Source organism: Vitis vinifera, chromosome 16, assembly GCF_030704535.1.
Source record: "Vitis vinifera cultivar Pinot Noir 40024 chromosome 16, ASM3070453v1".
NCBI lineage: Eukaryota > Viridiplantae > Streptophyta > Magnoliopsida > Vitales > Vitaceae > Vitis > Vitis vinifera.
Genome location: NC_081820.1, coordinates 20704999 through 20776769, shown reverse-complemented (window position 1 = coordinate 20776769; position 71771 = coordinate 20704999). Strand labels below are relative to the sequence as shown.

The following is a 71771-nucleotide window of genomic DNA, read 5'->3' as shown; positions in this document are numbered from 1 at the left end:
CAAAATTATTCATTTTTCATGATTTGTCACATGTGATTCAAGACTAGCTCATTAACACATAGTTCTTCCTTTTTATTGCAAAGATGTTCCTAATTATACATTATAAGTTCAAGCATACTTAACCATCAATCTTAATTCTCCTTTATGATTGTTTCTTTGATGGCACTTACCAAAAAATAAAAAAGAAAAGGGGAGAGAGAGAGAGAAAAGAGTCGGTTTGGTTTTGGTGGGGTAATTTTTCAAACAAAATAGCTTGTTGACCTAGAAATTTGCTGAGGTATGCAAGGAAAGAAGTATTTTTAACAGTTCTCTAAAAATGTTCTCGGGTATTTTATTTTAATTACTCTATTAATTCTGTCTTGCGTGACTTATGAATTTAAATAGCCTAAAGCTTAATCAACTTATTGATGAAACAGGAAAACCGCTTGCAAAAGTTCAAGCTACCAGAACCTGCTCTTTGCATTGGAGGAATTCTGCAAATCGAGCTGTTGGGTAGAGTTCAGAAACAAGAGATGGATGGTTTATACTATATATGGTATGTTCCTGGCAAAGTGCCCCTGCACTTCTTTTCTATAACCGTCAGTTTTGACTCTCCTATTTGCACATTCCCATGTACCTACTAAATGAAAGACCTCCCTCTAAGCTTCATCTATGCTAAAAGGATTTTAAAATTGAATGGATTCAAGCGATGCTCTGGATTGTAGTATTATATATTGCATTGAGGATGCGATCAGGCTGTGCTGAATTTACTTTTTAATAAGGAGACACTCTATGGTGCTGAGATGGGACGCAACTAGTTTCTTAGTTTTTAGGATGGCAAGTGAAGTTACTAATAATAGATCAGTTTTATATGATTTCCTGTCACTTTTGTGCTGCAAAATTGGTGCAGGAACAACTCAAAAGGAGGGGTTATTTTCTTTTTATATTTTCTGAGATAAAAAAAAATTATGTAAAATGTGATAAAACAAGACAGGGATTTTGCTGTCTTCTGATTCAAGAGACCTGCTTTGCTTTATAGTTGTGTAAATTACTTAGCAGATTGTGAGTTTCTTAGACTCGGCTTTGATGTTGCAGTGTCTCCCATGTTCAAGTTGTTGGTCGACCACTCTCAGAGGCATTTGATGTTGAAATACATGATCCCTCAGGGAAGTTCACCTTGAAATACTTTCATAGAGGATACCAGTGCCAGTCTCCTGTAGTAGCACCAGAAGGGTTGGGTGCCGACACGGCGTCATGGATGCAGAGTGATGCTAGGAGTATTGAGCAAATAATTGAAAGGTTTCTTGGTGCTGCAGCTGAAGACGATTCAGACGACGACTACTTGCCTACTTTTTAGTCTGTACAGTGTTGATGGACTTTAATAGTCCTTTGTCATTTCGCTACTTTTTGGATATAGACCAAAGTGGTGCTAGGAGTATTGAGCAAATGATAATGGAAAGGTTTCTTGGTGCTGCAGCTGAAGACGATTCAGATGACTACTTGCCTACTCTTTAGTCTGTGCAATGTTGATCCACTTTAATATTCCTTTGTCATTTCCCTGCTTTTTGGATAGACCAAGTCTCATCTGGAACTGAGACTGTTCATCTGTAATCAATTTGTTTACCGTAAATCAGTGTTTTAAAACCCCGGCCAGTAACTGATCATAACATGTATGGCAAGAGTGTTGAAAAGCAGTTTGACTTTGGTCCAACCTTGTCTATGTTTGGTTTTGCCTTTTGAATGGCTTAAAGAACTTGCCAAATTGCGTCTCAGGATGAATGGACCTAATCATATTCGGCTGCATTCTGAACATGCCTTTTCTCCCACCCCTCATCAGATAGAGAATTTGAGGAAGCCCTCTCTGCAGTTGTATGATGCCTTCCCTTTCGGAGTGCCTTTGTTATATTACCTTTGTTTTTCTATACACAACAGTCAGCATGACAACATCGTTAGTGATCCTTCTGCCTTGGGTGGACTGCAAGGAACACTTAATTGGTGGGCAGGAGGATGCTGCTAATGCAGCCCCCGGCCCCTCCCACATCCCCCAAGTGATGGTGAAATCGCATGTTTTTCAATTTTCCTCTTGCATAAGTGGAAAATAGCTGCGAGAACGTAGAATGAAAAGAATGTCCCGAACCCACAGGAAGAAAAATAAATGCCAGAAGAGAAAAAACAAATCAGACAAGATAAGAAAAGAAGAGAGTCCAAAAAGGCATGGGAATGGAACACATGATAATCAGGTTTAATAGGAAACTCTTAAAGACTTTGTCCAATAGATAGATTACATTTGCAAGACTTGAAAACAGAAAACCCTCAAAAAGAGTTGCTAAATATCCTAGTAAAAAAAGTACACATAAGTGAAGTCACAGCAAACTCCATACTTTCAAAGAAAAGAAAATGGAACTATTTCAAATGTCCTGTACAAAGAAAGATATATGCTGGTGGATTTGCCAGTTCAAACTTCAAACTAGGTTAGTCATGCTTTCCAGCCATAGCTCATATTATCCTCAAGGTCACTGTTAAAGAACCCATTATCCGGAAATTCACGGGCTATATCCTGAACCATTTCATCCGACAAATGCAGATTATGTGCCAAATCTGATGCTTTTTGGTTGAATCCACTATTAGCACCCCCAGCCGAAGAGTCACTATTCAATGGCCCTTTGAAACTGTTACTCTTGCTCAGTGGTGGCCCCCCAATGCTTCCTGATAAGTTGGGGCTGGCTACAGTGGCTGCTGCACTGTTGTTCCCAAACCCCATCCCACTCCTCGTCATGCTCCCATTTACGTTCTGGCCAGAAAGGGACTGCTGCTGCATCCCTGGCCCGCAATTATTTGTCATCTCCTGCAACATTTGCTGGATCATCTGCTGTTGTAGAGCCTGGCTGCTTTGAGAGGATAGACCAGGATTCTGTTGGAGCAAGCTACTAGGGTTCAATGAGCGCTGTTGTTGTTGTTGCTGTTGCTGCTGCTGCTGCTGCTGCTGTTGAGGAGGTAGATGGGGACTGGAAAAACCACTACCAGGTAAGTTGTGCATGGATCCCGAAATCAAAGTAGCAGGGCCCTGAAATGTTGAAGATGGACTCTGGTTAGAGCTATTAAATGAAGATGGCCCCTCTTGCTGAAGCGAGCTAGGGTTTGAATTCATGGAGTTTTGTCTCATCAGCAGATTCTGGTAGTTGGTCAGTGCTAAAGCAGCTTGTGCCGAGCCACTTAAAGCTCCACGATTAACCATGTGAGGATTATTGCTCATATGGCTGTTTAGACCAGGATGCAATGCTATTAGCTTATTAAGGGTATTGCGATCCGTCGGCAGACCCTGAACATTTGCAAGCTGTTCCATCTCCTGCATCTTTTGCATCTCAAGCTTCACTGCACTAGCATGTCGAGGATAACTTTTCAACCCATCTGCAGATGAGTGGTTGTATCAGGTTCAAGTAAACAAGAATGTATGACCTCTTCTTCATTCTCAAAGGAAAAAATAAAGGGAAAACTAAACAATTTACACTCTACACAGGAAGAACAATAACTCGATAATTGTTGCCATGAAAGTCCTTTTTGTTGGTTGCAAATCTAACAACTGAACCAAGAAGACACGACTACGGCAAATTTTAGATCACCCTCAACAGTAAAGGAACCTTACCAATTGGCCCAACTTTGTTCTCCCTGCAGAAGTCAATCAAGTCTTTCATACTATTGACAACCTCGGATATCTGTTAAAAGTAGGAATACAAACATATAAACACTGAAGAGGTAAAAAAAATTAAGGAAAAAGAACAATTTCATTATTTATATGGAAATTCCCAGATCATACCTGCAAGCACCTCACATATCTTTTGGAAAATCCCAGATCATTCAGTGACTGAGACTCTAAACTTCTTGCAAGCTGACGCCCAGCTGTCAAAACCCTAAGGGTGAAATAAAACAATGATTTAAGTCAGTACCCCTACCCAACCACTGGAGATAATCTACCTGTTAACCAAGATTAACTTGATCAGCATAAATTGTTATTGTACAAAAAATTTCAAGTAAAGGCCCAATTGAAGAATGTAGCAAAAGATTAAGTTAAGGTAATTGAATAAAATTGAAACTTGACAAGATCGTTTAATAAAGAGTTCAGACCTCCCACAAGCATTGAGACAAAACGATAATAAATCTAAAATTTCTAACAGAAGCAAAGAAAGATCTGACAGAACGGTTACAACACTGTGCGCAGGCACAGGAGAGAAGGGAAGGTTAGGCTGATAACAGAACATCTATTTGCCAAAGAAAAGGAGTTCAGACATTGCTCCATTTAACTCACATGTTGCTATTTGTTTGTAAGTCCTGCTGAGAAATCCCATCAGATCCACTTTCAGCAATTGTGCTTTGGCATTTCTGTGCAACCTGCACCAACTGATTCACCTGGAAAAAGAAGCATATATCAAGAGTTTACAAATGCTATACAAAGCATTACACAAATTGAAGCACTTAAGTTTAAAAAATAATAATAATAATAATAATAATAATCATTATGATGATGATGGTGATGATGATTTTAAAAAAAAATTATGAAGTATTCAAACCTGAAAAAAGGTTTACTTCTGAAATCATACCAAGGAAAAATATCAGGAAGTGATCTGATAAAAAAATATTCAGAAGTGACGAATTACAGTTTACAGACCAGTTTGGCCCAAAAAGAATGTTAGCTGTAAGATTACACCATGCAATTTTTCAACTAAAAAAAATAAGACCATGTATATGAGCTTAACAAAACCACGTTCATTTAAACTGCAAAGAATTACATACAGCCAGGGGCATAATCTAACAAAGATATAGCATATATGTCCTCCAATGCTACGAGCCTATGACAGTGTCTCAGCCATTGATGTTATCATGCAAGTTAGAATAGAATGGAAGCCAAAACATCTAATAAGAAAGAAAACAGGATGACAGAACTAGTCAATATGAAATACTGTAATATGTTGCGAAAGGGCGTAGAAAGGAAAGAAGTGATGGCCTACGAGTTTGCTATTAACCCAGACTCCCATAACCCAACATTTCATTTTAACAAGCTTATTGTCTAGAAGTAAAGCCTGACATTTAAAATCAGGTTAACACATAGATAAATAAAAAAATTTAATTTTATAGATGAAGTAACATACAGAATTGTATTGCAATAAAACAAAAGAATCATAAGAATCCAATCCTAAGTACAAACATGATAAGAGACAATCTATTATATTAAAACATATTCACATCCTAGGTTGGATACAAATTACCTTCCAACTAAAGGAATATTATAGAGGAGATAAGAGAAGAGGTTCAAAGGTAGGGAAATGTATGAAAATTGAACTTTTGGAACATACATCATCCTATTTCATAAATTTTATAGATCATCCAATTTAAAGGAGACAGGAAGAAATGCAAAACTAGTACCTGTGGGGCTACCAACCTACGAGGAAGAAGTTCTTCATGGTGTTGGGCACAAAATTCCCAGGATAATATCTGAATCATTACATGCATAGAAATGAAGTTATTTTATAAAATAAGTGAGCAGGCAATAAATACTAATCAGATAGCTTTTGTTTAACCTTTAAATCAGGGGTAAATATGATACGAAGCTGACCCTCACGAACAACTCGGAGTTGCTCATATACACTCTCCTGAACTGCTTTCCCATATTCTAACATCATTATTCCTGAAGAAAATCTACATTCACGTGGCAAGTCCAGAAACAAAAGCTCATCAATGACACCACTGCCAAATTTTATTTCATTAAGTCGAGGGAGTACTTCAAAAGTTGCCTCTGTTAACAACAGCCACAAAATAACAGAGAAAGAATGCAGATGTTATCTACTGAATTGAACATATAGAAAATATGACAATGAAAAGGAAATGGTCCAAGGCACAAGGCCCATGAAACTTTAAGGTGATGTGGATACATTCAAGTGTATGATAGACTAATTTAATTCTACACATCTCACTGGCTGTTTTCCATGACCCCTAATGTTTTGCTGAATTATCTTAAATTCAAATTTTGTACCATAAAACTTATATAATTTTTATGGTGATTCAATGAACTTTCTGAAATTTTGCTTTGTAAATCTTTTTACATAACAAGTCATAGAAGTAATGGTGAAACAACCAAGCATACAGATCAGAAAATAAATGAAGCATTAGTTCACTTACCAAACCCCCTTCCGGATTTAGAATTGCAAATTTCACAATGCCATGCATCCTGACCAAAAGAATAAAGAAGAAATAAACAAACAACAGAAAAATAAAAGAGAGAAAAAATAAGAAGGGAGAAATTTCGCCCTGCAAGAAACATTAATCTAAGGTTTAAGCATGCAAAAAGGAAAGAAAAAGAAAACAGATACACATAGTGAAACTTCATATAACTCCATGCAGTAAAGCGGTACATAAATGTAAAAAATGTACAGAGTAAACAATTAGAATTAAAAAGAGAATAAACTAGGGTAGTCACCTAGATGATGAATATGTATTTGTTGCTTTCATATTTGATACTAATACGAAGTTTAAAGAACCTTATGATTTAGTAATATTACATTAAATGCAATCATAGCACTAGAAACTGACCATAGCTGCCTGGGGGAAAACACCCAGTGCATGATTTCCAACATTGTCATATAAGGACAAGCACCATCTTTTCTTTGCACGGGGTGAATAATACTCTGCCACAAATTTCCTCCAATAGGCAATAGTCTTGTCCTGTAATAAAAAATAAATAAATAAAGCAATAGCAGATCAAACAAATCTTCAAGCTTCTATAATTGGATTGCAAAACAGAATTAGAAACACCAACTTAGCTGGATAGATATCATGCATGTGTAACAGGCAATGCACTAAAGATGCAGTAAATAAAAATAAAGATAAAAAATAGAAAGGATCAACTCACAGGTTGCCGCTGGTGATATAGGTATTGCATTAGCCGACGAGCACATACACCACTATCATAGGGGCGCTTCATGGCAGATATTGGTTGCATGCCCTGTTGTTGCAGGTGGTGTCTCAACTGCAGTTGCTGCTGCTGTTGCTGCTGATGTTGCTGCTGCAAGTGGGCTCGCTGCATCTGCTGAGGCATGGACTGCAACATCTGCTGTTGCTGTCGTAGTCTTTGCTGTTGAATCAAGCTTTGAAACTGGGGATTGTGGCCTTGCAACTGCATTGGGTCCTGTCTTTGAAGTATTTGTTGCACAATCTGCTGGGGCAAAATGTCTTCCTGTTTGATATCCAGTCGGGCTTTCTTATGCACCTGGGATGGATTATTGGGTTCCTGAATGAATGAGGCAGGAACCCGTGGATTCATGGAAAGTGAAACTTGGCCTGCTTGTGATGTGGGCAAGGATGTAGCACTTGAAGCTCCTTGATGCTGCTGACTTTGATTCGCTTGCTGAGAGCTTGGATCTTGATGAGAGCTCTGCTGCACTACAGAGGACCCATCCATGACTGAGGAGCCAGAAATACTAATATTATTCGATGAGAACGACATGGGTGACGCAGGCAAGCGCATGTAAGACTCTGTATTGATGCTTGCACTTCTCTGCAAGTGAGGACCTCCTGAAAGTGCCGAGTTGGCATCTGTAACCAACGAACTCGCCCCAACACTCGGCCCAGAATTTGCTACACTGTTCAAAACTGTGTTATTCACGTCCCCAGAAACCGGACCAAGATTAGAACGCCCCGTTCCAGGAATAGAATTTGACGAGTTCCCAAATGATGAACTCATGTGAGAGTTAACTACAGCCTGAGACTGCCCGTCTCCTTGGAAAAAGATACCAGAACTTGAGGAAGATTGAGCTAAACTTCCAGCCACCCGTGAAGGTGCCATGGGGGGCACCGCTGCCTGGTGGCTGGAATCTATGTAGCTCTCTAAAGCCAGGCCTGTTTTGTTCTTTTGAAGATCAAACACACTCAACTTGCGCACTTAAACTCAAGCAATAAAAACCCATACAAGAAAACCCCTAAATGTGGCTCATGAATTAGCATAATACAAAAATAATATGGTTAACCCACCAAAAAGAAAGACAAATATAATCTTTTGTATCACCAATGTGTTCTTGTGTCAAAATGATTTGAGATGTTCTAGGACCTTTTTGTGCTTTTCAGAATTTGTTGTAGGGCTCTACATAAACACAGGAAACAACTGACATTAGCAAATAGCCTGGGTACCTGTTTGGTTGCTGAGAAAACTAAGCAAAACAACACAACAGCAACAACAACAACAACAACAAAAACCCCAAACAAACAAATTTCATGTTTTAAGTTGTATTTTGCTCGCTTGGGTCTTAGTTCCTTCTTTCCCAGCAATGAAAAATCTAAAATTTATGGTTCCAGTTTATTCTTTTTCTTCCTTTTCTCAGAAACCATAAAGAAAGCAGGTCAAAAATACTCAAGAAACAAAACAATCATTCTCACCCTTACGCATAAAACCACGATTAACACAAAAATCGCACAAAATAAAAAATACCCAAACTACCCCTACAAAACCCTAATTTTCAACTGAGCTGACTACGAGCCCAAACATCTGGTATAGAAAAACCCAGAATTTATCTACACTGAAAAAGGCATATTACCGATCAAATCACACAATTATTCAACAAAATCCATTGATTGACAGATTAATCCCCAGCCCAATCACATGCATTGAAGCGATCATACTCGAAAGAACCCGAATCGAATGTAAAATTGCAAAAATCCTAAACAACTAAAAGAGTTAAAGCTACAAATTAACATCAGTTGATAACTTGATTATAACTCAACTAAAAGATCGAAGCAATTAGAAAATTAAAAATTAATGCTTCGACAAAAAGAACTTAGAAAGAACAAAAAAAAAAAGAAAAAATTGAGAGATGTGTTAAGGGTCCGCTCAGGGCGGATTAAAATGAAGAAAAAAACAAGAAATTATGGGGAAAATCCAAAATATCTAAGAAAATAGTACAAACCTTTCAACGCCGAGAAAAACGTTTCCGATTTTGCGTTCCCCGAACTGAAATCGCCGAGAGTTGGCTGGGGTTTATATACCTAGCGGGAATTGCAGGGAGAGAGTGACCGGCTGAGCCAGTGGGAAACACTGTGGAACCCGCTACATCCGGTTACCATCTGGACACGTGGCGGGTTGATGATTGAGGAACGGAGTCGGTGATGGATCGCGCGGTGGCGACGCGAGCTCGTGGGCTTGGCTGATGACGTGGCTTGATTCGATTGGTTCGCTTTTTGGCATTAGGGTAGGTCTCGTGGTGCTGTGATCAGGTGTGGTCTCGGAAGTGTGTAGATCTCACCAAAAATCAAATCATTTCATTTCATATTTAATCATCCTATTTACTATTTTATAGACGCATTTCTTTTCATTTTTCAACTATTTTTTAATACTACTATTTTAGAAATAAATACTCATATTTCTTCTCTCTATAATACTAAAAATGGAAAATTTTCAAAAACCAACTAATAACATTATAAAAAAATTCTTCCAAAAAATTAAAATAATATTAAAATATTAAAATTATTGCTCCACGTCATTATTAATTTTCTATAAATTATTTTTTAAAATTCATGTAAGTTTGTGTTGAATGGTTGACTAAAAAGGGCTAGATTCAAATGAACAATAGTAAAAATCCAAATATAAAGAGAGAGAGGATCACTGTGAGAACAATCTAAAAGCAAAGCAACGTGGCGCCTGGTTATTGGCGGATGTGAAAACAGGACTAAAATATGATTGTGGAGGTTGTTGAGTCCGTATTACTGTTTGAGGTTGGAAGATAGGGACAGTCAGTCCGATTGCCACGTGTGGAAGTACGAACTATCTATACAAAAACGCGTGTGGGCTCTGCTCCTTTAACTTTTTATATTTTATTTTAGTATTTTTATTATTCCCGTATTTATTACAAATTAATGAATAATAAACTACCCTGTCCTTCAATTTTTTAAATATAGCGATCATTGCCACGTGGGTAATTAAAAAATATAGAATAAAATACTATTATAGAAATCTTCAATTTTTCATTTTAATAATAGTCACCCAACCATTATAGAAAACAATTTTCTATTTTTGAATCGAAAAATTAATTTTTAAACACAAAAGATATAATTAATAATTTTTTGAATTTTTTTATTTTTATAATAATTTTTAGATATTTTTAATCATTTTTAAAAAATATAAAATAATTAAAAAAAGTGAGTATTTTTAAATTTTTTTATATTATAGATAAATATATAATATTTCCAAAAGAAATAAAAATGTATTTGATAATATTTTTCCTCAAATTATTTTTAAGAAAAATGTGATTTTTGTGATTATTTTTAGAAGAATTATAAAATTACTTATATAGTGTTAGATATTTTTAATCATTTTTAAAAAATATAAAAATAATTTAAAATAGTGATTAGTTTTAAATTTTTTATATTATAGATAAATATATAATATTTCCAAAAGAAATAAAAATGTATTTGATAATATTTTTCCTCAAATTATTTTTAATAAAAATGTGATTTTTGTGATTATTTTTAGAAGAATTATAAAATTACTTATATAGTGTTTTTTCATAAAATGTTATAAGTGATTTCGAATAGGTTTTGATAGTGATTTTAAAAAGTATTTCATATTCTCCCTCTGCAGACTTCATTGTCTCAGCTGTCTCTACACGTGATGGATTTTAAAAATTTTCAAGATTGAAGATTCAATAGAATTCCAAGTCCGAATCCTCACCTATAAATAGAGCCTCAACGTTCTTCATCATGCAGAGTTAGGAAGAGAGCTTCAAGAGTGGAGAAAAATTTAGAGAGGGCAAAATTTTGAGAGTTTAAAAAATTTAATTTTTAAACACAAAAGATATAGTTAATAATTTTTTGAATTTTTTTTTATATAATAATTTTTAGATTTTTTTTAATTATTTTTAAAAAATATAAAAATAATTTAAAATAGTGATTATTTTTAAATTTTTTATATTATAGATAAATATATAATATTTCCAAAAGAAATAAAAATGTATTTGATAATATTTTTCCTCAAATTATTTTTAATAAAAATGTGATTTTTGTGATTATTTTTAGAAGAATTATAAAATTACTTATATAGTGTTTTTTCATAAAATGTTATAAGTGATTTTGAATAGGTTTTGATAGTGATTTTAAGAAGTATTTCATATTCTCCCTTTGCAGACTTCATTGTCCCAGCTGTCTCTACACGTGATGGATTTTAAAAATTTTCAAGATTAAAGATTCAATAGAATTCCAAGTCCGAATCCTCGCCTATAAATAGAGCATCAACGTTCTTCATCAGGCAGAGTTGGGAAGAGAGCTTCAAGAGTGGAGAAAAATTTAGAGAGGGCAAAATTTTGAGAGTTTAAAAAATTTAATTTTTAAACACAGAAGATATAGTTAATAATTTTTTGAATTTTTTTTTATATAATAATTTTTAGATTTTTTTTAATTATTTTTAAAAAATATAAAAATAATTTAAAATAGTGATTATTTTTAAATTTTTTATATTATAGATAAATATATAATATTTCCAAAAGAAATAAAAATGTATTTGATAATATTTTTCCTCAAATTATTTTTAATAAAAATGTGATTTTTGTGATTATTTTTAGAAGAATTATAAAATTACTTATATAGTGTTTTTTCATAAAATGTTATAAGTCTTCGAATGAGTTTTGATAGTGATTTTAAGAAGTATTTATAATATTTTAACACTTGAAAATATTTCAAGAGAAAAATATTTTAAAGCTTTAAATAATTTTTCAAAATTTTACAAGTGTTTTCAAAATTTTATCAAATATTTTATTTTTTCTTAAAAAAAAAACATTTTTTAGGTTAAAAACGCTTGTTAAAATCATTAAAAAAAATAAAAGAATCATAAAGTTAACTTTAATAAAAACAAATTAAGATCAAATAACTAAATCAACTATAAATATGAATATTAAAGATATTATTTTTTTTCTGAAATTTTAAGAGATTAATTTTATTTAAATCTTAATATATAATATATGAATTTATATTATTAAACATTATAAGGTAATGTCACTGTGCTTCCCAACCACATTCCATTACAATTATTTTTTATTTATTTATTTTTAAATAGCTTAAAAGCTAATAGACTTAAATAAGGTGGATATCGTACCAATGTCAAAAAAATAAAATATAAGGCTAGCAGGTTTTATTTGTTTTTTTCTTAATTTTTATTATTTAATATTTATTTTAAATAAATTTTATCATTTTCATCATTGTCGTTTCTATAGAAAGAATATTCTACTTTTTTTTCTCAATTTTTATTCATTAAAAAATTAAAAGAGTGTCAAATTTTCACTATTTTATAGGATTTATTTACATTAAATTATGAATTTTTTATATTATTTTTTTTATTTGATAATGATGGATATTCGAAAGATACCGAGAAAACTTGGAAGAGGCGATCAAGGGAAGTCGCAATTTGCAAAGAATACGACAGCAAGCCAATGAGTGGTGGAATATTTTATTGGAATGAGCTGTGAGCCAAGTTGTTATTTTATATATTATTTATATACATTGACATTTTTTTATAGTTGAATACAAAGATTTTTTTTTTTTTTTTTTGAGAAAATAAGGTTAGAATCTCTTTTGTTTTATTTTACATTTAAATATTTATATCTCTAGAGAAATTTTGAGGAAAAGAAAAAAAAAATGGATGATACTCTTGTTTGGATATTATTTTTTGAAAAACAAATTTTAAAAACTATTTTATGATATTTTGTATATCAAAATTTATTTGAAAATTTTAAATATTTTTAATCTATTTTTAATTTTTTAAATATATTTTAAAAATAGCTTTTATGTCTACAGCTTTATTTTTAATCATTATATATATTTATATAATTCTTTTTAAAACTGCTCTCAAAAAATGAATAAAAATAATTTAAAATAATAAAAGCATATTATCTGAAACCACTCTATTTTTTTTTTTTTTGAAAATATAAAATAGAAAAACACGGTTTATGATTATCAAATGTGTTTTCCAATTTTTTTATTCTGAAAAATAAAAAATTATTATCAAAAACAATTGTGAAATAGATATTAAAGCTTTTGGATTACCTTATTAAATATTTAATGAATCTTGATTGGTTGTGTTTACTATCAATTTTTCTCACTTTTGGTCATGAATGGAATAACAAAAAATATGAACAATTTTTTTTCACAACATAAGAGTCTTGACATTTTTTTACGGAGACTGTTCTCACACACAATTTTTTTTGCTTTTTTCTTCTCATAAACTGCTCTTTTTATTTCTCACTTATTATGTTTGATCAATCAATTGTGAAATAGATATTAACGTTTTTGGATTTCCTTATTAAATATTTAATAAATCTTGATTGGTTGTTTTACTATCAATTTTTTTCACTTTAGGTCATGAATGGAATTACAAAAAATATGAACAACTTTTTTCCACAACATAAAAGTCTTGACATTTTTTTTAAGGAGAATGTTCTCACACATAATTTTTTTTTGTTTTTTTCTTCTCATAAACTATTCTCTTTATTTCTCTCACTTATTATGTCCGATCAACCACTTGAACATTTATATATATATATATATATATATATATATATATATATATATATATATATATATATATATATATATATATATATATATATATATATTTATTGTATTCTAGTCTTTACATAAATTTATTAATTTAATATACGATTCCTTATAACGATATCTTTATTTTTTAATTGAAATATCTCAACAAAAAAAATTCAATGATTAAATTGATTTTTGAACATTCATGAATTAGGACTCAATGCGTGATAATTCAAGTAGATCATAGGATCTTTCACGAATATAAATTTAAAAAAAAAGAAAAGAAAAGGAAATTGACTAAACTTAAAATTGACCCATTGGGTGCTAATACCAATGACTTGATAGAGCTTAATTAAATAAATTGACTATTTTACCTACTCATAAATTAAGCACATGAAATAACCCATCAAATTTCATATAAATAATAATTCCACGTACCATAAAAGATTATGTTAGTTTTACACGATGGCATAGGTATAATATAATATGAAAAAAAATTAATTTATTATAATGTTATTATTATAGTAAGGTGAACATGGGGGTCTCTAAATACATAGGTCTAGTCAAATTATTAAAAGGCACTACCTTAATGTAATCATTGCGATTACTAAATATAAGCTTATAAATTATTATTATATGCCCCCACTAATAACTTTGACTTGATACTCTACTACGCACCATCCATACTTACATCGATCCTCACAGACCCTTGTACTTTAAATTATCTATTACATTATTCTATGTCTAATCGTGTGATTTCCAATGCCATTTTTCTATTACCAAATCGGGCATCTTGACACCTATCATAAGTTAATAATTTTATTTTAAAATATATTTTAATAAAAATAAAAATAATTCAATCCGGTGCTTTAGTCTATAAAAACAATCCAATCCGAAATATTTTTAAGGTTAATTTGAGTTTCCTTGTTGTACAAGAAACCCCTTATGATAAACTTCTCAAGTTGCCAACTTAATTGGCAAGATATATATGGACCGACTTAATGGCGTATTTAAATCTTTGACAATCATGGCCTCTACCTTACTATTGCGGGGCACGCAAAAATTGATTTCAATGTGGAATGTTACTATTGAAGTATCATGTACTCAATTTGGATCTCGAATCTTAGAAAGTACAACTTTTATTTATTTATTTTTGTTTTTTCTCTTCTTTGTTGAAAAAAAGATCACACGTCTTGACAAAAGAAAAAAAAGAAGAGACCATCATGAATTAATTGATGACAATTTTATTTGGACATGGTTGGTTGAAAAAATATATATATTTTAAGTTTTATGACATTAAAACATAACAGATGTTGTAAACCGAATTATGTTACATATAAAAGTCCAAATATCCTTTAAAACCTTTCATCGTTTTTAATTCGTTTATGTTTTTTTTCAAAAAGATCTTTTGGTTTTTCTAAAACCTACGAATAGCACCTCAAAATGTTTTAACAAAGTACATCATAAATTTTAAATTAATCGATGAGAATTTGATTGAAAAAAAAAATTATTTTAAGTCTTATAACACTAAAAAATGATTTTTTTTATATTTATTTGCATGACAAATTGATTATGTCACATATATAACTTGTGCGACAAGGAAAAAAAAAAAAATTTCCCTCTGCAAACTTCATTATTATAGCTGTGTCTACATGTGATGGATTTCAAAATTTTCAAAATTGAAGATTCAAGATAGATTCAAGTTTGACTTCATCATCTATGAATATAGTCACATCCCTCTTCATTAGGCAGAGTGCAAAAGAGGCAAAAGAGCTTGAAGATGTGAAAAAGAAAGAGCTTGAGATAGTGAAAAATTAAGAGTTTAAAAATTTTCTTTCTTGTAATTTTCCTCCTTCAGTCTGTTGTATTCATCAATTTGAGTCATCCCTCTACTGTCAACCAACTTGTATTCATCAACTCTCTATAATCAATGTATATTTTCAATAAACAAAATTTCAGATTCAAATATATGTGTTTTTATGTTTAAATTTATGCAATAAATTAGACAGAAATAGACATTAAATATTTTCGTTTTTATGCTTGGAGTTCATTAGACAGAATTAATTATTGCGTACATGAACTGTTGTATGTCCTGGGTGCAAATGATATCAGATCCACATTCTGCTTGAGAACCGAGTGGTGTTACAAGTTGGAATAGTAATTAATAAGAGATTTAGTCCTAACTTAATTCAGGTTGAATTTCCTGTGAACGGATTGGTTAGCCTGTGATAGCGGTGTTTAAGGGCAGAAGGAGCGTAAGTCTCGTGTTGATCCGCTTGTGGTGGTCTATGTTCAGGAAATTATCTGAATTGATTATGGATAAAATTGTGATTATTTTATGTGACAATAAGTAATATTATTAGGGAATTAAGTAGAACTAGTTCTTCCAAATCTCTTAGGTCCCATGATAGTTTTGCATCTGCATTAAATAATTCTACATATAATTTAGAAAGATCTTCATATAAGATAATCAATTTTATTGCATCATCACTTGTATCATTAGCTGCATCATCACCTGCATCATCAGCTGCATCATCACCTGCATCATTCTATAGTCATCACATAAAATTTAATATTTCAAAATTAGATGAAGAAATGAGTCAAATAGAAAATCAACTAAAAAATATGTCAAACTTTGTTCCGGAAATTCCTCTTTTTAAAGAAAAGTCTGAGTCAATTATTTTTTCTTATAATAAATATCCTTTAAACATAAATATCATTAGAAAAAGAAATATTTAAAAAAATCCTTTTGTTCCTGAAGTCGAATTGATCAAAGCAAATTATTTTTCTCCTGAAAATACTGCAAAAATAAATTATTTTCAACAACTTCCTCTTCAAGTTAGAAATGTTTTAAGAAAACAATATGAAAAATATATGCAACAAGTTTGGATGACTATTCCTTTTTTCCTTTGATTTTTCAAATATAGGAAACCCCTTAAAAGAATTGCAACATTAACTTCAAGAAAAGCAATAGAAAATTCTCCACGTAATAAAAAATTGTTAAAGCAACAAAACTCAAATCCAAAAAAGTCAAGTAAAGAATCAAAAGAAGAGTCAAGTAAAACAAAATTTAATTAAATTTTGTTTTCTTCAGAGGTGGAGGAATCAAAGACAAAAGAAAAAACAATAAAAGAAATTAATGAAATACAAAAAATAGAAAATAAAGAAAAAAACAAAAACAATAAATGTAATATCTTCAAAAGTAGATAAACAAATATTTTTTGATGTTATAGATAAAATTCAAGATGAAGAAACACAAAGAAACAATTTTAAAAATTTAATTCTCAATGGAGATTCAAATAAAATTCAAATTAAACCTACACAATATTCAGTGAATGAAATTTATAATAGATTCAAAAAGACTCAAAGGCCAATAACTATTAAAGACTTGAAAGAAGAAATAAAAGAAATAAAAACTCAAATAAATCAATTAAAATTAGAAAATGAACAAATAAATCTAGAAAACAAAATAATAAAACAAGAAAATGAACAAATTAGAAATGTAATACAAAATAAACAAGATTTTGCTAAAACATCTGATAATCAAGATCCAAAAATAATAATACCTAATAAATAAATTCCTATAGAATCATTTATAAATACAATAACAAAAATAGATTTTCAAAGATGGTATACAAATATAAAACTCATAGTAGAAGATTTTGAAATGGAAATAGTAGTATTAATAGACTCAGGAGCTGATATGAATTGTATTTAAGAAGTATTAATTCCTGTTAAATATTATGAACAAACCGGACAATAACTTTTTGCTACAAATAAAGGAAAAATAGAAATAAAATTTAAACTTCAAAATGTTCATATATGTCAAAATAATAATTATTTTAGAACTCAATTTATATTAGTACAAAATATGACTGAACCTTTAATCTTAGGAACCCCTTTTATTACATTACTTTACCTTTTCAAGTAAATGATGAAGGTGTCAAAAATACAATATTAGGAAACACCATATTTTTCCCTTTTATATATCCATTAACTGAAAAAGAAATACATCAAGTCCAAAGTGATTTAATAAATAAAAGAATAAATTTAATTCAAAGAAAACAAGCTCATATAAATTATTTATCAAAAGAAATTTAATATAAAAAGATAGAAGAACAACTTGTAGAAGAAAATGTTTAAAAGAAAATAAAAGAAACTTAAGATTTTTTTCAAAAAGAAATTTGTTCTGATCTTCCAAATGCTTTTTGGTCCAGAAAAAAACATGAGATAAGTCTGCCTTACATTCAAAGTTTTGATGAATCTAAAATTCCTACTAAAGCTAGACCTATTCAAATGAATGAAAAACTTTTAGAATATTGTAAACAAGAAATTGATTCATTATTAAAGAATAAATTAATCAGACCCTCAAAATCTCCTTGGAGTTGTGCTGCTTTTTATGTACAAAATGCTGCTGAGATAGAAAGAGGAGCACCAAGATTAGTCATTAATTATAAACCTTTAAATAAAGTATTACAATTGATAAGATACCATATTCCTAATAAACAAGATCTACTCAAAAGACTACATAGTTCTGTAATTTATTCAAAATTTGATATGAAATCTGGATTCTAGCAAGTTCAAATTAAAGAAGAAGATAGATATAAAATTGCTTTTACTGTCCCTTTTGGTCATTATGAATGGAACGTCATGTCTTTTGGTCTCAAAAATGCCCCTTCTGAATTTCAAAATATCATGAATGATATTTTCAATCCTCATTTTCAATTTATAATTGTATACATTGATGATGTTTTAGTATTTTTTGATTCATTAGAAAAACATTTTATTCATTTAATTTTTTTTTAATGTCATTAAAGCAAATGGAATGACTTGTTATGCTCCAAAAATGAAATTATTTCAAACAAAGATTAGATTTTTAGGTCATGAAATTTTTCAAGGAAAAACCAAACCTATTCAAAGGTCAATAGAATTTGCTGACAAATTTCCTGATGAAATAAAAGATAAAAAACAATTGCAAAGATTTCTAGGTTGTTTAAATTATGCTTCTGATTACTTCAAAGATTTGAGAATCATTTGTGAACCCTTATACAAAAGACTTAGAAAAAATGCTCCTGCGTGGACTGAGCATCATACTAGTTTGGTCAAAGAAATTAAACAAAGAGTCAAACGTTTACCATGCATCAACATCCCTCATCCAAATGCATTGCTTATTGTAGAATCAGATGCATCTAATTTAGGTTATGGAGGCATATTAAAGTAAGAATATAACAATCAAGTGCATATAGTTAGATATCATTCAGGGATCTGGTTAGGCGCTCAAATAAATTATTCAACTGTCAAAAAAGAAGTTTTATCCATAGTTTTATGTATTTCAAAATTTCAAAGTGATTTGATAAATAAAAAATTTCTTTTGAAAATTGATTGCAAAGCTGCAAAAGATATTTTATAAAAAGATGTTAAAAATTTAGTTTCAAAACAAATTTTTGCAAAATGGCAAGCTTTACTTTCAAATTTTGATTTTGAAATTGAATTTATCAAAGAAGAGTTGAATTCCCTTCCTGACTTCCTTACTCAAGATTTTTTGCAATGTAAGAATCCTTTTCCATCCTAATGGGCACTCATGTTAGGCCTCAACTACCTTCATCATCCAAGAAAACCAAAGCTTCCTATGCCATGATTTCAAACTTTTCAAATGTTCGTCCTACTTTTCCTTTACAAACATCAAATTCCTTTCAAGTGTTGAGTCCATATTTTCATCCTCTTCAACCTTCAAAAAGTTTTATTCAAGCTTCTAAATCAACCCCTAAAAATATTGATGTGCAGAGACAATCCAACCCTAACACTATTTCAACATTACCTTCTCCTTCTTAGTCTCCTTCTCCTTCCTTTTCTTATAGTCAACATGTCAAAAAACCCAAAACCTTAGAAATTACTTTTATTGAGTCAGAGTTCAATTATGAAGAGATTCCTAAAATTCTTCCTTATATCTTTCCTCAAGGAGTTAACTTCAATTCAAACGATCCTTTGAAAACTCATCAATTTTATGAGTTCATCTTGGTGGACACTGATTCAGCTGAAATTACTCATAACACTGATAAAAACAATCCTCAGAGGATTGCTTTTTCCAAATGTCAAATTCTCAAAGTCATGATCATTGCTGATTGGAATAAAAAACCCTTCACTTGCAAGGCTTTTAGTTAACCTTTTCATCCCATGAGCTATAATTACATAGACTATATGGATGCTTGGTATAATATGTTTTATTTACAAAGCTACCAGCATTCTTGGTTCATCCAATTTTCAAGAAATTGCAATACCAAATTTTTTGCTTGGTTTAAAAAATGGTGGACTTTCTTTGGTCTACTAGACTCCATATTTCCTTATGAAATTCAAGAAAAATTCAACTTCTATAAGAGCAAGACTTCATCTCAGTCTATCACTCAGCCTAGACTCCTGACTTTCTGTTCGAGATTAAGAATTCCATGGATTCTCTCATGGAATATTATCAAGAAGTAAGAGCAACCTCCTCCATTTCCATTATCTATTTCTAGAGAATTCAACATCAAATGGTGGGACAAATTCAATCATGATTTTGTATGTCAACAGAAGATTTTGCAATTAATTTCAACAAGGCCAGGATCATCAAATTCAAAAGATCCAACTAGTTATTCTCAAGGACCGACTCAAGAAGAATTTCTAACTTTGAAAAGCAAATGTCAAGCTTCATTAGCAACCACTACTAATTTAGAGCAATATCGTCAATGACTCATTCAAACCCTTAAACAGTTTGGAGATCAAGAAAATGAAGAAACTAAAGATGCAGTTTTATCAGATGATTCATACGTAGAGCCTGAGTTAATCCTTTATGGAGAACCTATGGGTCAATCCAGATAAAAGATTTCAAGAATCTTTTGTACATCTATATATTTGTAAATTTGTTCCCTTGTGTTTATCCAGTAAAATAATAATAATAATAATAATAATAATAAGTCAAAAGTCATGAATAGTAGTAGAATTTGTCTACTACTTTGCAAGCAACGTGGAGAATGGGAAAACAAAGAGAATTTTTTCTCTTCTTGAGTCCCTGACAAGGAAAAGAAAAAATATTCTCCCTCTGCAGACTTCATTGCTACAACTGTCTCTACATGTGATGGATTTCAAAATTTTCAATATTGAAGATTCAAGATAGATTCAAGTTTGACTTCATCATCTATAAATAGAGCCACATCCCTCTTCATTAGGCAGAGTGCAAAAGAGGTAAAAGAGCTTGAAGAGGTGAAAAAGAGAGAGTTTGAGATAGTGAAAAATCAAGAGTTTAAAATTTTTATCTCTTGCAATTTTCCTCATTCAGTCTGTTGTATTCATCAATTTGAGTCATACGTATTCTGTCAACCAACTTGTATTCATCAACTCTCTATAATCAAGGTATATTTTCAATAAACAAAATTTTCAGATTCAAATATATGTGTTCTTATGTTTAAAATTTTGCAATAAATTAGACAGAAATAGACATTAAACATTTTCGTTTTTATATTTGGAGTTCATTAGACAAAATTAATTATTGCGTACATGAAAGATTGTATGTCCTGGGTGCAAATAAGTCTTATAATACTAAAAAATAATTTTTTTATATTTATTTGCATGACAAATTGATTATGTCACATATATAACTTGTGTCTTATTATTTTATATAGATAATATTTTGTTTTTATTTATTTATATTTTAGATTAAATCTTATGTCTCCATCCAAGTTGTTTGTATCATAATCTCAATATAGAATTTACAATATATTTTCTTCATTGAAGTTGAATATTTTGGTAATTTTTGAATTATTTTATATTTTTTAAAAAGAAAATCCAAGGATATATCAACTGCTGTACACTTGTCATCTTCTGATTGGGTCCAGGTGAGATAGAGTAACACCTATGCATCACGGTAACCAAATCCCCAGTTTTCGGCGAAACCCCGAATTTTCTCGCTGCCCAAACACCAGGAAGAAAATGAACGGTGTTATTTGGAAGCCGTTAATTCCATTAAAACCTCCGTCATTTCCGGCCAAAGCTCGGTCCTCCCATCTTCCAGTCTCCACGATCAACACCACCCGAAAATTCCAGTCAATCTCTGCGTCAAATCAACAGCAACAACTCAACCTCTCTGTTCTTCGTTTCACTCTCGGTGAGCATAGCACACCTTCCCTTTCTCCCTCTCTCTAGAATCCTTCTCATTTGTGCTTTTGTGGATCCAGGGATACCCGGGTTTGATGAGTCCTATTTGCCCAGATGGATCGGGTACGGGTTCGGGTCTTTTATACTGTTGAACCACTTTGTGGGTTCGGACCTCAACACCATTACTGCAGCACAGCTTGTGAGGAACTTTTGTCCTAGATTGTAGAGTTGATGAGTTTGTGTTGATTTTTGTGGTTGGATTCAATTTTCTCTTCATTTTTGTTTGGTTGTCTAGAGAACGGAGGCTTTGGGGCTTTGTCTGGCAGCATTCTCTGTGGTGCTTCCCTACCTGGGAAAATTTCTTAAGGTGATCTTTCTAATTGCCATCTGTTTGGTTGCTCAGAAGATCATTGGAACAAGAAATAGAATAAATATCGGGTTTTTGTTGGCTTTTTTTTCATTTTTCAGTAAATGAATAGAAGGGAAAACGACACTGTTAAGCCTGGTAGTACTACTATTTGGCTCATTAGAGACCGCATGGATCCTATTGATTTCTCTGCTGAGCCTGTTGTTTTCCTTTCCCTTTTCCTGTATTTTTCAGTAATAAAGATAAAAAAAAAATGGGTTATGATTTTTCTATTATTTTATTTTTGTGCCAATTCAGGATCCTAGTTTTCGTTTTGTCTTGTGGAATGTATTCCTAGTTTTCGTTTAGAAAAGCCAAGTATGTTCCTCAATTGATGAGGCTGAGCCCTATTTTGTTTGAGGATTACTATTTCATCTGGACCATGAAACCTTTTTTTTTGTATTGAAAATAACTTTGTTGTATTGAAAATTGCATATATATATATATATATATATATAACCTCATTTTAACATTTTTACTCTTAAACCTTTTATCCTAAAAGTTTGATGAGAGATAGGAATTAAAAATTTGTTAAGGGGTGTTTTTGTCCAAAAATGCTATATTTTATGTTTTTAGAAGAGGAAGGTCATTTTTCCAAACTTGTGTTTTCAATAACCCTTTTAATCAAATACCCATTTTTTATTGGTACAACCTAAAATATATGGTATGTGGCTTAGGATCATAGTAGCAACCCAGTCTTTAGGGAGCTCTGATACTGCCTTCAGCTCCATCTAGAGGATATCCCTTAGTTTCCTCAAAGGCCATGAGACCTTAAATTCTATATGTAAATGTGAACAAGTCCGAGCATTGTGCAGGGCGCTGCTCCTGTGGATCAAACAACTCTTCCGGAAGGCATTGAGCAAATCTTTGTGATGACACAAAATATTTCAGATATCCTGAAAGAGGACTTGGCTTGGGCAACATACATTTTGCTGCGGAACACAAACACCATTGCTGTGGTATATCCCATGATTAACTACTATTTGTTGGAATTGAAGTTGTAAAAGGTGATATTATAGTAGTTTCGATGAGAAGTCAGTTATGTATTTATGAAGTTTGTTTCCTTTTCAAGTATCAAATGCTTTTGGAACTTTACTGTCTCAATTTTCAGCTTATATCAATTCGAGGTGCATTATGCGTGCGTGGCTACTGGAACACACCGGATGATGTATCAAAAGCTCGTGTTCTTGATTGGGTTGAGAAAGAGATTGAGAAGATTGGCCTCTCTGATTTGAAGGACACCCTCTATTTTCCTCAGAGTGCAGGTATAGGATATATTGGCTTTTTTTCCAGGTCTTCATCATAGGAAATAATCTTTCCTGGGGTGGTAGTAGAAAATATAATAATGTTCTTAAAGTATTATAAGATGTTTGCCCCCTTTCAAGTTTCACATGCAATGGCTTTAGTTTTCTTGATGTTGGAAATTGACATTACAGCTGAGGTTGGAAAGAGTTGAATCTATCCACTCACCCACTGAAGCAAATCAAGGCCTGATGTTATTATCAAGCAAAGAAATCCCTATTGTTTACAGAAGCAATATTTCTTTGCTTTTTTTAGATGTTGTAAAGAGAATGGCTTGGCAATGAACATCAGCTTGCTCCTAGAGTCATTGTTACTGTCTAATGCCAGATGTGATTTCTGTTTTCAAGAGAGTGAAAACAGAAATACATACTACCAGATGGCCTTGAACTTCTTTACTTGAGTCCTAGGGACCAGAGACTTGGAATGGAGGGGTTAAGCCTCAAACTCCTAGAGATAGAGATATTAGAAAGGGCCCTTTTAATGAGGAGGTGGTGACAACTTTGTAGAGTTGTGTAGTGAAAAAGCACCAGGCCCATATGGCTTTTCCATAGCTTGATGGCCTAAGCGCTGGTCCACATTGAGAGAAGATGTTTTGAACTTCTTTGATTTTCACAATCTTGGGACATTTCCAAAATCTTAATGCTACTTTCTTGGTTCTGGTACATTAAAAGGACATGGGCAGAGGATATAAAAATGCCTAGGCCAATAAGCTTGGTGTGTGGTTTATCTAACCTTTTTGGCTAAGGGGTTGCTTAGGTTGAAGAAGAAGGTTGATCTTTTTATTCTCATAATGCTATTGTATGGGGGAGATAGAATTCACATGCAGTGTTGATTGTTAATGAGACCATTCATTTGAGATTGAAAAGTAGAAGAGTGGTTTGGTATGTAAATTGGATATTGAGAAAGCTTATAATCATGTGGATTGAAATTTTTTGTTATTTGTTATGCACAAAAATGAGTTTTAGGTAAAAGAAAATAGATGGATGGATGGATGGATAAAAAACTGTATCCCTATGGTGAGATTTTTAGTGTTGGTCAATGGGATCCCTACCGGTTTCTTCCAAAACTCAACAAGTTTGTGATAGGGCTCTTCTTATCTATTTGTTCTCTTCATGGAAATGTTATGTTGTTTGATTTGTAAAATGGAGGAGGGTTGTTTCATTAGTGGATTCAAGGTCAGGGGAAGCAGGGCTGAAGGTGCGGGGATCTCTAATCTCCTATTTTCCTATGATACTCTTTACTACTCTTTATGTCCAATAGCAAGCAGTTACTATATCCAAGTTGGGTGCTCTTTTGGTTTGATTGGTTTCAGGACTTAGAGTTAATCTTGGCAAAAGTGAGCTTGATTCAATAGGAAATATAATGGGCTTAGACTAGCCTGCATCATGGTTTGGTTGAAAACAAGAGCCCTTGCCTTCTACTTACCTAGGTTTGCCTCTAGCTGCTCCTTTTCAGTCCTCCATTTGTTATCTTGTGGAAAAAAGGTTTAAGAAGAAACTTGCTTTTTGGAAGAGGCAATTTCTGTCGAAGGGAGAGATATTTACACTACTCAAGAACACTATTTCAAGTTTACTAGTATATATTTTCTTGTCTGTCTTTGTGATTCCCAAGGGGAGGTGTTGTTGTGGTATATAGAGAGGAAAATTTACTTGGTGACAGGCTTCCATATGCTCCTTAAAAGCTAATGGGGTGGGCTGAGGTGCAAAAATCTTTCTCTTCTTAATGAAGCATTATTAGGAAAATGGTGTTGAAGTTTTGTCATGGAACATACTAATCTTTGGAGAAGCGTCATTTTCGGCTGGTTTGAGGAGGTGCAGGATGAGGAAGATGATTATTTCTCTCATAAACCTTTGGGGAGGTGGACTGCGATGCAAAAATCCTTCTGTTCTTAATGAAATATTTTAGGAAATTAGTATTCAAGGCTTTCTATGGAGCATGATAACCTCTAGAGAAGAGTCATTTTGAGCAAGTTTAGAGAGGTGTAGGATGGGGAGGGGCACTTATGGGATAAGTCTTTGGAAAGCCACTAGTTGAGCATGGGATGATATCTTTGGTAGAAACTAGCCTTGAGGTAGGCAATGTGATGAGGACAAATTTTTGGTGGTTTGGTTTGATGTGTGGTGTGGGAAGGTAGGATTAAAGGATCGTTTTTGGTTATGGTTTACCTAAGTTTTGATGATAACCAAATAAATGATTTGTAAATCTAATTATTGTTTGGGATTGTAAACAAATTTAATTGAATCACTCTTAAAGATTTATCAAGAAGAAGGTCGATTGCAAGTAAAGAAGCTAAAATTACAAGAGAAGGTTCTTTCAAAATCTTTATCTATTGGTTCTTTTTTTAGGCTAGATCAAGTTGTTAATCAATGAGGATAAGTATGCTTCAAAATTCACTGTTAAAATTGAAGTATTTTTTGAACAAAAAAGAATCAATTCTTTAAAATGTTTTTTAAAAGAACTTATTTATGTACTACTGATGATTTTTATATATACAAAAAAAAGTTTGATTTATAGAAGGATAAAAAAAAAAAAAATCATATTTTGATATCCATTTTCATCATTAAAAATGGTGTTTTAATCTTAAGTTTTCAAATTGAACCAATTGAGCCATTAAGGGACACTTGTGCAATATTTTTTGTGTTTCCAACTTGAGTGGTTGACTAGGTGGTTTGCCAATCATTTGACCGGTTCACCTGTGCTAGTTGCTCAATTAGTGCATTTTAGGTAGTGTTTAGTGAATGACCAAACAACTAAGCAAGTGGTAAACTGATTTATTACTCTGAATCTCAATTGTTACTAGTTAGTACAGTTAATGTGCAGTGGGCTAGTTGGATAGTTGACCAGGTGATCAACCTGTTCGTCGGGAAAATGTTCTTAATAGTTATATTATGTAAAAATCCTATATTAAAGACTTTTGAACCTCATTTATAGATAAGATATCAATTGCAAATCATCCTATTGTCCAAACCTTGAGTTTTAGTACTTTGAGTGCAGTTATACTAAAACTTGCAAACCTCATTCATTGCAGCTTGAAACTAGCTATCTTTTCTACTACGTAATACTTGCTAAACTAGTTCTTGTGGTCTCTTAATTTCAAATTCATTCTACTTTATGAGAATGATTCTAAGTTTTGGAGGAGTAGTTGTGGTGTTGTAAATGTCCACTGGTGTCTAGAAATTAAGAGTACATTAAAGGATTCTTTGGTTTAAAGGATCCTTATAATATAGCATCTCAAGGTTCAAGTTCGACCTTGAGGTCATGGATGTAGGTAAGATTGTGCAAAACCACATTAAAATCTTTGTTTGCACTCTCTTTCCTTTATCTCTTCATTATTATTGTTTTCTACTTTTGTTATTGATTATTTCTCTATATCCTTATTATTAAGATGTAATCTTGTAATTTGGAAAAAAAATTTAAATTACCATCACCCAATTGTGGCTAAAGGATATTTGAAAAAGGGTTTTTCAATCTTAAATTTTCAAATCGAACCAATTGAAATTGTTGAAGGACACTTGGGCAACATTTTTTTGTGTTTCCAACTTGGGTGGTTAACCAATTGGTTGTGCTAGTTGCTCAGTTAGTGCATTTCTGGTAGTGTATGGCAGATGACCAACCAAATGAACAAGTGGTCAACTGATTGAGCACTCTAAGTCTCAATTGTTACCTGCTAGTGCAGTTAATGCATAGTGGCTGGTTGGATGTTGATGTAGGACAACCCTAGGATGGTTGCCTACACTCAAGGGTAGGTGGGCTAGGGTTTTATTTTTAGGGTGTAAGGAGAGGAACAAGGAATAAACTTTGTGGTAGAGAAAACTATAAGATAAGAAATAGAGAGAAAGAAGAAACAATGAAGAAAAGATGGAAAACCTTAGAGTCTCACTAAGGCCTTCTAGGAGTCTCATCTAGAAGAAAATCAATGGAGTCTCACCATTGAGGGTTGCAACCTTGCAATGAAAGAAAGTATAATATTATTCATAAAAAATTCATCCCTTTGATTTACATTGATTAGCCTATTTATAGGCTTCTCTAAGAAATCCAAAGTCTACTAGGACTCTAATAACCTATTCTACTAGGACTCTAATAACCTATCATGACTCAAATTCTAATTATATTATAACTCAACTAGCTAATCCTAATTAGACTCCAAAAAATATTAATCCTAATTTAATTCCAAGTAATAATAATCCTACTTTAATTACAATTAATACTAATTCCCTTTCTTGATATATATCTTGAATATTCATCCTCATCAGATGTTCAACTGGTTCATTGGAAAAATATGTTGTGTCAAAATCCTATATAAAATATTCTTGAACATCATTTATGGATAAACTACCACCTGCAAAGCATCCAATTGTTCAAAAAAAAAAAGAAAAAAAGAACTTGCAAATCTCATTTATTGTACATTGAGACTAGCTATTTTTTCTATTATACTAATACTTTCTAAGCTGGTTCTTGTGTTTTCTTGATTCCAAATTCATTATACTCTATGAGAGAGTGATTCTAAGTTTTGGAAAAACACTTATGGTGTTGCAAATGTTGATTGGTACCTAGAAATCACGTGTGTATTAACAAATTCTTTGGTTTGAAGGATCCTTTGTATAGTGCAGCATTGAGGCTTGGGTTGGATCTTGAAGCTATGGATATAGGCAAGATTGTGCTGAATTTGCACTCTTTCTTGATCTCTTTATTATTATTCTTGTTTTTATTTTTTTGTTGACTCTTTCTTTTTATGCTCATTATTACATGTAATCTTGTAATTTAATTGGAAAAAATTTTAAAGTCACCATCACCCAATTGTAGGCCCCCTATCCCTAGGTAATTATCTTAGGTTTGTCATTAGGTGGACTCCACGTATTTATAGGTGGAAGAAGAGGGGAAGCTTGGTCATTGGTTGCCTTGATTCATGGTAAAGGGTTATTGAGGGTTGTGGGAGATTCTAGGTTCAAGTTCCAATGAGGACAAAAATTTATCTACAAAAAAAAGGTTCAAAGTATTGGTTGAGTCATACCAGACACGTCTAAGTCATATTTGCCTTGGCTAGGTTCAAGGCAATTTTTATAATTTAGTTACGATTTCACAACATTTCGATGCTAACTTGGTTGTTTTACTGAAAGGACTAGCTTGACTTGGTTGAGTTTTGAAAATGACTTTGAGTTGGGGCACAAAATCCCCCTTCTTCTTCTTCTTTGTCACTGGCTACCCATATGTTCATGTTGGTGTCAACATCTTGGATGGTGGATTAGATTTTTTTATGGCAATATCTCCAATCGTGGCTTGGCTTTCCCTTTGGCAACATATTTGGTAGTGCTTTGTTGTGATTATCATTTCGAGGCTTGAGCAAAGGAGAGAGGAGAGAGCATTAAGAATCAGGAAAAGGATGTTGGAGATTTGGGGATGATCGATGTGGTTATTATAGAAGATTTGGAAAATTATATATATGGATATGGATCATGGGTATTCAATATTTTATGTGGTATGGTATTGGATATTTAGGGATATAAATATATAAATTGGGTAATGGATATTTATATGGTCATAGTGAATATGGGTATAAAGGTTTGGATATGAATATGGGTGTGAATATACAAATTAATAAATTAATTCATATTCTAATTGAATTTATAAAATTAAAAATAATAATATATTAGAATACATTTTAGTAATTACTTGATAAAAATATAATTATTTTAAGATATTGATGAACTATAGCTTTATATTATTGATAAACTAATGATTTAATAAGTTATTATAAATTTATGTAATCAAATAGTTTAGATGGATGTTTAAGATTTACTAAATGTCATCTAAATAATTATGATAAATTTTAAATTTAAACATTTCTTAATTAAATTGTATTAACTATTATCAAAATATCTTATTTCATATTTGGGAATATATCTAAGTTTTTATCTACATTAATTGATTAGTTCATATGTTCAATTATTTATCCACATTAATCAATTCATTCATTTTTTGGTAATTTATTTTTGTATGATGATAATTTATATAAAAGAGTATTATTAATAATGTATAAAAAGTTTGCATAGAAGTTTACTTAATGACATCGAAATGAATTATTTGAAATAAAAGATTGTTCAATTTTAATATTATTAAATAATATTAAAAGTGGTAGAAGTTTATTCTACTAATTTTTTTAAGTTAATCTAATTGTATTTATTTTTTTCATAATTTTCATAATCTTTTTAAAGATTTAATTTTTTTTTTTTTTGAACTTTGGCTAGCATATTTTGCATATCATTTGATGATATTGAATTGAGTTATGGAGACCAATATGCCTTGGTAACTTCCAAGTCGAGAACCAATACGGTGACTTTGAATCATGCTTTGATTCAGAAGGAAATTTCAGGATTGGGAGTTGACATTTGTGTAGGCTCTTTTGCAGCATGTCTGTCCTTATACTAGAATAGAAAATTATAAGGATAAGTTGGCATGGCGGACAGCCAAGGACATTTCTCTGTGAAGTTCTTTTTGTCTTTCACTATGCTTAGGGAACTCTGTTTGATTCCCCTCTAATAAAAATTTTGCACTTCAGCTGCTCCTTCTAAAATGTGCTTCTTTCTGTTGGAGGCTAGATGAGGAAAGGTTCTTACTATTGATCAACTTATCTAGTGAATAGATGTTGCATGTGCAAACAAAAGGAGGAAACAACCAATCACATCCCCATTCATCGTGAGTGGGCAAGTAGTCTATGGTCTTTATTATTCTCCTTTTTGTGTGAGATGGACTCTGCTTAAAGGGGTTAAGGAGCTCTTGCTTCATGGCTTGGTAGTTTCTGTGGGAAAGAAATATACGAAGTTGTGAAGGATGACTCTTTTATGCCTAGTCTAATGAGTATGGAAAGAGAGAGTAGGACTTTTGAAGGTGATTGACAGTCAAAAGTGGCATTCAAACACCACTTCCTCAAAACTCTTTTTGTAAGAGGAGATGGTAGGGTCATTCCTCCTTTTTGGATTTCATTGATCGTTTTGGTATGTGTAGGTGGCATTTATGTTTGTATTTTCTTTCTCTATTGTGTGTCTTGTGGTGTGCTTTGTATACTACATGTGCGCATGGATGAACCCCTTTTTTTGTTCCATGCTTTTCATTAATATTCTATTTGCCTATCAAAAAAGAAAAATACATGCACTATCAAGCCCTATGCTAACAGGTTATATCTAAGGATGGGACAGTTTGTTTAATGTCTTGTGTGATCAAGTTGTTGTTCAGTTTTGTTTTTATTCAACCTTGGGTAGTAACAGTTAATGGAAACAAAATTTTAGATGCCTCGACTCAAGTCCTCAAATTTGCCTACTGGTTAAAAACTATTTCTTTTTTTCTAGCTAGCTTTCTATAAATTGTTTCCTTAAATCTTCTGAGGGCAATATTAATGTTTGATCAATGTCTCAGATTCTGGACTTTGGGAAATGCTCCCCAAGGGTACCTGTTCTCTCTTGGTGCAGCCAGTTTCGCAAATTCCAAGCCAAGGTACCGACGAGATGGAGAAGATTGATGGATTTGTCCTCCTGGCTTCAAGCATGAATTATGCATATACTGATAAAGATAGAGCCTGGATAGGAGCTGTTGCTAACAAATTTAGAGGTTAGAGAATTATTGTCCAATTTCCAAAGTTTCTACCATGCATCTTGATGTACCATTATAGTCAATTTTACAATGGAAATGCTGCTCCTAGGGGTAGCAATTTTGACAAGACAGAAATTTTAGTGGGTTTGGTTTAGTTATAACTGTGTCAACCTGTTTAAACAGATCATGTTCAGGTTTGACTACTCAACTTGTTTAACTCGTCTAACTGTTTATGACCTATTTAATTTATGACCTATTTAACCCATATAAATTTATTAATTTTATATATTTAAAAATTATAAAAAATTAAAAATATTTTTTAATTATGAATATCATATAGTTAAAAAAATTAAATAACTAAGCAAAATTTTATAGATTTATTATAAGATTGAAAATATTTTATAATTAAAACATTAAATAAAACCATAAACAAGTGTTAGATTAAAATTTTAATTTACTTTTATATTATAAAATATTATAATTAAAATTAAATAATTAAATTAATTAAGATTAAAAAAATTAAAAGTTAAAAGCTAAAACAACTAAAAAAATATTTTAAAATAATATATTTATAAATTTTAAATTTTAAATAGGTTTAATGGGTTAGAATTGTATTAACGGGTTAGAATCATGTTAATAGGTTATTTGTGTTAATCCATACATAATTCAACTTAACTCATTTATTAGATGATTCATGTTGTGTTACCTATGTAATAAACAGGTTGTGTTGTGTTACTTAAGTGATAAACGAGTCATATTCGTGTCAGGTCATTCTGACACGATTATTAAATAGGTTGTATTTGGGTTGAGTAAATTTCACTATTTTTTACCTCAACATGACACAAACCCGATATGACATGGCCCCTTACCACTCCTTGCTGCTTGTTTTCCTTCTCTTTTGTGTGTGCATGCCATCTGGGTGATAGGTTATGGAAGGGCAATTCACAAATGGGTATTACTCCATTACTTTTGGACACACTTCCATTCATGGAAAATTCATTAAGAAATTAATGTGCATGTGAGAAGAATGCTAAATGCAAAAACTCATAATGGAATTCATAGTTTTTTAAACTTCCAGCAGCTACAAAAATGGAGGAAGAAAACACAAGAAACAAAAGTAAAACCCTGCATGTCTTTAATATGTAATTCAAAACTCACTTAAGTCATCCATGCAAACCATCAGTATTTGACAAGCATGCATGTCTTTAACTTGATAATCAAAATTTTCACTCAGATCATTCATGAAAAACATCAATTTTCTGATGGCACCTTTGTTTTCCAGGAGGTGCTCCATAGTGCTTCTCACTGCATGTTCTTAATATAGATATATTTTTTCTAGAGCATCGCAAGAAGGGGAAAAAATCTTCAGCAAAATTATCAGTTGGAGTTCAATAACCAAAATGAGTCAAATTTGAATTTGAGCTTGAAGACCTTCTTGAAAGGCTTAGTATCTGAGTAATTCATTCGATTTTGTGCAGTTTCAATTTAAGGAGAAATTTTTGAAGCATCAATTGATTCTGATCATACTGATCATGAGGAATACGAAGAAAGTCCTGAAAGGCTCCTCACTGGAATTTGGCAAGGAAATATATGTGGATTTGTGCTTTGAATTCCCTTCTACCTATTTAGTCCAATTCCAAGGCAGCGCAGGGATGCAAGATTATAGCATAACCGATTCAATTATCCAAGCTTTCCTAGAGCAATATCAGCATCAAGTTATCGACTTCATCATGCAACTATTAGAGAAGGTGGGTAGGGTGATGCTACACTGAGAAAGAGAGATGACTAATTTGGGCTATACGTTTTGCTTCGGTTAGCTGGGCGGTATAAGAATTACCATAAGAAATATTTATGCAGTGATTGTTGGAGAGAAATTTGTGTTTGCTTTCTTCTTAAGCTAAGCGATTGCAATAAATTGTCAATTATTCATTGTTTTACAATGACATGATATTGCTACTAGTAACAAAACCTGTGATGTCTACATTATGGGATAGCTTTATGGATGTAATTTAAGATATGATAGTACTTCTCTATCCAAGAAAAGATTTTATTTATGTAGTCTTCTAGTGAAAAACCCAATAAGCTACAGTAGAGAATCTCAGGGAGACTATACCAAATGGTCTAATAAGTGGGAGGAGGATAGTCAGACTGTAAAAGCCATATCTGGAGCTGCATGCTGGATCTGAACTTAGATCTTTGAAGATTATGATACTGTGGAAGAATTGATGGAAGATCAACCAGTAGTACTTGAAAATTATAATGGGAAGCATGTGGAAAATGATGCAAATGTGGAGGATAATGTCAACCTCATGGATCCATTATCTAAGGATCATTCATCTTTGGGGAGTGTAACATCCTACAAAGATGCAGGTGTTAACTATGCTTTATAGTTTACTGTTTACCTTCATCTTGTAAGCCTGGTGGTCATTTTTATTTGTTATTCTAGTCAAAGTAAGGGCTGTTGACAAATCATCAATACACTAGAGCAAATGAAGGAGAATAGGTGGAAAAGGTTGAACCTTTTAGTTTACTGCAAATACCTTCTGAACAATTTGAGGAAAACCAAGAACTGGATGAGAGGAGAAGGGAAAGATAATCAGGGTAGAAGAAAGAATGAGTGAGTTATTGTTTTCACCAGGGATAGGTTGGGCACTACAAGAAGAATTCTCCAGATATCAGATTAGGTGAAGCACGTAACAGATAGTGTTGGATCAACTCAAGAGCCATCAAACGCAGGACAAAGTGAAAGGAAGGCTTCATATACTTGCATGAGTCTCACAAAGGACCCACAACTTGGATTTCAAGTCCAGCATTACTTTAAGTGAAATCTTATATGCACCTAACTATTAGGGAAACCTTATTTCTATTTCTGAGTAAAGTAAGTCTTAAGTAAGGGGTTGTGTTTGTTGGGAAAAATAGTAAGGTTAATAGGAATGAGTTTAAAATCATGTGAATTGTGTCTATGAAGTAGTAATTACTTGCTGGAGATATCTCTACTTTGATCACACTGCATTTTATGATATCTGAAAAGCCTTGCTCATGTTTGAATCATAAATCAAGTACAAAAAAACTGCGAGGTTTCTCAAATTACATCTCATCATTATATGAAAATGATCTAATACACTTCTTTCTGAAAAGTGCTTAAAGATCTCCCTCCTCTCTCCTTCCATTATCATATTCAATCTTCTTCTGTCCAATATTTGCTTACAGGATGGATGATCAGGGAGGGCCACTGAATGAGTAGAAAGGTTAAAATTCCACTCTCAGAAATTGAAGAACATCAGGTCTCTACAAAAATTTCTCCAAGCCATACACCAAATTCTGCCAAAGAAAAAAGAAAGCAACAAAGAGGTTTTATTTCAACAAGGGCTGAAGAATGAATGGGTTAAAGGTATGAAATGTCCATGATTGTTACCTTCAGCCGCACGACCTTTCTAATGGCCAGGATTAGGCCTGGCATGAGACACCGCACATCTGTGATGTCATGTTTGAGAGAGTAAACCTGAGGCCAGCAGTGCTTGTATATCAGATCATTATGCTACTAACTGAATAGTTTCTAGATGAAGACAAATTAGTAAACTCAGAAAGCAGACCTCTCCAGGGCCGGAGAAGTAGACGGTTGTGCTAGATGGAAGGCCTGGAAGGACCAAGCTATGGACCCGGATCCCATCTTCACCCAGAACTTGACCCCTTGCCTTAGAGCACAAAAGATTTCAAAAAACAATGGATCTCCTGGGTTTTGTTGACATAAGCTTATTTAGATTGATTTAGTTGTGATTCCCTTACCAAAATATCTGTTGAAATGTCTTCTCTGTTGTATATTTGGCCCAGGTTTGAGAGGTTGTTAGCAATTTGGATTGCATCTGGTGATGGAAAGTCCTGTTCACAAAAAATAATCAGTATCTTCAATAACTCCTACGAAGGTATCTCTCTCTCTAAATCTTGATTTAGATTGTTCATTCCATGGCGATAGATTACTGTTAGGAACCTCACATTAAGCTAATTTTGGATGTATCTTACAGTTGGAGTGGGCCTGGATTCAACAATCTCAACATTGTTGTAGTGGAAAGAAGCTGAAATTGCAGCTTGCTGGAGGAGTATAGATCCTATGGACAGAGTTGGGGCGACCAGGCAACCCTGAGACAGTAACCCCGTGCATCAAAGGAACTGGTACACAAAATCTTGCTTTGATGATTTTATCGAAACCCGACAAAGAAAAATGTAGGAAACAAAAATAAAGTAAACCATCTCACCCTGTGCTCACCATGCTGGCCTTTTCACAAAATGCAGATAATGCTGTTACTGTGTCTAGTTTGATTCGAGGCACATAAACCACACTGTTCATACCAAATGCTGTTGCCTATTTAGCAAGAAGAAAATAAATATTATTTAGAACAGTCTACAAACACTAATTCCCTTTTCTTCCCTTCTCTTCCTGCAAAGATTCAGGAAGTTAATAATGGACGATTTTGAGTAATAGAGAAGTTGAACCTGTTTCACATTTTCATAAACTGTAGAAGGATCAGTGAAATCAACCACCACCCCAGTGGCTTTTGACTGCTAGCATTCCAAAAACAGTTCATCAGTGAAGCATAAACACGATAAGGTAGAATCAATCACAACATGTTATATGTACAATTTGATTCCATTACTTTCTATCTTGATTGTCTTCCATTTGTTTCTACCTTGGTTCTATTCTTTTATACTTATGGTTTTTGTTTGTTTTTGGTCTTACGTATTTATACCCTCATCCAATAGTCTAGACTTTGTCATACACTTTCAATGACCGAGATTGTAAATTCGATAGCATCAAATTGGTATCCTAGCATTTTCATGCAGTACACTTTAATTTTGAGGGAGTGGGTGAATTGTAAGTTGAGCACATTACCTGAGATATGGAACCTAATACCATGGTTAGATCATTGATTATGGGCATTTCTAGAGCCTCTTCCATGCCACATACCTTTTCGAAAAAAAATAGGATTAGAAAGAAAAAGGGCAAAAGCAAATAGAAGTGAAGAAGTGAGAGAGGAAAGAATAAGATACCATTCCAATGTCTTCACCCACAAGGTGAGAATCCACAGCACCAGCCACCTCCATTCCTCTAGCTTTAGTGACTGCAACCACTGCTGCCCTTCCAATCTCCTTTGCTGCTCCATTTATAACCACCTCTTCCCCCATCAATTAAAAAGCTAGGCATCTTAGTTTTTACCCCATTTAAGTTCCCCCCATGAAAAACAAAACAAAGAATTCAAGCAATATACCTTGATGTTGCTCTGAGAGGGTTGCTGCATTGAGCAAGATACAAGCTGCTTGGTTTTGACATTTTTGATACTCCTATATGTTGTAGGATGAAATTGGGAGCTTAGGGCTGCTGCCATAGCTTCCAAAGCTCCACTGCTCTCTCTCTCTCTCTCTCTCTTGTAGGCCTCTGTAGTTCACTACCTTACCATTTTTTGGGATAAGGTTTTTGATCCCTTTTGATAGGTCTTGTTTGGAGGGAATTGTGTGATAATGACCCATACACACGCAGCCCTTCACTTTCCATGAAACCCAGTGCCTGCTGCTCCTTTGTATCTAAGGAAAAATGCCCAACACACTCACAACAATTAAACCAATTTGGGTTTTTTAAATTGTGTTGAAAGTAAATAATTTTAAATTAAAATTATTCAAAATTTTGTTAATTAATCTATATTTACCTTTCTACTAAAATTATCTTAAATTCCTTTTAATCTATTAATATTCATTTATTTGCAAAAAAAAAATAAAAAATAAAAATCAGTAAATAAAATTATGAATTTTAATTAAATATTTTTATTACATTTTGAATAAAAAATTAAACTCTTCAAAAATTTTAAACAAGAATTCATATAAAATATTTTTTTTATTTGAAAGTTCCATTTAGAAATCTCTTTAAAAAATTGGTTCAATAATTTTTTTTTTTCTTACCAGTTTATATACATTATTAAAATTATTAAAACCTTTTTTTTTTTTTTCAATTTTTAAAATAAAAAAGTAAAGTGATAAATGTAATAAAAATTTAAAATAAAGTGAAAAATATTTAATCATTTGTAAAAATATTTTTGCTTTAATACATAAAATCGCTAAATTAAGTGAAAATAATCAAAATATCAATGAATATATTTCTGGGAAAAATAGCCAAAATTCGACTCTTTATCTCTTTCTTTTTTTTCTTTTCTTTTTCTCTTTGGCACCTCCTCAATCCTATATTTTAGTAAGATTTTCCTGTATATTAAATGACTTTTTTAATTATTGGGTTTCAAATATCGGAAATTGTGAAAATATGTTTTATCAAAATATTAGGAAATTAAAAATGAGACCAAAATTCAAATAAAAATTATAGATGATATAAAAATTGATAAAAAATCATAAAAATATTGAAAAAATTATAAGAAATTATAAAACAAGTAATAATAGATATAATAGGGAAAAGTGGGATATATATATATATATATATAATATAAACATTTCATTTGTATACTTTAATTTATCCAAATTAGATATATTATATTGTATATCAATTTTTTTTTATTAAAATAGCTTCAATTTATTATTATTATCATTTTTAGAGTTTTTCCGTATATATGTATTAAATTTTAAAAATTAAATCTCAAATAAAATATTTTATATAAACCTTAGAAATGATTTAATTTTTTATTTAAAATATAATAAAACATATTTTAATAAAATTAGTTTTTAATTTTTAAAATAAATAAATATAAATATATTAAAAGAATTTAAAATATACATATTTTAAATTTGATAAATATTATCCTTGACCATACTTACATCAATTACACTTATAAAATAATTATATTTTTATTATTTTATTATTTTAAAAATACTTTTATAAATTTGTAATGATTTTCATATTTTTGATATTTTTATCAAAATATTCTTCGATATTTCTATATTTACCGATATTCTCATTCTTGCTTACCCGAACCATATTAAACCAATAAAGCTCAACATTTGCATGGCTACCATACCATATTTCATATATCTTCAATGATATTGTAAAATTTCAAATTAAAAATACCCTAAAATTCGGGTCGGAGGTGTTCCTCTAGACTGATTAAATCTAGTGATGCTTCACCAGAAGTGGTATACAAATCCTGCGGCTCACGTTGACCCAAATGACTAGCCACGTGTACAATGCCCTTTAAGTAAAGGCATCCTTAGGCGCACAAGGGATCATTACCTCCCATAAAGTGCCCTAAAGACCACCTCAATGCTACTCCCTCCCATTTCATTCCATGAAATTATAACACCATGATTTTCGTGGCTTCCAAACACGTCTGAGAAAGTGTTCTACAATAATGATTGAAAAATTAGAACAGACCCAGATATTTAAACCACCCAATCACTGAGAGCCAAGTGTCACACCTGTTTCGCCACATCAACTAGGCCCATATTTGCACTGAGAAATGTACCTCCGCAGTAGGGCTTAAACCAGTACGGACCATGAAACCCCATATTGGGCCTGTGGGTGAGAATCAAGCAGTGGGCCCACCACAAGGTGGGCCATCTGAACAGACTTCCCCACATATACTTATATTAAAATAAATAAATTAAAAACATTAATTTATTGGTATAAAAAAGCATATGAAATCTAATAATTTGATTTTAATAAAAAAATTTATTGAGTTAAAAGGTCCATAGGTTGGTGACATGCTGACATCGACACTAATCCTTTTGTATCATATGGGATCACCGATCACCTTTCAGCTGTTGGATTTTCATTTTCAAAACAAATTTAGACAAACTAATAAAGAGACTCTCCACCACCCATGATAGAAGTCTCTTGGCAGAAAAGGAGTATACGCCAATCTTTCCTAATTCAACACTTTATCTTCTTTTTTGGGGGTTAATATCATCATCGAATTTTCTACAACTTTCATAATCATGATCAATTTTGTCAATTTTGAGTTTCTTCAAACTTTTGTATTTGGAGTTTATAACGATTTCATTAATAGTATTTATAATCGATTTTTTTTTAAAAAAATAAGGGTCTGTTTGGTAACTGTTTTCGAAAAGAGTTCTAAAATACAATTTTTGAAAATTATTCTTTGATATTTTGTAAAACAAAAGTCTATTTTGAAACCATTTTTAATATTTTTAAATATGTTTTAAAAATAAAATTTATGTATAAAGTGAAAACAACTAAAATATATTTTCTAAAAATATCTTTTGATTGTTAAACATGTTTTTATATTTTTTTGTTCTGAAGAATGTAAAATTATTTAAAAAAAAACGGTTACTAAACATGTCTTAATAATCTCATCTCAAAAAAGTATAAAAAGGAGCGACATCTCAAATAAAGGACATGAATAATGTTAGATATTTTTTCTTAGAATCATCGTGAACTTAATCCTTAATTGAGGTTGACTTAAACGATCGTCTTATTTTATAACCTTATTTTTGTGGATCAGTGAAAAAAATATCAAAAGGATACTCGAGTTCGAGAATAGAAAAACTACGAAACAACACTTTTATTATGAATATTTTTATAAAAACTTAAAACATTCTTAATCTCTAATTTTGTTTTGGCAAATTAATGATGCAGAAAAGATGATGGATAATATTATTTTTTTTTACATAAAAATAAGTATTTTAAAATAAATCAAATTAATTTTTTAAAGCTCACACCTCAAGATATATTAGTCTAAAAAATTGCTTTAAATGGTTTAAATTTCTATAAATTTTACTAAACTCTAAATCTTTTCAAACCCACTTTGAAAAGGACGTCAGCATCCACAAAATTGATATGAATAATGATGGCAATGATTTTTTGTCACATTAATCATGCCAGCTAATAAAATTATTTGAATTAATAGTCTAATTTTTGGCATATTCGGAAAGAAGTCATAAGAACCTTAAAGACTTGAATAATTGGTGTATCAATTAGATTTTTGTTCTTTGCATTGAGGTTGGTTTGACAAAGTCCACTCCCGAAAAATCAAAAGTCCTCCCACTCAAGGGCTCTGATCCTCCCTCACGTAAATACTACGTGATCACCAAAATTGTAGGGTAAGAGAGAAGCCACGTGCCCCAATAAATGCCAAATGTTGCCTCAACACCATACCCACCAACCCACTGCGGCTGTAAAATTACCATTGGTTGCATGGATTTTGCGTCCTACTTCACCTACATTGCTGTTGTCTTTTCCAATTAAATAACGTCCATTTCAATTTTTTTGTTTCCATCCTCTAATTCAACGTAGAAAGGGAAAGCAAGGAAAAAGACAGAATTAATAATTTTTATTTTTAGTAAAAAAAATATTACCAATATCTTTCTTTTCTTGATTTTATAAGCAAAATGCTATCTTAGCGAATTTGTATGCAATCGGTCATTTTAATTTGTGGATGTATAAAATAAATTTTATATTATATAGAAATAAATAAATTAAGGTAAGGTATGATATTCTTAAGGAATGAAATTTGGATATAAAATCATAAAACTTAATTAAGATATAATAATACAAATAGATGAGTTAGAGTTGGGTCGGTGCTTAAGTCTGCTTAATATAACTTGATCCAATCAAATAAAATATCACGATAATAGTTTTTGAGAGTTGGAACCGTCAAAAACTGTTATTTATTTATTTTTTATTTGATAAAAGAAAGATTCAGAGAACTTAAGAAGGAAAGTTCTTTGACAAAAAAGATAAAAAACTTTTGTGTTGTGAAACGTGATTCTTGATTTTAGTGGGTTCCATTCAAAAAAATAATTCAAAGTCTTCCTATAAGATGAGATTTGAACGTAAAACCGTGAGATCAGATAGATTTGTGATATTACTTTATTCTTTTATGATTATCGAAAACTATCTTTTTGATATGACATGTCTTATTACAGTAATACATTATAAAATAATATTCGATCAAGATAAATTATTATTTTAAGAGAGTTTTTGATTTATTAGTAGATAAATAATTTCTAATTTAGTGATAGAAATAATTATTAATAAAGAAAAAAAGTACTCTATTTCTATTATAATATTTATACATGAAAAATATTTACTCTATATAGTATATGCATAGTAAAAAAATTAAGTGACATTATTAAATTAGTCCATATAGTATAAGCAAAATTATTAATTTATCGAATATTTATTTATTTTACGATATTAGTATTTCTTCGGGGTTTATAGAAATAGAATATTATGGAACTATTGAAGGAAATAGTGGTTGTGGATGGAAGGAAAAAATAAGGTTCACGCATTCCTGCATTTCATTGTCACATGTTTAAGAAGGGCAGCTTAGCATAAGACCCACAGAAATGCCATCAAACCATGGGTGATGAAACCGTCCTTGAAATTGCCCTTTTGCCCAATGCTAGACGGTCGGTCCCTTGTCCCCAATCAAAAAGCTGGTACCCAAAACCCTAGATTTAGAAATTCAAAATTAATCTCAATTATATAAATATATATATAATACCCGGTTTTGAGTCTTTGAGTCTTTGACAATTCTATCTCAACGACCATCCTCTCTTTAATTAAACCCCAAATTAAAGTAGGTTGCACCGTCTACATCCACCTACGTATGCACACAATACCGCCTCTCCTTCTACGCCACGTGTCACGGCCCCACACGTGTCCATCACGCGTGCCAGGGGGTGGGAAGTGTCGGTGGCATGAGAAATAAGACCGCAAAGGGGGACTTGATTGATTCTCCCGATGTCCGCCACGTGTGAGCTCAGCAAGCGTGACATCAGCGACTCTTTTTAAAGAATTTTTTTTTTTTTTTTTTTTTGGGGGACAAATTTGGTTGGGGTACTTTTGTGTGGTAAAAGCTGACTTGGGAAGCTGTCAAAGATGAGAGAGGGCCTGAAGAAAAGTAAATTACAAGAATACCACTATATGCGTATTCTGACTTTTGTGAAGCCTTGCACGCAAAGATAGATCGTAGGTGAGGGGTTTCGGGTTCGGGTTGAAATCGGATCCTCCGGAAAAGATACGAGCCACTAATAGGTGGACCCGGGTCTTGATGTGGACTCTTCACACCACAAAAATTGGGACAACAGAACTTCTAACACCATATTTAATGCTGAACGTGCATTCATATTCTTAAAAAACACACGCCACACACACAGAGGTAAGTCTCACCAATTTTTCTCTTTATTTATTTTTTTTAAAAATTAATTAATTTATTTTTTAAATTAGTAGCATATTGTATAATCAATTCAATTTTGATAATCATGATTTAACCAATTTTCAGGTTCTAGATACTTTTTTTTTTGGGTCAAAAGGCTAGCATTATTGTTATTATTATTTTTATTTGATGTGGACCACGAGACTTGTGGGTACACAATCTTATAATATAAATTAATATCTGTAGTAATTTCCAAGAGAATGTGAAGCGAAGAGTTAGAGGGATGTTTTCTCCATTAATAAATCTAAAAATTATTTGAGGGATGCAATTTGAAGCTTTAATTATTGACAAATCGAGATTCTTAATTATCTATTTTTATATTAGAAAAGAGGAGTTTGGTATACAAAGTAATATGATACCAAATGAAAATGAGGAAATAAATGTCATATTGTAAAATCTAAATCAATTTTGTTACTTGGGATATCGGGAATTGAACCGTCTAATCAATTTATGGAGTTGAAAGAATAGTGCACTTTAAAGAAATTTTTGCAGTGAGATGAATGATGAGTTTACCTTCATCATATTTAACCCTGATATGTTTTAGGATTTTGTTTTTAAGAAAGTGCGGACATAATTCAAAGATGTTTTGGAAAGTTTAATCATTGCATTTTTCTTATTTTTTTAATTAATAAATTATTGAGTATTAATGTATTTTATGGACAGACAGATCATATTGATCATAGGATCACATTAAAAATCTTGTGTTTTTATTTTTTAAATTTATATTATCACTTTTATTAGGTAATTAAAATATAACAATGAATAGGACTATTCCAATAATGTCTTAAAAAATGTTTCTTAAAAAAATATGAAAATTTAATAATATACCAAATGAATAAGAACAAAATACCAATTTTAGTACGTTATTTTTTGTTCACTTTCATGGGAAGATGACGGTATTGGCCAATTAAGGTAGAAGTGATGTCAGAAGAGAAAGATATAATTGAGGGTGTAGCTTATTATGACCGAGGCCATTGAAATATGAATAATATCACTTTTTAACAAAGTACAAATTTCTGTGTTTGGTAAAAAATTAAGATATGATTAAACCACATCATTTATAGGGTCGAATTATCTTTCAAGTTTAATCAACATTTATAATTTTAAGACATGTTTAAAGGTTTAAAAGTTTAACTTTTTCCTTTAATCGATGTCATGAAATGATTTTTTTTTCTCTCGAAATATCACTAATTTTTAATTATTTTAAAAATATTAATGAGACTTTTAATATTTCAATGATAATAATTTTTAAATATTAAAAATGTTTCCAAAAATTATATGACACAATAATGCTGTATGTTCATTTGGAAAGCATCAAACCTGACAGGAGGTGGCTACAGATTTCCAAGAACGCTCCCGGTTAAGCTTTTTCACCCACCTTTTACCCGCGGTAAAGACAGTAAAAAAAAAAAAACAAAAACCATGATTAGAAAAGCCAAACCCCTAACACGTGCGACCCAACAACTAAAGGTAAGGATAGTTTTAACTTTTAAGAAAGCTTAGCCGGCGATTCCATACTAGCGGGAAATAATTAGCCACGTGGCAAAGTTAGGGTGCTCACATATCCAAGTAAACCTCCGATAATTAACACTAAGACAATGATTGGATCAGATTCAAAAAGCCTAAAATACCCCTCCGAGGGTCCACGTGTCAGAAGCTTAAAGCGAAACACGTAACTTTTTTACTTACGTCAAAGAATACTAGAACAGTGCTCAAGTTTGGTTCAAGCCCAAAGTTTCCTCTTCCGTTTCTTTTATCTTTAAACAGAAGCTTTGGCGGCTTTCGTAGTTTCCAATTATTTTCCACAAATTAAAAAAAACAGAAATAAGACAGTATTTTATTTAATATATATGTATGTATATATATAAATAAGAGGCTGCTCAGGTCACAACATAGTTAGCTGGCCATTCGTTTTGATTTCAATTTTTTATTTTCTCTCGTTTTCTCACCTTCTTCGAGTTTTCCAGAAGACCGAGAAGGAGAGAGGGAAAAAAAAAACAGGAGGAAAAGAAAAAGAAATGGAGCATTGAGTTTTGAAATTCCGTTCCTCGTTTATGCGTCTCTCGCATTGATTTTTCCGTGGGTTTCTCGGGAAAATCTAGGGGAAAGAGTTGTTGGATTAGATTTTCTTTTCCCTTTTCCGGGAGGTGGGAGTTTTGTTGGTGTGAAGTCCGCGTGCATTTTGGTTGGATAGATCTGAAGATTTTCCGGCTGCTGGAGGTGCGGCCCGGCGATCTCTTTGCGGTTCTGGTGGGAAGATTGATGAGTTCGATTTCGTGGAAAGTAAAGAAGAGCGTAGAGATTTTTTTTTGACACGGTTGACACGGTTTCTTTCTGTCAACGCGTGGCCGATGGAATTGGGCTCGTGTAATGCAAAGGAGAAAGGCTTCTCCAATCGGGTTTGAGTGTCTTCGTTTGAAACAGTATCGCAAGGGCATCACTGTTGTCAGAGATCTGAAGTCAATTTTTGATTCAACATTCCCGTACATTTTTGCAGCAGCAGAAGGAGAATAGAGTAAGAAAGTGAAGATGATGCGGGTGAAGAATAAACCGGCAGGGCTGTCATCGATCAATGGTGGCTCAGCCGGCGATGGCGGCGAGTCAGGCCCAGTGGAATGGGAGCTGAGACCAGGAGGAATGCTGGTACAGAGACGAGACCCGGATTCTGATCGGAGCTCCGTTCCCGCTCCCACCATTAGAGTTAGGGTTAAATTCGGCTCCATCTATCACGAAATCTATATCAGTTCTCAAGCCACCTTCGGTAATTCTTTGGGATTTTTATTTTTAATTTCATTAGTTGTTCGGGAATGGTTGGATTAGAATTGGTAAAGAAATTTTCTTTTCTTTTCTTGTCTTTTCTTTTCTCTTTTAACGAATTTTCAAAAGTCTTCTCCTGTAGTTTGTGTTTGTTATGAGAATGATCTTATATGGAAGTGGTGGAAAAATAGAATAAATGATGGAGAATTGATGGTGGTTGAATTGCAGGGGAGTTGAAGAAGATGTTGTCAGGGCCAACAGGGCTTCACCACCAAGACCAGAAGCTGTTGTTCAAGGACAAGGAGAGGGACTCCAATGCCTACCTTGACATGGCCGGTGTCAAGGACAGATCGAAAATTCTGTTGGTTGAGGACCCTATTAGCCAGGAGAAGCGATATCTCGAGATGCGAAGAAATGCTAAGATGGAAAAGGCCTCAAAGTCGATCTCCGAAATCAGTTTGGAGGTAGACAGGCTCGCTGGCCAGGTACTAGTTCAGAAATTTGGTGTTTTTTTGGATGATGATGGAATTTCCTTTTTTGTATGGTATTGACTTGATCCTTAATTGGAACTGGAATTTGATAGGTATCAGCTCTTGAATCGGTTATTTCCAAAGGTGGTAAAGTTGCAGAAAAAGTGATGTTGAATCTCACCGAGTTGTTGATGAATCAGTTGATTAATTTGGACAGTATAATCGCGGATGGAGACGTTAAATTGCAGAGGAAAATGCAGGTAAATTTAATCTAAATGGAAGAGAAATTCAGCGGTCTAATTTTAGATTTCTTGATGATCAAAACTTGTCTTGTTGAAGGTGAGAAGAGTGCAGAAGTATGTCGAAACTCTAGATATGTTGAAGATAAAGAACTCGACCCCTGACAGCGATGGAGATCAAATGCCAATGCAGCATCAGCAGAAGCGACAGTCTAATGGGCAAAGACCACCACCAGCAGCGCCACCACTAGTTCAACAGCTGCAGCAACCAAGGCATTCAGTAGCCCACCTGCCAATACAAATGCATCAGCAGCAGCAGCAGCCGCCACAGCCATCAAGGCATTCAACATCAGGGCCTGTTGTTGTGACCACAAAATGGGAGACTTTCGATTCTGCCTCAGCCCCACCACTAGTGTCGGCGCCCCCCACATCCGTGACCACTGCAGCCAACATCAATCCAGTTCATCCTAAACTCAATTGGGAATTCTTCGATTGAATGAGGGTATAAAAACTAGTTTTTATCTGTCTTTGTGTTGTGTGGATGTGTGGTTTTGGGTTTTGGGTTTGCCTGTAGTTGGTTTGGTGTCTACTCTCCATTCTCCATTCTCCATTCTCCATTCTTTTCTGTACTTAGATTTTGTTAGCACCCACCTTGAATTTGTCCATTCAGTTGATCAGAAATAAATGGGGTTACATCTTACATCCTACAATTTGTTAGTCATATAAATATCCATTACATGAGCATTAGGGTTTAAGACTTTAGCAATCCCCATTAAGAAGGATGGTGTTGTTTTTCTTTATAGGCTTCTAGGTCAATCCCACTTTTGGGCGGTTCCGTGTTTATATCAAAGCAGTAGTGGTTGATGAAAAAATAATTGACCTTTATACCTTGCTTCCTGTAAGGGCTACAAAGTGACAAAAAGAGGAATAATGAAGAGGGAATTTTTGGTAATCAAATAACTAAACCCACCCAAATGATGAGAAAGACAATTCTGATGGCTGATCAGGGGGTGGAGTGGAGGAAATGATGTCGGTGGATTAGTTTGAGTAATTTTAAAAAGGAAGTGTGTTTTGAGTACAACCACTTTTACCTATTTAGAAACCCAGCTCCTTTCCGCCTTCCTACTCGGGTTGGACCATTTATGGTTAGCTATAAATAGGAATCAGGCAGGGCCACCATTGAGGAGATGGAGTAAACTGGAGGTTATTCAGTTTGCCATGTTACCTTCAGGTGCCTTTGCCATTTCAGAAGGGCCGATGATTATGATGATGATAATGATTTGGTGCTCCGGGAAGTGAGCATATCAATCTGAGCCCTGCCTCAGTTCCATTATTGGTTAGCCCCGGCATGCCCTGCTGCTTTCTACCTAACCCATCACGAGCTGTTTTCTGTGACAAAATATAGGAAATGTTTTAAAAAAAACAGTTTTTATAATGATTTTGTATACATTTCAACATATTTCTTGTGTTTTCAAATACTTTTCAAAAAACATGTTTTCAAAAACAAAAAACCGAACAAGTTTGAACATAGCTATATTGTCTTCAAAATGCACCAAACAGTCGCTCAAATTAGTGGTTTCTTCAATCCAATCACTTCATAAGCGTATTCATTTACGGGACGATTAATAACCAAACATGTTTTCATATTCTTTTTGTTTTCAAAAATCAAAAAACTGTTTCTGAATGCCCAAGATTACCTGCAAACTGAGATGAGGATTTGAATCATAGAAGGACTGTGGCTTGAACACTGTCGGCAATCAAAAGAGTATCATAATATGGAAACCATCTCGCCCTTTATTGCCAACACCCAAACAACAAAAAGAAGGTCATAGACGTCAATAATCTGATGGAAATGATGACAGAAAGTTCTCAAAAAGAATCAGCGATCACAATCAGGACAAACAATTCAGGGAAAAAGACCAATAATTGAGCATACCATTTATCATAACAACCGGATCAAAACCATCCTAAAACACAATCCAAGGGATAATTGTCCCAACTTTTTAATCAGAAGATGCTGAAATGCCCACATTTGATTCATATTTGTTATGATTTTGCCTTGATATGATGTGGCAATAGGAACCCTAATCTCACTTTATATCAGGATTTCTAAAGAGGAAGAACCAAGCCAATTAATCATAGAAGAATCATTAGTTGAGGAGGATGAAGCATTCCAGGAAAGTCCAAAGAAAACAGACATGAAAGAAAAAAGGGTGTGCACTTGGAAATCAATTTCAAAAGGAAGCTTTTTAACTATACATCAGGTTATTAATTTTAATCAAGCTTTTTTGTAAACTTTAAGCTCTTATTATAGTGGTAACTTGAAGGTGCACCATAGAAATGGGAGTTTAATGGACAGACATTTGGGACAAGTGAAAAGCAGGTGTCAAATCCTCTTTAAAACAATCCCACTATCAAAAGTGGGGAAAAATAATTCAAGTAACCTTACTTTTGGCTTCGTTTCTATTGAGGGGGATGTGATCCTGAGCCATTATGATTATTATTTTTTATTAAATATTTGGATGTTTTTTTAGGGCAGGGAATCGCGTGTTTGTTTTATGTGGGGTTTTGGCTATAGGTATGTGCGGAATGAGTACGATGAGTCATGGCTTGTTGCGCACTTTGGGAGGATTCGTCATCTTCCGGACATGGCTTTAAATCTTGTGGGCATGACTGGCCAAAGCCATGTGCCCGCGGCGGACAAATGCAGTAGAGTTGGTGCCGCATTGCCCAATTTGGCAAAGACTGTGCCTTTGGACTGGTTTTGTGTCATAAACCTAAAATTTACCCTAAAATTTTTTGTATTGTGTGGCACGTAGAAGCTTTCTGAATCGGGTTTTTTCAACCCCCATGAGATGCATAATGTAAAAGCATATGAAATATACAATTTATGGGCAAAAACCCTAAATTGTATTGGCTCACGACAAAAGCCTTCAGTAAACAAGACTCATAATCAAGGGCATTACCTACATTTTATAAATGGGCTCATTAGCCCATTGACCCAGACATTAATGTAATGGTTCATCTCCTAGCTTCAACCATTGCCTTTTTTCTTGCTTCTACTTATATCATATTCAACAACACGCTCTTTTGCTTCTACTTATATGCCATCCAAAATTTTTTGTAGAGATTTGCTTGGCTCATACCATGTGTTAAGTAAATAACCTAACCTAACATGTATCCCATGTTAGATGCTTTGTAACATCCTATGCCAAGAATCATATCTTTGATGCGTTCACAATCCCTTAATTAAGCTTTTTCCAATGTTAAGATGCCTCATCCTTTTAAGTCTCCGAGTGTCATCCTTAATTAAGCTTTCTCCAATGCCAAGTGTTGCAACATGTTGAGCTTATATGTGCCACTCAACCATTGATGTAGGTATAAGTGACTCCATGTGAGTGTTATGCCCGTTGGTTCACATACTAAGCTCTATTTTTAACCTATATACATTTGTTTTCTTGTTCCCTCATACATGCCAACTTTGTTGATTCCTTCCTTCCATAGTTTGCAACTTAAGGTGCAAGCTTTAGTAAAATGAGATATATCCTAATTTACATATATAATTTTATATAATATAGTTAAACTTAGTATCAAATTATTTGCCATAAGCACATATATCATCAAATATTATCTAAAACTTCAATCCAATCAATGAAAAACATGAAAAAAAAAAAACAAAAACAAAAAGTACTAAGCATATAAACTAAACATTATGATTGTTGATCCATACCTAAACCCTAAGTTTCCAAATAAAACATGAAATTGTCAACATGAAAATATATATCCATAGTCCAAAATTCAAGAATAGCATTAAAAAACATTTGATTAACAAATTTGTCCATAATAACCAATCATCACTCATACTCAAAATCCACAAAATCATCATCTCATTTCCTTCATCATATTTGTAGTCTTCCCTATTTTCTTCCTTTATTGAGTCAACTACTTCTTCATTTTCATTTATTAATAAAAGAGTAGGCATAGTCTTAGAGATTGAAGCCATTCTCCTCAACATTGGTATAATGCTTGAGTTTGTTCTAGCTTTAGTATCAAACTTACCTTCCTCACCTCTTGTAGCTCTAACAACTCAACCCATGTTAAATCATCATCATCAAATATAAAATCATCTTGTACATCTTCATAAGGATCTTCATCTCCCTTTCTTCTAATCAACCATTTATTGTTATCATCTATATCTTTACAAGAGATCGCGTCAATTGCGTCATGTTGATTGTATCTTGTCTTCAAGGTTCGGTTATACTTAATGTACGAAAAATCATTCAAGCATTGGTGAGTTAACCTATTGTTCCTGTTACTATGAATTTGAAAAAATTTATAAGCACATAAATATATTTGAAGGTTCTAAATAATGTTCAAGGCTACATTACTTATAATTATTTTAGTCGCTTATGTAGGGACCCCTCCCACTGATAACACGTGGCACACACCTCCTGGTGACGAGTGACACACATTCTCATCCGGATTTTCCCCAAGAGTACACGTGGCGCGTCTCTCCTATCCGGACCCCCTCAAGGAGAGGCACACGACACTCACAAACATAACATCCGGACGACTGCCACAACACATCCGAACGACCGATATACACTATCCGGATATGTTTGTCTGGATCATTGACTGAAGTAAGCAAGTCTTACACATTATCACAACAGCCTGCCATGACCCACGTTCCGCCACTTGCAGGGTGAAAGGACAAGAATGAAGTGACAGCAAGTCACTTCCTATGATCACTTCCCACGATTTCTGACAATCGCAGCAACTACCATGATCTCTGTCAGTCGCCCGTAGGGTGATGATGACCCTATCACCACCTAGTGTCATCATGACAACACAAAATATCTCCCTGCCATTAAAGAGAGAAACAAAGCCTATGATACTATATATATGAACCTTCACACAAAGAAGAAGGTAAGCTTGCTATACCTGGTAAAAGACCAACTGATTTATCTCTATCTCTCTAACCATGGATGACAAAACCATCGGAGGGTGCATCCGGACACCCTGTTCGGATGCCTTTTGCAGGTATTACAATTGAATCAAGAATCTGTATTGGTTGAGTTCGTGCGTCCATCCATTTGGTAACTACGTGGATTATCAGGGACGCGAGGCCTCAACAACTTACATTTTCAAAGATACTCCAATTTCTTTCGTAACCTAATGCACTTCATGTTAGGTTAAGGACTTTCTTCACAAACCTTTGCAAATTTGAAGTTGAAGCTCCATATGTAGCCCACCATTCAACTAAAGTATAAATATTAATAATTTAGTGAAACAATTCATCTATTTTAGCAAAAATACAATATAATCATTTAAATAGAAAAAAAAAAAAAAACTAAGTAACTAACCTAGTAGTTTAGTCTTCTACTAAAGTCTTTAGTGGTTTTGATCTACAGATGAAATCCTAAGGTGACCATATATTTCTTATAAATTGAGTCACTATTGATGAAGACCAGTAGTAGTAAGTATTCTCAATAGAGGCACAATGATATCTTATGGGATTGAGACATTATGTTATGTTAGAATTTGACATATGCTCTTTATGAGCTAAAGTGTATTAGTTGATAAAATAATAAGAGAATTTTTAACTCAATGATTAAGGAGATAATCTTGAGAGGTTGACAACACATACCTTGTTAGATTATGAACATTAACTAATTCATGAGAAGTTTGCATACAGTGGAACCCAAGTACTTATATCCTATTGTGATATACATAGAATACTGAAGTATAATTAACTCTCTATGGTGGGATGTTGAGTTTACTTTTATAATTAGATTTTGAGGGAGTTGGTATTTTTCTATGGGTCTTAATGGTTCTCGTTCGAAATTATATTCCTTGATAGCATGGTTTATGAGAGTTCATTGAGTTCTTAGTTCACTTGGGTCCATAAGGATGTTTTAGTAAATACACAAAATTACATGGAAGGATGTTAACGGTCTCTCAAGACTGGGCTATTTGATTGATTAAAGGCAATTGGGTCAATCAATCAATTAGGAAACATGTGGGTTAGTTTAACTGACCCAAGCCTAGGGTAAGCTTAAGTCACTTAAGCCCACAAAAAGCCTATGAATACCCATATTTAAGCTTAGAGCTTTAGTCTTTTAACAATCTTCTTATTCACTTAGAGAGAAAGAGAGAGAACTCTAGCCATCAACCTTGTAGAGGATTTGATTAGAACCACAAATTGTGCTCTAATGGCATAATTAGAGAGCAAATTATGTGATAACAATGTTTAACTCAAAATTGTCGTTAAAACCATAGCCATGAGTCTAACATACATCTTAAGCTAAATTTCCAAGTTTAAGAAATGAAATGGATGCAAGTGATAAGAACCTTTTTCATCCATGATGATGAAGGAACTTAATGTGCATACAAGGAGCTCCAAGGGTTCTCAAGCATGATCAAAGGTGCAACAAATGCAAATGGAGCAATGCAGAGCATGAGAGGTGAGAAGTACATATTATAAAGAGATATGGAGAGAAAACAAACACAAGAAAAAAGATTGGAGGTCATAACTCAATGTTTAATATGAGAATTGAAATTCAAACCTAGTAACAACACATATCTTGACTTTGACATAATTTTTGAATGGATTTCTTGAGGTTGATTTTAAGAAAATTATATATCATTTCGAAGTTCGGAAAGTAAGAAGTCCAAGACTTCAAACAATATGCAAATTGGAGCTGAAACGAAAAAGTTGTGATCATTTGAAGATAACTGGATAGAATTGAAGAGTCATTTAAAAAATTTAACTTATGATTTTGAAGTCACACACTGTCACTTTGGAATTTTGCCTTTTCCACCTCATAAATTATGTTTTAGGCACTCCATCTACCATTGGTGGGCCCCATATGATGGGAAATCAAGATTTTATATTTTTTTAGTCATTTTTAGATAATTATTTAGGAAATAAATGATGAATAAAAACATATCATGTGTAGGTTTATTGCTAAAACGAGAAAAAAAACTCAATTTTTAGGTTTTTAAGGGGTTCTAGATTTTTTGTTTAGAAGGAAGAAGATGGAGTCTAGATCTTGGTTTGTTTTTTTTCTCCATTATTATTAATTAATATATTGTTTTTTATTTCTTTATCATTCAAGAATGGTTCTTTATCTTTCTTTAATGGATTGTGCATGTGACAACACATCCATAAGAGGCTAAAGATCTTTGTTGAGGTAAAAGCATGAGAATCTAGGGTTAAGGCTTGTAGGAAAAGAATGAGAAATTGAACTCAAAAATGGAATGAGTGATTGATCAAAGACATAATTCATGAGAATAGAGATACCTTCCAATATTAGGTTGAATTAAGAAATGATATAATTGTCAATTTCTTGATTGTAAAGATTCTTGGTAATTCTTGATCTCTAGTTATCAGAGGTTTAGGTATTGTTATCTTCCATAAGACAAATCCATATAGAGTGATGAAGGCATACAAATCCTAGTCCCAAAATGAGATTTCAACCCCATTCATCTAATAGATAATTTAAAATTAAATAAAATGTTACACACAAGGAGATGGATGCAACTCTAAGTTATTTAGGTTGATCTCGTTTAGCCCACTTTTTGAATATCACCAAATTTATACAAATAATTACCCTTGTTCTCCTAAAGCCCTAAGCCCAAAGTTGGATTGTGGAAACCTCATTCTTGAACATTTGAATAAAAAATCAATAGAATCTTGCATTTTTAATTTAGATCTATTTAGCAAACTCAATTTTATTCAAATGGATTTTTCAACATTTTCAATTTAAAGAATTTGATTAAAGTAATACTTTAGATCTAGTTTGAAAAATTCCATAGGCCAATCTTTGAGAACGATATCCAAAGTACTATAAAAACCATAGTGACTATTTATCTAGTTTTTCGTGACCAGAGTCATTACATACAAGGCTTAACATTTTGGACAACAGAGAATAGCGGTCAAAATTCCATTCCCCTAGTGCTAAGATTCAAGGCGAGAGTCATTACAATGGAAAATGAATGGGTTCACGAGATCTACAATGACTATCACGGTTTTGATCATTTGCTTCAATGACTAGATATGATGTAGGAACAATCATATCTTAGATTTGACACTAATATCTAAATTCCAGATTTTTTTTTATGTTTATTGCTTTTGTTGCTAGGATCTAGAGCCTTAAGAAGTTATGTATGCACCCTAACTAGTCCTGGAGAGGGAATAGAATGTAGTTGACTTTCTATGGTTGAATGTTTAGTCAATTTCAAAATTAGATTTTAAGCGAGCTAGTGGTTCCCATTTAAGCTCATATTCCTAAGTAATACATTACTTGAAGGGATAGTTAGGTTTTTTATTCACATATATGCATAGGGTGTTTTGGTAAATATGCAAAATTGCACAAAAAGTTATATGTTTTTTTTTTTTTTCTAAATTGTGTTAATTAATTAATTGAAACTCAATAGGTTTAATTAAATAATCAGGACCCAAGTGGATTGAAGTAAATGACCTAAGCATAAGATGACTTAAGGTAACATATAAGCCTATATAAATTCTTTATGGGTTTAGGGGTTTGCGGTCTTGCCATTCACTTTTTTATATTGAAGAGTCATAGCCACCAATTCTTTGAGAGGATTCCACCATCCTAAGTGCCTAAATCTAGAAAAGAGAGCTATCGAGCGAAAGAGTTGCTATTCTACGAGATCCACATTGATTGGATTTGATTTAGGAGCATCTAGGTCATAGGCAAAACACCATTTCTTTAAACCTAAGCTTTTAATATCCATCATGCTTTTCTTGTTAGATTTAGAGAACTCCTATGATAGTTTTTGTATGTAACTTAACCTAGGAATTAAGATATCTAGGTTTTCCCAACAATTGGTATCAAAGCCCTAAGTTAAGAAAAAAAACATGTTAGAACCTTTTTAGGGTGTGCTCACTTGTTTTTGCAAGGTTTCTTTTCTTCTTATGCCCCAAGGGATGTTTGTATGAATGTTCAATATGATGAATGTGGTTGTGAATGTTTGGCTTTCAATTCTCTAGATTAGATCGTACACTCCACAAGGAGTATAAGATTTTAATTGTAGTTTTAAAAATCCAATTTTTAATTCTTACGGGTTGTAAGCATAGGATTTTACTTCGTTGTAAAAATCATATTTTTAATCCATCTTTGTAACCTAAGAGAAGCAAAATTGCAAAGGTGAGTTTTTCAGTGAAAAAAATGGTCGAAAAAGGAGAAAACAACTCATCGAATGTGACATCATTTTCTAAGGGAACTAAAAATTTCTCTCACCATTTAAAAAAAAAAAAAAATTCCATTCATGAATTCTCTTCATTTAGAGGATCTTAAATCCCTTCACTCCAAAGAGGGTGTTGTCTAATGCATGAAAAGCATGTGATGATGTTGGATTAGGTTTCCTCATTTTTCTCACTTGGAAATTTATGACTTCATTTTTTAGTTCTTCATCATCAATTCATAAATTAGTAATTATAAATTACTAATTAGTAATTATATTTTATATTTGCGTTGTGTGAAATTTTAGCTCTTCTTTTATTGCAAAATTTTCTAATCCGCAAAATCTCAGAAGAAGGACACTTCTTTTATTCGCCTCCACTACTTTCATGCAAACCAAACACTGATACAACGGGCCCAAGCAAAAATCAGTTGGTGGCCCAATTGGGGGTCCAGCAAAGAGATCCTCCTCATTATTGGGCCCCTCACTCCTAGTCTGCCTTGTTCATTCTTGGCATGGTGCCCCGTTCCCCCCACAAAAACTCTTTTTTGGTCCAATGGGACCAAACTTTTTTCCAAATTTAAGTTAATTACCAATCGATAAAAGAATATTTTTAATTAATTTAAATTATGATAAATCTTCTACAAACGGCACAAATTCTCTTCCATTCAAATAAAGAAATTTTATTTTGATAATTAAAATATAATTTTAAAATAAATAAATAATGAATTTCTTAAATAAATAAATAATTTTAAGTTCTAGAATATGGTCTTCTAAATTTCTTTAAATGTTCAATTCAATAAATGAATAATATTTTAAGAGGCCCAAGAACCATCCAAATACGATGTTATCAATCCATATGACCGAGGGAGACCCAAGCTCGAGACCATTCAAGAATGCAGGGATTTGGGCCAGTAATGGACTCTAACTTGGGCTTAGGGCTAGTATGGCCCACAATAGTGTCTTTACAATTTTTATAGGAAATTAATAATGGCCCTCGTAACGAAAACTACCCAGTGTGGACTGATGATGGGCCAGCCCAAAAGGTGTTAATGGGCTTAGGGGTGGCATGGGAGACTTTTGATTGTGCCTGTTTCTTCAATGAAACCCCAGATGGGCCTAAAAGAAAAGGTGAATGTGGGCATTGATGAAACCAGCAAGTCCATGAAACTCAAGGAATCCATAAGGGTCCCTACAATTTCAAAAGGGTACTTACCAAAAAATATGACTAACCCGGTCACATCACGTGTGGATTTTTGCTTTATACCTATATTCCATTCATCTGCAACTCAATATATTCTTTATATGTAGCTTCATTCATTGTACCTTAATCTCATTATTTATATTTTTATTTAATAATTTAATTTTTTTTGTATATACTTTCCACAATAAAAATTGAGAGTTCGATGAATACCTCTTTCGTGGTTTAGTTTTTCCTAATTCATAGACATACTTCTTAGTTGAAAAAAAGAAGAAGAAAAAAGTGGAATATGAAGCGTTTTTAATATAAAAAGTGTTTTTGAAAAGTCTGTTTTAAATGTTTCTAATATTTTTAATACTTAAAATTTTTTATCATTCAAGTGTTAAAAATAGTAGAAATGTTATCTAAAATTATTGTCAAATACGCTTTTAGTAAAATTTTAAAAATACTTTTAAAAATTTTAAAAATCACTTGTAATTAATGTTTTATAAAAAAACACTTGATAGGTGATTGATTATCTTAAAATACTTCAATTAAAAACACTTTTAGTTAGTGATTTTAGATCTTATTACTTATTAGCACCTAGGTGTTTTTAGTTTTTCTAGTACTTGAAAGATAAATTTTTAAAATGTTAGAAATGGTAAAAACACTTCTTAGAATTACTATTTAATGCACTTTATAGTTTGATAGTGATTTTAGAAAGCGTTTTTAATTTAAAATTTTTTTTTTAAAAAAAAATTAAAATCCGCTTGATAGTGATTCTAGAAAACACTTTTAATATTTTTAATACTTGAAGATTTTTATCATTCAAGTATTAGAAATACTAAAAATGTTTTTTAAAATCACTCCATAATGTATTCAAGTATTTGATAAATTTTAGAAAACACTTTTAAAAATCTAAAAAATCATTTATAATATTTTTTTCAAAAAAATTTAATAGATGATTCTTTTAGAAACGGTTTCGGAAATACTTGGATGAAAAGCAGTTTGAGTTGAAAGGGTGCCAAACACACTTATAGTTGCCTTTTCAGCAACTTTTTGTTTTTCATAACATGATAACATGCTCATCCATCAATCAGTTTCCTAAAACCCCAAGGGGAAGTTATCCACCGACCCTCTCAAATGTTCTTGACAGTGAATGGAGTCTTTTAGTGATGTCCAAGACTCCCAATTCCAATACCGCAAACAACCTTAACGAGCGAAAAGCATCATTCTGGTTTAGCCATATATATGATTCCACATGGGGTTCCTTTTAATTCTTTTCCCCACTTGATATTCTGGTGTTGAAGATCACCACATCCACCTCGTGAATGAAGAGCTTTTGTAGTTTACGATAAGATCATATCAAATCACATATCACTGCTTCTCGAGGCTCCGCGGATGGTGCCAACTCCTTTTCTGTGTTCCGGAAACTTTGATTCTTGGGCCTTCCCTCAATGTCTTGCCCCTCATTTTCCTTTTTCTTTATCGACTCACTATTTTCTGGTCTAAAGTCTGCTTGATGAATAAGAGATTTAGTCAAGGACCTGTCTCTCCATTTATTCCTTTTTTATCCTAAAACATCATGATGTGCTTCCATGTTGTGTGTCTATGCTATCTACTTCAACACTTGACACAATAATTTATCTCAAGGAAAATCTTTGATCAACTTTAGATTCATCAGAATATTCTCAAGGATTTTTTTTTTACAATTGTCAAAGCCTCATTTCATTTATCATCTAGCCGTTTATGCTTTTGATTTGATTGATATTTTGAAATAATTAAAATTGTTATATAATTTAAGTTATGTTTGATTAGTAAAATACACGATAATAAATAAAAAAAGTAAAAAAATAAATTTAAAATTAATAAATTATTTTTATATAATATTAATTATATTTAAATTTTTCACATCATTTCTATAATAAAACCAAATATGAATATGAGCAACTCAAATCACTTAATTATATAGTGTTTGTTTTTTTACTTAATTTTATAAAGAAACTTAATGCTTAACCGTGTTAAATATTAGGTTGTTTATTTTTATATTATTTTATTTTTATTAGGTATTAAAAAATAAAGAAAAACTAATTTTTTTTTTTTTTTTATGTAGAAAAAACTAGGTGGTGTTTGTTTTTTTTTACTTAATTCTAAATAGAACCTTAATGCTTAATAGTGTTAAATGTTAGGTTTGTTTGTTTTAATAGTATTTTATTTCTATTAAGAATTAAAAAGTATAGAAAAACCAATATATTATTTTTTCTATTTAGAAAAAGTTACATATTTTGACTTTTTCTATTTAATAAAAAATTTACAATATGTCATGAAAAAGTAAAAAAATAAACAACCTAAATTTTGAAAATAAATTGTTTTCAACAAAAAACCAAAAAAACAAACACCACATAAATTTTTTGGCTTTTTTTATTCAGTAAAAAGTTTATAATAAATTATGAAAAAGTAGAATAACAAATAATTTAAATTTTAAAAACAAATTACTTTCAATAAAAAACCAAAAAATCAAATACCCTCTTAGTTTCTACAAACAAGATCTACATAGATCAACATAATTTCATTTTGATTATTTAATTATTAAAACTAATAATAGACATTCTCGTATAAATTAAATTTCACTCTTATCAAGATTGGATTCCCGTCTTTTTATTCTTAGTTTTTATCTCAATTCCTATTCTCAGTTACAAGTTCACCCCCCGGAATTGCTTTAGTGAAAAGTAGACAAGGAATCATATGGGGCAAGCCGAAAAGATTGAAACAAGCCTGCCGACACCGCCGTCTGTCCGAGCCTGAGCTCCGGGGCGTGGTTCGGGGAGGCCGAGCCTGAGGGTTGATTACGTGAAGCAACTTGTCTCCTAGGGAGGGTGCCACCACCTCCATTGTTGCCATTATCCCCTCCTCACCCCCTTCATTATCCTTGGTTTTTTCTTTGCCAAAGTGGCCAACTTTATATGACCTCCACCATTCAATAATCAATGGTTATTGCTCCATTTAGAGCAACACGCCTAAAATGTTTGAAAAAAAGGATCCCAAACTTGGCCTACCTCGAGATATTATGGGCCCCATTTTTTAGGTGAAGTGATAAAACCATCCATTACGCCATTATATTATAGTATAATCCATGCCTTTTTTGTAATTTAAAATGGCCCTTTGAGTGTGTGATGTTAATGGGCTTTTCTTGGGCTTTTGGAGTTTCATCTTGTAAGCCCAAGTCCAAGGAGGAAATGGTCTCAACTTCAACCCTAAGCAAGAGGTTGCATGTTTGTGTTTGTTGTCATGCTTCTACTCCAAATATGTTATTGATTATTGGAGTTTGGTGTGTGTGTGTTACATATCCATGTGGGTTTGACCTAGAATCTAGGTATTAGAAAGAGATTGTTATAAAAAAATACAAAAATTAAAAGGACCACCTTTTGATGAGTTGGCTTCTAGATGGTCTAATGTAAAGATTTATTTCAAATAAAATATTAAAAGTAGATTTCCTACTTATGAATATGAATATGCAGGGTGAATTATAATACCATATAAAAAAAAGGAATCAAAATCTTAATAAACTCCTACAAATTAAGTCTTAATTCTCATTTATAATAAGTAATTCAATCACAGTAATAATTAGAAAATAGAATAAATCTAATATTATCAATTTATATATATTTTATCAATTGTATGAGATTTCATATGTTTTAATTTTGATTTAAATGGTTATTAAAAGGTTAGGAAAGAAAGTATATATTAAAATGTAGACTATTTTCCTCTCCTATCATCATATTTTGTCTTTTTTTTTTTGTCAAAAGTAGAAAATTCTTTCCATTTTTCTAACAAGGCTTTAAGAAAGCAATTCAAAAGGCACCATGTAAAGATGTAATTTAAATATTTTTGTACGTGCATGACCATCATATTGTTTCAAAAAGGGATTGCTATATCCATGCCTCAAAAGAAATCAATCCAAAATTTTCCCTTCCTCCAAACAACCCGTACTCGAGTTCAAAGGAGGACCCACATTTTGCAGCAAAATTCCAAAAAGCACAAAGAAAAAAACTCAAATTCCCACGTTCTATAAAGGCGTGTTTGGACTAATGAACCCCGGCAGATCCCCGTTTGCATGCATGAAACCCCTTTTTGAGTTTTTTTTTCCAAAACCATACTCCAAAGTCTCGGATGGAAAATATAGAGAGACCTATACATTACACTTTCGGCCATGCATGCATGCTACAACCCTACAAAGCCTACAAGAGTAACTATTAAGAAAGCAGGGTCCAAAAGCACAGCGGCGGCGCGTGGGAAGAAGGCAAGTGGGTGGGTGGATGGTGGGGTGGAGTGGAGTCTGAGGTGGAGGAGACTCCGAGAGTGATGCTGAGTGGAGAGCATAAACCATTATTGTTGACTGTACTTTCATTCTCGTATTTTCAACAGGTTTATTTGGACTCTTCCTCCTTTCATCCATTCTTCTCTCTTGACCTGGCATCTACATCATCTTTGTGGGTTTGGAAGCACTTGGATCATCTTTCCTTCAATTTCTGCGGATCATATTCTTTCTAGTCCCTTGTTTGGCAAGAGGCGTCCATGATTAAAATATTTCCGAATAAACAAATAACATTGTATTTGCAAAAGCCGCGATTCTTAATGCCATCCTACGTCACATCCATATCACCCAAACAGAACCCAAGGCTTCCTTATAGGAAGGTTGATAGAATTAATGCTACACTTAATAAAATATAATTATAAATGGAATGACTTAACAGCATTTGATTCCATCTTACGGTACCTTACCACTATTACTAAGCTGTCATTATTATTACTTTTTTTATATTCAACTTTCCATTAAAATATAATTCTATGAATAGGGACAATTTTTTTACCCCCTTGCTTTAAAATTGAGCAATGAACATACATACGTGACATTCCTTCTCCTAAGCAAGATTATTGCAAATATTTTAATTCAAAGATGATCACATTCTTCGCTTGCAAGATTCTAGATGATAATTATTAATTATTCCCACAAAAAAAGAAAAAAAAAGAAAAGGGATGACTCTTGCAAGGACAGATGAGGATTCAAAAAGAAGGCGCATGCCTTTTCATGGCACCAAGAGCCCCAAGTTGACACGTAAAATACGGCTGCTCATTCCACCAAAACGCACCGTTTTAATCCCACCCTATACTGTTCCTACGTCTCCTGTCTTGTCTCCTCATCAGGGTGCCACCCCCCCTCCTCTCTCTCTCTCCCCCTCTCTCCCTCTCTCCCTCTCCTTAAAGGAAAAAAATGTACATAGTAATAATAATAATAAAGTGAAGGTTTTGAAAGAGAAAAAATGGTTGTGTTAGAGGTAACATGTGGGTAATAGAGGTAACATGTGAGGATTGATGGTGACAAGCACTTGGAGAAGCCCGTGAGCGTTGAAGACTAGTTATATAATGTATGTACTAGGGAAAGTGAAATGTGATAAGCTTGGAAGCTGCATTATTATCCTCATATACTGTGAATGTGGGGTCTGACCAAAGTGTGTTCATCCTTTACATTACGTGTGTGTACCAAATAAACCAGCACAAGGATAGTGCAATTGTGGTTCCCATCCATATCTCATACCCAAAAAAGCTGATGTTTATTTATTCCCACTTTGAGGGTAAGGTCTCGTTTGGATTAGTTTCCTATATTTTTTTTTTTAACTTTAATTCAAAGTTAAAAGTTGAAACCCAACTTATAATTTTAATATTATAAAGTTTTTATTAAACATGGACTAAAATAGAATTTCTATAAGAAATAATATTTTTTTGATTTTTATATCAAGTTCTTTTTTAAGTTGTTAAGTTCTTTAAATAAAATTAATCAAAGTGATAAAACCTCTTATACTTTTTATAATTTAATGTTTTTTTAAGATATAATACTTTAAAAAATGTATATGTCAGGAAGCATGTTTTCTACATGTTTTCTATATTTCAATTAACATATCGAAATGATGAAAAAGATAATAAAACAAAACCCTTATAAAATAATACATTTGAAACCAAGAGAATTATTATTTTCTTGGGATGATTGATTTATCAATAAATAAATAATTTGTTAACTTATAAAGAACATTATGTTTTTATTGTATAATATTTGTACATGCATAGCTTATAATTTAAAAAAAGGGGTATGGTTTAGACCCTCGAGAATTTCAAAAAATATTATTATTCATATATTTAATGACATTATTAATTTAATATACTGGCACGAGATTCATTTGTAGCATTAGTTGACATTCACTTAATCACAATTATTAGATCCTAGTTGACATCAAATTCATTTATAAGGACCATACATCTAATTAATGAGACAGCCTTTTAGGCATTTTAAAGGACTAGCAGATTTCTATATGAAAGGGCTAATTATTTAACAATCACTCTACTAAACTAAATTATTAGCCTTAAAAAAAAATCTTAATTTAGTAATTAAAGTAATCAAATTAAAACATTGCATGTGGTTTGAAAGTGTAGCACTATATAAACTAATTGTGTCCTTTGGAAAGTGAGTTGAAGTTGTGGCTTTTCATTTTAACTACGAGGTCTTTCTTAGTTAGGGGCCTAGCTAATAGACTAATTAATTAACCTATATATCTATATATATATATATATATATTATTAATTAGAAACATAGCATGTGCATTGGAAGTGTAGTTTTATATAGTTGGTGGCCTTTGGAAAATAATTTGAACTTGTGTCTCTTCATTTTACCTACGAGGTTTCTCTTCATTCTAATTAATGTCCTTTTGCCTCTTTCTTGATTTGATTTTGTCGAGGTGGAATGGTTACATGAAATTTATATATATATATATGTAACTTGATAGAACCACGATCATTCTTAATCCAATATGACCCTCTCTTGCTTGTTTAGTTTGATTCATTTCAGGGATTTTTTTATTTTTTTTTATTTTTTTCAAATATTATTTTTAAAAACTTTATTAAATAATAAATATAATAATAAAATATTTTTATTTTTATTGTTAAAAGGTGTGTCAAATTCTTAACAAGTATAGATTCCTTTTATATAAAAAATATTATATATAATATTTTTTAAGATGATTTATTATTGTAATATTATATTTTTTTTATAAAATAAAAAAAGTTATTAAAAATATCTTTATAAATATTTTAGATTACAAAGGAAAAAGATTGAGGAAGAATGAGTGATACCCTAGTGAGTTGACTCATAATTTAAGGTGTGGATATAAAGAGTACTAGGAAAATATGAGATATTTGGGAAATTTAATAATTATATATGATTTTATTCTTTATAATATTTTTTATGATATAGTGGAAATATTTTTTTTATTTATTTATGGATGTAGATATGATTGATCGAACCATATCAAAATCTGTGTAGTATTGCATTGATTATTTTATTTTGGTATTTTTAATCTAACATTGTTTGTATTAAAGTTTTTAGGAACACAACATTTATGTTAAAAAATGAGTTTTTTTATTTGTTATTATTTAAGATATTTTCACATTGAACATTAGCTTTTACACCTCATCTCTTGGAAAAAATGAGTCAATGTTTTTGTAGAGAATTGATGAAGTACGTACATGACTTTGAGATACTTAAAATCATAATCGTATATAGGCCTTTGTTATTTCTTAATATTTTAAGCAAAAGTTGAAATTGAAAAGTCATACTTTTAAAAGAATAATTTTAATAGAACAACATTTTAGTCAAATATAATCTCTTTATTTAAGATTTAATATTGTCTTGAATTTTATATTAAATTTTGCTTTTTAAGTCCTAAATTTCTTTTATAAAAATTATTCAAAACATATTTACAAACTTTGAGGATGCATTTGGAAAGTTAAAATAAAATAATTAAATTTATTTCATTTTTAATTTATTATTGTATTTTAAAAATATAATTAAAAATAACACTAAAAAAAAAATCATTCTAGTCAAATTAAAATTCACTATCATACGAGTTTTCATTCATTTTTAAAAGTATGATAACTCGATTCATCTTTATTCTTATTCTTATTCTCTCGTACCATTATACACCCTTATAAATTAAGGTAAAAAATCAATCAAACTTGGCATCAAGCATTTTATTTTTATTTTTTGTAATAAATTATAGTGATCTAGTTGTTTACATAAGGTACATACAAGTATGAAAATTAATAAGATGAGATTGAGTTGGTACCTAGAATTTTAATGTTGAATCCTAGAATAAAAGGACCATGAGTATAAGCTTCTGACTTTTTGGAACTTGGCCTCTGTAGATGGCACATGCATGCTTTTGTGTTCTCATGCACATGCTTGTGCCACTAATCACAAAATTGAAAGCAGGAGAATCAAATCTTTATCAAATAATTCGTGTTCACAACCACAAATCTTGATTAAATAATTCGTGTTCACAACCATACACGTCAGATCGACCCTTACTTTAATCTCCAATATCGTATTATTGAATTTAAGGGTTGCAACTTGTACGGATTAAAAATATACCATCAACATACATAATCAACATAAAATTTAATTTAAGTTTGGATGGGAAATTCCCAAAATGTATCAAACCTATGGGCAACTCGGGTTTCCATGAATTACCACAAATTTCTACTAGTTATCAAAGAAAGTAATTATTTTAAAGTACATAAAATATGAGTTTTAGTCTAAAATAAGGGATTAAAAATCAACTACTTTTTTTATATAAGAAATGTTTTCTTCTTTCTTATCATTCAATAAAATATTATACAACATAATTAATGTAGATTCGGATTTTAACGGATCGTTCAGACCTTCAACCCACACTATCATTAATATTTATAGATTGATATTTAACTTAAACCCGAATCTAACCTATTCAAACATTGCACCATCAAATTTCAAGTTATTTATATACTTTCAAAATTAAAATTTAATCTAAACTTAAAAGAAACAATTGATTTCTCTCCTATATGATGAAAATTTTGTTAAGGAAAATGTATAAGAATTTTCCTTTTCCTCATTCATTTGATCTGCTCGTGAGTAGTCAAAGGCACAATAGTAAATTTCAAAAAATATTTCTGATTTAATATTTATTTTTAAATACTTAAGTAAGAGGCATAATTTAAAAATAATAAAAGTTTGTTATACCAATTCTCATAATTTTTTAAACTAATTTCAAAGGAAAGAGTTGAATAAAGCTACACTGTTTTTGAAAGTTATGATTCTTGACGTAATCACTTGAGTAAGCAGACTCATGATTTTCCTTTTTTCAGTTGAATGAAATTTTTTCATTTTCACATGAATAATATTTTGGCAACCGCCGCGTATTTAAATTAATTCTTTTATTTTTAGTTTATTTTTATTTTCTACGTAGACAACGTTATCTTTTATTTTATGTGTACACATGGTTGCCTTTTAAGACTTTTTTTTTTATTGCATGAAATGGTTTTATTATTGGAAATTAGTAAATATTTTAAGTGTATCATAATGCATGGATATTGTTTTGTTTGTTGAATACCAATTATTTATTTATTTATTTATTTTATTTATATTTTGTGTTGAGGCCTAACGTCCCTGGTGATCCACGTAGTTGCTGTTGAATGGATGGGCGCACGATCTCAACCAATATAGATTCCTGGTTCAGTCGTTCCTGCAAAAGGCGTCCTGACAGGGTGTCCGGACACACCCTCCGATGGTTTTGTTAGCCATGAAGAGAGATAAATCAGTTGACATTTTTCTAGGTATAGTAAAATTACTTTCCTCTTTGTGTGAATGTTTTTATATATAGTATCAGAAGCTTTGTTTCTCTCTTTAATGGTAGGGAGATATTTTGACTTGTCATGATGTCTCTAGGTGGTGGCAGGGCCATCATCACTCATAGGGCGGCTGCCAGAGATTGTGGGAGGCGCCGCAGCTGTCAGAGATCATGGGAAGTGACTTGTCGTCACTTCATTCCCGTCATCTCACTCTGCAAGTGGCGAAACGTGGGCCATGACAGGTTGTTGTGATGGCGTGCAAGACTTGCTTACTTCAGTCAATGATCCGGATGAACATATCCGGATAGTATATGTCGATCGTCCGGATGCGATATGTCGATCGTCCGGATGTTATGTTTGTGAGTGTTGTGCGCCTCTCCTTGAGGAAGTCCGGATAGGAGAAGCGCACCACGTGTATTCTTGGGGAAGTCCGGATGAGATTGATCCGGATGAGAATGTGTGCCACGTGTCATTAGGAGATGTGTGCCACGTGTGGGGAGGGGTCCCTACACTTTGAACTACCTTTTGGATTGATAACTAGTTAGGATTCATTAGCATTAGATTTTAAATAAATTTTCAATTATTATCAATATTAGATATATTTGATAATTCTTATTTTAGTTTTTAAAAATAAAAAATAAAGAAATATTTGAAAATTATAGAAGATAAAAATAAAAAAACATTTTTCATAGATTTTTAATAATTTTATGAATTTTAATGATTTTTTTAATAAGGAGTATGATAAAGATATTGAATTCAAATTATATAAGTTTAAACTTTTTAAAAATTGATTATTTAATATCATATAGAGTTTGATTTGATAAGAAATCTCTTTATAATTTACAATTTCCCTTACTATCTTTATTTGGTCTGATGTGTGGATTAATTTTAAATTTCAAAATTTGTACAAAATTTTTGCTTCTTTGTTATGAAATTTAAAATATATATATGTTATTGAATATAATTTCTAGCATTGTTTTCAAAATTTAAATGGTAAAAAAAAAAAAAAAAACAGCGCATATTTTAAAAATAAAAAAATAAAATTGCAGATGGCCCAATAATTAAATTTTAAATTAATATAATAATTCCAAATACTCCATTTCCCTAAATATTATAAATCTGTGAAGGTTGCAGGCTCTTTGGGAATATATACTCACATTGCTGGCTCCAATCATGCCATGTGACCATATATGTTTATTTTAGGTCCTCTAGGCCTCTAGCCTCTTGGGGATTTAATGAATTACATTAATGATTTATTTTTGTTCAAGTTATTTCTCAAAATTCTTAAACTATATTGAGAGTTTTTTTTTTTTTTTTTTGATAATTTTTAACTTTGGTCCTTAGCAATAAAAGAGGTTATAAAACAAAAATATTTTTAAATATTTTTAATTAAATAAATGTGTTTGAAAACATAAATTAAATTAAATAAATTAGAAAAATGTGGATAGTGTATCTACATCTTTATCAAATCAATCTTGTTCATCCTAATTCAACAAAACATTATTGAAATCAACTAATATGCCATGGTCCATATTGAAAAAAAAAAAAAAAAAAGATACATTATTGTTGCGTGACGAAACAAACATTAAATTAACCATTTTTTTAACACTTGAAATTAGATTTTGTAGGATTCTTGTCTGATGCGTATGGTAAGAGGGTGGCCTTTCATAATTGGTTTGAGTGAAGGGTTTGCATTAAATAAAGGATTTAAAGGCATTATTATTATAATAATAATTATAATTTATTTATTTATTTATTTAATTTTCTCATTTGGAATCCTTGTATGTGTAAATTTAATTATGCAGCATAAGAACAAGCCCTTTGTAGAATCTTCCATGATGACTTTTAATGAAAGAATTAATTAAGTAAAGAAGAAGGGTGGAGTGCGAGGGTTTCAAGTCAAAGCATGTTTGAGGATGTGTCAAAAAGGGATTCATCTTTGAATGACAAAGTCAAAGAGAGAGTTGAATTACTTTAATCATACCATTTTGAATCATCAAATTAGTGATGCCTACTTCTTTAGTTAATTTCATTTCATAAGGTTTACTTTTTATTTTATATGAATGTATAACAAGGAATTAATGCGCATGCGCATTTCTCCAATTCATTCCATCTAAGAAAAAAAACATAAAGGTTTTAGACTTTTAGTCTTCCTACCAAGAAAAGAGTGATTCATAAGATACCATACCACTCTTCATCAGTCAAATTTTATTTTTAATTGAATAGATGTTCGAATATATTTTTATTTGTTTATAAAAGATGGCTCTTGGGAAAGGCACAAGTCATTTGATAGAATTAAAGACTTTGTTTTAGAACTGTTTTTTAAAATAGTTTTCTATTTATTTTTTTAAAAAAGATAAATCCTTTTTTAGATTCGAAACATATTTCACGATTTTTTTGATATAAAAAGGTTTTTAGAATTTATTTTACAATAAAAAATAAGGTTTTCGAGTTACTTTCTGAAATACTCAAGAATCCCGATAGATTGTTTTATTGATAAACTTTTTCACCTTTTAAGTTATGAATAGAACTATGAATATGTGAATCATTGTTCTCACCTTTTAAGTCGTGAATAGAACTATAAATATGTGAATTATTCTTTTCTTTTTTCACGGAGAAAATTAGAAAAACTTCAAAACAAAAGGCTTTTATTTCTTTAGAAGAATTGTATTCTTTCTATTATTTTAAGAGAAAAAGAGTAGAAAATGCTTTCTTTCAAGGAGAGAGACAGTTCTCATAAGGAGAGAAAACAAACTTTTTATTTTTATTTTTTTTTTAACAATGACAATGTTTTGGTAGTTTAAAACTCCTAGAAATTACTCCCCTTATTTCTCTCATTTACTGAGTGGGTCGGATTAGCCATTTGGATACCTAAACCCAACTCCAACATTTTATAAACAAAATATTTTCTAAAAACATATTTTTAATTATTTTTATTTTTTATGAATATTATTTTAAAAATAATTGTACAGTATTGAGAATAATTAAAAATAAAATACTACAGTTAAAAAAATAATTGAAACCACTTTAAATAAGATTTTATTTTAAAAAATATTATAAAATAGTTTTCAAAAACCATTCTAAAAAAACAATATTTAATAACCATTTTAAAAAATAATCGAAAGTCATCTTTTCTCTCACCCTAGGGTTATTTACTTTCATTCCATGCATATCATAAATATTTATTCTCTTTATTTCCCATGCATGTTTTATAGTATATGTATTTTAAAATTTTTTATTTTCTTTTAATATCATAATGGTTGATATTCTTATGTTTCTAATCTCAGGCGGTTTAGTAATTTAATAAGAGTGGTGTATATTTTAATTTAATTTTTATTAATTAAAGATGGGTAACACAAATAATTTGATATTGTGAATCATTAAATGTAAGATATTATCTTATCTCATAATACAGTATGATACATAGAGCCAAAGGAAGCAAACTGAACTTATACGTCAAGCTTGATTTCATTTTCAAAGTGTGAAGCCTCTTTATCCATGCATTATTTTCTTCTACAATAATTCAAACTCCCAACGGTCAAACTGGCTCATTATTAATTATGAGGACATTTGACTAAACCAGATAGAATAATTCCTGAATTACAAGACGAATCTTCACAAATTTTAATCTCTAAAATTAATATTTTTGATGCAAAAATAGGAGGAATTTTGAACGGTTTGTAATGCTCACTAGTAAGACAAAGAAGGGGGAAAAAATCATGAGAAAGAGCCAACGTTGGAGTCAAAATACACAGGCCGCACACAATTTGACCTAGAACCCAGGCTCCGTCATGTCTCATCCACAGCTCCCACTCGCTTTGAAGTTTGTGGGTGGAGAGGGAGTGAAGGTCCAATGGAGTCCATGGAAATGTCGCGGTCTTAAAGCTCAAGGCCTTGGAGTCTTGTGGGCGAAAACCAAACCCAAAAGAGAGGCAATTTTGCTTATCAAATGGGGGGGCAAGGCACCATCCATCTTTCTTTGTATTGGGTTGACTCAGCTGCGGTCTTTGGCAACTTGGCATTTTGTAATGACTTGGATGCATCACCGTCTCCTTCCTCCATGTGTTGTGCCAGCCGAGCGGGCATTATAAACATCTGAGGAAAAATGTAGAAGAAAAGTAAACCACATGTAAAGCAATAAGAGGTTTTATAGCGTCCAATGAGACAACATTCCCTGATACGATAAAAAAAATAAAAATAAAAGATGAAAATAAATCTAAATTATTTTCATGTCTTTATTCATTATATATAATCGTCACAAATGTATCAATATTTTTACTAATTTTTCATATTTCATAAAAAATCTAATTACAGTCACATATTAATTTAGAAATATTTTATGTATAATACTTTTTTTTTAACGAGAATATATTTTAATTAGGAATTTGAGACACGTCGCATACATCGTGTTCCTTTGGTTATCATCGACACTAAGATTCCAATATCAGGTGTAAGCAGCTTTCGTTTTATTAAAGGAGTGGTGGATATTGTGGGAACACATGCTATATAAATACAATATTATCAAAGTTGTGAATGGAGAAGAGAGAGAGAGAGAGAGAGAGAGAGAGAGAGAGAGAGAGAGAGAGAGAGAGAGAGAGAGAGAGAGAGAGAGAGAGAGAGAGAGAGAGGGGCTGGGTCATTTGGGCGGGCCGGCTATGGCGACGGCGACTCGTCGTGTACGTTGGGTTCGACCGACATACCCACTCAGTAATTAATATACAATTTTAATGTCTTATGCTTTGAAAATTCTCTCTAAACCAACCTATCTATTTATTTTTCTGTCTTGATAGTTTAAAACATACGTCCATGCCATGATTCATTGTTAGGCAATACTTCTTTTCTTTTTGTGTTTGGTTTATTTTCTTATTTAAAGCTTGAGTCGGTTTTAATTTATTTGAAATGTAAATGAATACTCACATATAAAATGATTGTTCTAAATTAGATATTAAATATTTTAAATTTAAATCTATTATGTGATATTTGTTTTTTGATTAAATAAAAAAATTAAATATTTTGACTTTTTTTATTTAATTAAAAGAAATTCATTAATATTAATTAACGTAACTAAAATCGATTTATTAATAATAAGTTTACTTTAATTATATTGATCGATATTAACAAATTATTGAATAAAAAAAATTAAATATTTTTTCTTTTGACTTTTTTTGTTCAACCAAAAATAGACATCACAAAATATTTTTTCTTTTAACTTTTTCTATTCAACCAAAAACAGGCATTACCTAAAACTTAAAAAAAGGAATAGAAAAAATCGAATAAACTTTGTTTATATTAATTAAGGTTTTAATTAATTAAATTTATGGATATTTCAAATAATGCTAGCTTGAAAAAATATTTTAATGTGGATTAAGTACAAAAAAGAAAAAAGAAAAAAAAAGGGAGAGGATGTTTTGGGGATTTGTGGGTTTGTGCTAAAAAATTCATATGTTTGAAGAGATTGACCCATTAGTGGGATTATCTTGGGATGATGGCATGCCAAAATTAATGTTTAAATAATGACCCAAATCCAATATGAACAAACATGTGAATAGGGATTTAGGAGGTCACAATGTCCTTGATCAAAGTCTATAAGCCCCCCCACTTGCTACAACCCCATTTAAAATTCAAAGTATAAATATAAACCACTAGTGAAAAGTTAGTTGATGGGTATGTGTCACATTTCGGTTGAGATTCCTTAAAGGTATTTTTTAGATTAATGTGTACAAATTTTTCCCATTCATTTCAAATGATATCCCACCATTAGGTAATTTAATTCAACTTGTCTTAACTATATCCCAAATATGATTGATTTTATTCAATTAATTGTTTGTTTGTGATTGAAATTGGGGTGTTTAATTATAAACAATGTAATTAATTAATTAATTTAATATAAGGCGCTGACTTTGTGATCATACGTGCATATATGTATAAATTAAACCAAAGCATTGGAGCCTCAAATGCTTAATTAATTAATTAATTAATTAATTAATTAATCAACTTCTCTTTCAATTTGTTTGTATATAATTAATTTCTGAAAATTAAGAGTACAAGATAGAAAAATGGTGGTTGATCTCC

At 31.8% G+C, this 71771-nt stretch overlaps 6 protein-coding genes across 8 annotated transcripts in view; 3 read left to right on the top strand and 3 right to left on the bottom strand.

The window, feature by feature from the left end:
* Nucleotides 1-1690, top strand: part of LOC100243554 (F-box protein At4g00755) — a 3778-nt gene extending 2088 nt beyond the window's left edge. For both annotated transcript variants that reach the window (XM_002279602.4, XM_010664214.3), the window contains exons 5-6: nt 417-535; nt 1075-1690. In XM_002279602.4, the coding sequence (XP_002279638.1) occupies nt 417-535; nt 1075-1336 (381 nt within the window). In that variant the 3' untranslated portion in view covers nt 1337-1690. The remainder of the gene's footprint in view (nt 1-416; nt 536-1074) is intronic.
* A 506-nt stretch (nt 1691-2196) lies between these two features.
* LOC100265879 (probable transcriptional regulator SLK2) lies at nt 2197-9263 on the bottom strand. Its single transcript, XM_002279727.5, has 10 exons — nt 8928-9263; nt 6881-8107; nt 6562-6693; nt 6151-6199; nt 5553-5767; nt 5398-5466; nt 4283-4383; nt 3794-3887; nt 3623-3692; nt 2197-3387 (listed from the first exon to the last, which is right to left on the bottom strand). Exons 2-10 carry the CDS (start codon nt 7811-7813, stop codon nt 2456-2458), a joined length of 2595 nt encoding a protein of 864 aa, XP_002279763.2. The 5' UTR covers nt 7814-8107; nt 8928-9263; the 3' UTR covers nt 2197-2455.
* A 12151-nt stretch (nt 9264-21414) lies between these two features.
* LOC100252183 (protein COFACTOR ASSEMBLY OF COMPLEX C SUBUNIT B CCB2, chloroplastic) lies at nt 21415-34657 on the top strand. The gene is made up of 7 exons (XM_019225975.2): nt 21415-21679; nt 21750-21868; nt 21965-22036; nt 22891-23034; nt 23187-23340; nt 30788-30979; nt 34172-34657. The coding sequence occupies exons 1-7, from the start codon at nt 21430-21432 to the stop codon at nt 34195-34197; spliced, it is 957 nt and encodes a 318-aa protein (XP_019081520.1). The 5' UTR covers nt 21415-21429; the 3' UTR covers nt 34198-34657.
* On the bottom strand, nt 33956-36416 carry LOC100241926 (putative dihydrodipicolinate reductase 3, chloroplastic-like). Of its 2 annotated transcripts, XM_002274666.4 has the most exons (10): nt 36226-36414; nt 36008-36130; nt 35850-35924; nt 35453-35518; nt 35226-35321; nt 34982-35098; nt 34748-34840; nt 34555-34656; nt 34377-34463; nt 33956-34282 (listed from the first exon to the last, which is right to left on the bottom strand). In XM_002274666.4, exons 1-10 carry the CDS (start codon nt 36340-36342, stop codon nt 34250-34252), a joined length of 909 nt encoding a protein of 302 aa, XP_002274702.1. In that variant the 5' UTR covers nt 36343-36414; the 3' UTR covers nt 33956-34249. The 2 variants fall into 2 exon arrangements, with proteins under 2 accessions (XP_002274702.1, XP_059599432.1); XM_059743449.1 differs by lacking the exon at nt 34982-35098 and having other exon boundaries at nt 35215-35321; nt 36226-36416.
* Nucleotides 36417-44007: 7591 nt separating this feature from the next.
* Nucleotides 44008-46302, top strand: LOC100260667 (BAG family molecular chaperone regulator 1). Its single transcript, XM_002279791.5, has 4 exons — nt 44008-44893; nt 45118-45374; nt 45473-45619; nt 45699-46302. The coding sequence occupies exons 1-4, from the start codon at nt 44662-44664 to the stop codon at nt 46092-46094; spliced, it is 1032 nt and encodes a 343-aa protein (XP_002279827.1). The 5' UTR covers nt 44008-44661; the 3' UTR covers nt 46095-46302.
* Nucleotides 46303-71748: 25446 nt separating this feature from the next.
* Nucleotides 71749-71771, bottom strand: part of LOC100248568 (protein DETOXIFICATION 49) — a 1900-nt gene continuing 1877 nt past the window's right edge. Inside the window, exon 1 of the mRNA XM_002274772.4 lies at nt 71749-71771. This exon is cut by the window's right edge and continues 1877 nt beyond it. The gene's annotated coding sequence lies outside the window, so the exon portion shown is untranslated.

What these genes read in the sequence shown, in the direction of transcription:
- LOC100265879 (XM_002279727.5), bottom strand. Translation starts at nt 7,813, where the DNA reads ATGGCACCTTCACGGGTGGCTGGAAGTTTAGCTCAATCTTCCTCAAGT. An exon ending in TTTTCCCCCAGGCAGCTATG is followed by an intron (nt 6,200 to 6,561) that starts GTCAGTTTCTAG and finishes TCTTTTGGTCAG; the next exon opens with GATGCATGGCATTGTGAAAT. An exon ending in GATATGTGAGGTGCTTGCAG is followed by an intron (nt 3,693 to 3,793) that starts GTATGATCTGGG and finishes TACTTTTAACAG; the next exon opens with ATATCCGAGGTTGTCAATAG.
- LOC100252183 (XM_019225975.2), top strand. Translation starts at nt 21,430, where the DNA reads ATGCATCACGGTAACCAAATCCCCAGTTTTCGGCGAAACCCCGAATTT. An exon ending in ACACAAACACCATTGCTGTG is followed by an intron (nt 23,035 to 23,186) that starts GTATATCCCATG and finishes CTCAATTTTCAG; the next exon opens with CTTATATCAATTCGAGGTGC. An exon ending in CTATTTTCCTCAGAGTGCAG is followed by an intron (nt 23,341 to 30,787) that starts GTATAGGATATA and finishes TCAATGTCTCAG; the next exon opens with ATTCTGGACTTTGGGAAATG.
- LOC100241926 (XM_002274666.4), bottom strand. Translation starts at nt 36,342, where the DNA reads ATGGCAGCAGCCCTAAGCTCCCAATTTCATCCTACAACATATAGGAGT. An exon ending in TTTATGAAAATGTGAAACAG is followed by an intron (nt 35,322 to 35,452) that starts GTTCAACTTCTC and finishes CTTGCTAAATAG; the next exon opens with GCAACAGCATTTGGTATGAA. An exon ending in AATCCAGGCCCACTCCAACT is followed by an intron (nt 34,841 to 34,981) that starts GTAAGATACATC and finishes TTTTGTGAACAG; the next exon opens with GACTTTCCATCACCAGATGC.
- LOC100260667 (XM_002279791.5), top strand. Translation starts at nt 44,662, where the DNA reads ATGATGCGGGTGAAGAATAAACCGGCAGGGCTGTCATCGATCAATGGT. An exon ending in CAGTTCTCAAGCCACCTTCG is followed by an intron (nt 44,894 to 45,117) that starts GTAATTCTTTGG and finishes GTTGAATTGCAG; the next exon opens with GGGAGTTGAAGAAGATGTTG. An exon ending in TAGACAGGCTCGCTGGCCAG is followed by an intron (nt 45,375 to 45,472) that starts GTACTAGTTCAG and finishes GGAATTTGATAG; the next exon opens with GTATCAGCTCTTGAATCGGT.